Genomic DNA, 72,089 nt, shown 5'->3' with positions numbered 1-72,089 from the left:
GAAAGCTAGTTAATGTATTTTTTTATTGAACTGCAGGTTCAATATACTTCAGATATGCTTCAGTTTTAAGAAGAATGAGGTAAAATGAAATATCTGTATTTTTCTATCCCTCAAGTTCAGAAAAGTTCTGAATCAGGTATATAGGGTTTACATGGCATGGTACAGCAGTGGATGAGGGCTGATGGAAGCACAGCCTATGGATACCCGAGCAGGAGCAGCCCAGGCTGGAGTTGCAGCACGTGGAAAGGAGCCTACAGTGGGGCACCCATGGAGGTGTGCTGGAACAGTGCCTGAAGGTGGGCCACACGATACAGAGTTGTGTTGGAGCAGTGCTGGGAGAGCTGCAGCCTGTGGGAAGTCCATGCAGGATCATTTCAGGAATGTTTGCATCCCATGGGAAGGAGCCACGTGGAGCAGAATGACCACGGAGGAGAGCAGATTCATTATGGACTGGGAGAAACCCCCACTGCCCATTCCTCTGAGCTATGTTGCAGGAGGAGGTAAGAGGCAGTGGGTGGGAGAAGGATGTTTGTACTTTGCCTTTAGTTCTCACTGCTCTATCTCTTAGCAATAGGCAGTAAATTACATTCATATCCAAGTGCTGAGTCTGTTTGGCCCATGGTGGCAATAGGTGAGTGATTTCCTAATCATATCTCAACCCATGAGCTTTATCATCAAATTCTCTTCCCCTGTTCTTCTGAGGAGGGGTAATTAAAGAGCAGCACAGTGACTCTTAGCTGCCCAACAATGCTAAACCACAATGGAGGTTCATTTACAAAAAAAAAAAAAAAAAAATCAAATCAAGTTCTATTTCATAGAATCACAGAATGGCCCAGGTTGGAAGGAATGTCAAGGATCTTCCAGTTCCAACCCCCTGCCACAGGAAGGGCCACCAACCTCCTGATCTGGTGCTAGATCAGGTTGGCTGGGGCCCCATACAACCTGGTCCTGAACACCTCCAGAGATGGAGCATCCTCTCTGGGCAGCCTGATCCAGCACCACACCTCTCTGCCTGCAAAGAACTTCCCCCTGACATCCAATCTAAACCTTCCCTTCTTGAGCCTAAAACCATTCTCCCTTGTCCCATCACTGCCTACCCTTGTAAAAAGGTGATTCCCCTCCTTTTTATAATCCCCTTTTAAATACTGGAAGGTTGCAATGAGATCTTCTCACAGCCTCTTCTTCTCCAGGCTGAACAAGACCAGCTCCCTCAAACTATTTCAAACCTCATCATGAATACATGCTAATCTTCCTGTAGAGCCTAGGTTAAAGACTCTATTAACCTGTATGCATCCTACTCCCAACTGATTTTGCATGACCCAGAGAACACTGCTCTGGGGAATGAGCATGTAATGATCTCATAGCTGGTTATGTGATGGGACTGAAAGGCCAACCTGCTGTTTCCTTCGTGAAGAGCACAGGGCACCTGGTCACCCTCTGGTGCTTAGTGATGTCACTGAATCCCTCAAGTCATTCACACATTCAGCTTCCTCAATAAATTATTGAGTTAAAAGAAAGATTTTGGTATAATCTAGTATAGAAAAGACACCTAGAATACAAAACTGCTTTTTTAAACACTGGGGCTTGAATCCTGACATTTTTATTTCATTTTCACTGCAATTTCATTCTAGAATTAATCTTTTAAGTCCTTCAAGGCTAAGCCATTTCCTCTAGTTCTAGAAAAATAAGCAGAATTTGTAAGGTGATGCTATAATTCTTGTTACTTCAAGTTGTCCAGGACAGCAACATAGAATCATAGAATTGCTCAGGTTGGAAAAGACGTTAAAGATCATCAAGTTCAACCTCAACCTAAGCACTACCAAACCAAAAATCAGGTGAATCACCAGCTGGTACGTAAGTCAATTAAGCTGTGACAGTTTGTGCCAGCAGAGAATCTTGCCTTCCTCCTGAGATAACAAAAATTAAGTGAGTGGGATCATCTCACAGCTCTAAATATGATACTGAGATTACAGCAGCTCCTGTTGTTTCAAATGCTACGTGCTAAATGCTGTTTAAAACCCCCACAGAACTGTGAATTTTCGTAATGCCAAGAAGTCTAGAGATGCGCACTGGCTGAGTACCAAGACACAGTTTGTCAGATAAGTATTATTCACCTGTTAAATGGTAATTGCCTTTTTAGGTGATTGTTGGTGGATTCAATGCTAGGTCTCCTCTTTATATGTATTCAGCAACCATATTTCCACACTTTATTTTGGGGAAAAGTGTTCATTGTGATTTATTACATTTTAAACTTCATAGATAAATCATTTAGTTGTAGCTACAAAGACGCATAATGAATTTCAAGCAGGATTGAAATATTTGGCAACCTGAAGATTCTACATGGCTTACTGCTGTTTTCAGTTTCTGGAGTTTTAAATCACTTTTTGTGCTACAGGAAACAATAACAAAAATGTCATTATGACGTCAAAGCCCTTAGAAAGTCTAATTAAATCAACATTAAAAACAATTTCAGTGATTAATTCTGGTAAGCATCCAATGAATTCCATTGATTTTAACTGACATCAGAATATTTTAAAAGTTAGGACTATCAAAAGTCAGGCAGTATTTTTAACTCGTTTATCTTACTGACCCTTGAACAGTGCATTATTAGACAAACATTAGGCACATTAGAGAAAAAAATAATAAAAGACTGCATTGAAAAAGTTAAAATTCTGTTTTATTTTCCTTGTAAGAACACATTTAATGATTAGCCAAATGTCCAACACTGCTGCACTGGAGAGGGAAGACTGAAGGCATGTTAGACCAGGCAAAGCTGATGAACGGCGTTCATGTGTGGAGTGGGGCTGAATTCCCAGTGATGTGGGAGATAGAAGAGGGTATTCAAAGCTGGCATGCAATGTTCAGAACTCACAAACCAATCCAGCAGTTTCATCACTGTCTTGAGAGTTGTAAGGCATGTTTCCAGCTAGCTGTCTGGCTGTCTGGTCTCTTGGTGCCCCAGCATGGAGGTACTCACACAGCCCCCATTCTCCTCTTGATACCATTGAAGGATTTCAGGATTGACAAATGCTGTGGCTGTCTCCAGGATCTGGTTTGATACTCCTGGTGTGTCCAGGAGCTGCAGCCAGACCTGTCCTCCACTGTCAGCTGGCAGTCAGCTTGTTAGAAGAGACCACATTTGGCTGCCTCAGCTGGGTGGGGTTCATCCGTAGGATAATGAGCTGGTCCTGCTCTCTCAACCACCCCATGGTAATAGCCTGTTTGGAGGGGTCCCTCTCCATGGGTAGGCTGCTAGGTTTCCTCTGCCTGTCACTGATCCTCCTAGGAGTCTTATGTCTGTTGTGATAGGACAAGGGGAAATGATTTCCAACTAATACAGGGGAGGTTTAGACTGGATATAAGGAAACAGTTTTTCACAATAAGCATAGTGAGGCACTGGCACAGGTTACCCAGAGAGGTGATGACTGCCCTGTCCTTGGAGACACTCAAGTTCAGACTGGACAGGGCTCTGAGCACCTGATAGAGCTGTAGGTGTCCCTGTTCACTGCAGGGGAGTTGGACTAGTTGGACTTTAAAGGTCCCTTCCAACTCAAACAATTCTATGCTTTTATTTCTCTTGACTGCTCTATCATCATGTAACCTAAATACATGGGAACCCGCATTCATAGAAAAGGAACTTTTGCTTGTAACTCAGACTGCCTGTCAACGTGTGTTTTCTGGAGGAGTTTACAGCTTTTTAGGATTAATTTTGGAAGTGCATTTAGAAATGGAAGTCATCAACTGGTTAAAACAGCAACAGATCAGAGATTTTGAAGATAAATAATAAAGTGGATAAACACATGATCTATTGCCACTTGAGATTTCCACATGTATCCTGCCTGCTTTTCTGTTGTAAAACTTTCCAGTCCTAGGTACTGATAGCTCAGACATCTACTGCCTCTCAAATGACACTCAATGATTTTACTTACAGGCTCCCTAAGTGCTGAATTTTGTTCCTTAACAGAAAACTCAGTATTTGAGGATTTAGTTGAGTGAGAGCAATTACAGACTGACTTCTAGTCTTAGACACTTCTGTGCATATGTCTGCATACCTCTGGACTCCCACGGCTAAAGTTGTTTTTCTAAATGTAAAGCTCTAGCACTGCTGTAGAATACCTTGGATACCCAATGCAGGTGAGCAGTCTTCCAGCAACCAAATTTCCATGCTTGTCAATGCCATTGGTAGAGCCTGAATGACCCTGGGTGACTGCCTTAGGATGAAAGGCCCTGCTCAGGCTCCCTTGACTATAGTGAAACGGGGCTCTGAACAGGTGTCTGATGTCATTTATGTGCTATAAGGGTGCTATTTGGAGGTGTAAACCCAAGGGAGTTTGCTGTAGAACCATTGCCAAATCTGTCAGCCCTGATCAGAGATTTTAGACATCCTCAAGAATTTCAAATAGTTCTGTGTTCTGAAGCACAAAAGTGCAAACAATAACTGAAGTATAGACACATAGCTTATATGTATATACATCTGTATCAAAACACTCTAATTTATCACATACAGACAACATTAATCTAAAGATCACTTTAAAGATCTTACTTTCAAACTGAATCCTTCTCAGTTTTATTGTAACTCTGGTGTGTAGCTTTGTGTACCCAAATGCAACAGATGATATCAGCCAACTTTAGAAAACTGTAGAACCTAAAACAGTCCAGGATGCTTAAAGTAAAAGAAAGCATTAACAGTATAGGGATACAACGAGATTAAATTTGTGCCCATTATATTGGTATAATGAGAAGCAATGATACCCAATGTAATGAGCAGGGGTGACTGCACTTCATGGTCACACTCTTACCAAGAGTCTGAGCAAGACAGTGAGAAATAAACCCAGTGAACTAGTGATCTTGCATTAAGAGTCATGTCTCACTCATTATTAACACCTGTGTGAGTCATTAGACCTTAGTGAAGACAGTTTGTGAGCTTTTATTCACTATCTGAGGCAAATTGTATTGTTTAGCTGTTCTTCTGTCTAGAAAACTCATTTCTACTAAAAAAATATGAAAATGGAAAGGAAAAAAAGAAAGAAAGAAGAAGTGAAAAACATTTCTATTTGACGAAAATAAACTGCGAGTCAGACACCCTCTTCACGATGGTACATATCTGTCAGCTTAGTTAATTAGTAAGTCATGAAAGAAACTGTGCCACTCACACAAAGCTTGAATTATAATTAGCATTTGACAGGATGGACTTCAGTTCATGCACGTTTCTGATAAAGCAAGTTACATTGTGTGAGAAGTTTTTCTCATCACGTTTTCAAGGAGTAAATGTGACCGAAGCTCTAGTTGCCAAATCACATGGAGCATGGTGAAAAAGCCTACTGACTTGTGCCAGGTATGTATTGACAAACTTCTCCTGCTCTGGTGAACCATCCTGGACACACAGTATTCGTTGTGGACATTTTATCTATTGTAAGATTTTTGCACACACAGAGAGGAATGTTGTGGACTAAATGGATGTTGCGGTTTCTTTTGTGTTTCTTCCATTACACTGCCCTAAGTTACAGAGAACAGGATTTGATGATCTTAGTTCTGTGCTCCTAAATGATGGTAGAGCCTGAGCATAGGTACTGATCAATGTTTGGGCACTAGCCATAATCTCTTTTAAAGCTTCTGCTCTTTATCTATAAGGTAGAGCAAAAAAAAAGAGAGTTGGAAAATACAAGCAGCCCCTGTGTGAGCATTCCTGAAGGCAAGAGCTCACACCATCAGTCTGACTAAAATACTTCAGGTTGAGAACTAGCTACCTCTAGAGCATGGCTGTAGCCTTTAAAGAAAGATTAACTATGCAGAGCTGTGTGTGTTGAGATGTGTTTCTCTTGAGCTATTTAAAAATCAATTTAATGGAATCATAGAATCACCAAGTTTGAAAAGACCTCCAAGATCATCCAGTCCAACAGTCTGCCTGTCACCAATACTTCCCACTAAACAGTGTCCATTAGTACAACATCTCAAAGTTTCTTGAACACCTCCAGGGACAGTGAATCCACCACCTCCCTGGACAGCCCAATTCAGTGCCTCAGCACTTATTCAGAGAATAAATTTTTGCTAATACCCAACCTGAACCTCCCCTGAATCAACTTGAAGCCATTTCTTCAAGTCCTATTGCTAGGAACAAGGGAGAAAAGGCAGATCCCCACCTTGCCACAACCACCTGTGAAAAACGGTAACTGAACTCTTCTTCTTTCCCCTTGGGTCAAAGCTTGCTTTGTAACTCATTTTGTCATTGGCTCTAAATGACAACAATTATCTGGAAAACAACTGGTGAGTTTCACCATGCAAAAATTCTTCTGCTTATGACTGCAGGATTTCTATCACCTATATCTCAACTCCAAATCAAAAAGTGGCTGAGATTTGCAATAAACTGGACATGCAAATATTTGATTCCTTGAGTCTTACTCATGGTGTGGGGTATACATATGGGAGACATGGCTGACATAGGGAGATAGTAAGAATAGCCTTGGGCATGTAAAAGCATGCAGAACATTCAGAGTTCCCTGTGTTACACAGGCATGGTGAACATGGCTGGCATAGAGAGAGCACAAGAAGTGCTTCAACCATCTTCCAGCCAGGCCTGACGAGACCAGGACTGTGAGCAGAGGCAGAGGTGAGAGGGCACAACAGAGGACACAAAAGGGAAGGGCTGGGTATGGGCAGGGTGGCAAGGTTGTCTGTCATGCTGAAGATTTTGTGTCCTCCTCCCTTGTCTTGGAGGACCAGTGACCCAGAGGAGAAGGCAAACATCCATGGAACACTCTTATCCTTGGCTCCTCAGCGGTAGTATTGTTCCACCTTCTACAAAGATATCAATACAAAAATATGTGATCAAAATCATACCAGCCTGTTTGTATTTTTGGGCATCAGCTGCTGACACAGCAAGCAGGACATTGGCAGTTCCCTGTGTCACACCAGGGGGGCAGCATGGCAGGCATAGGAAAATTGTCAGAAGAGCTGCAACCGCTGATAGCCCAGGTCAGAGGAGAACACGATGGTGAGCAGAGGCAGAGGGCTTGGAAGGGAAGGGCTGGGCCCTGGGCAGGGACTGTCAAGCAACAGACTCTCCTTTGTTTTATTGGGTCAGTAACCCAGAGAAGAACATCTTCAGACTGTGGAACCCTCCTGTCTTTGGCTCCTCCATGGTAGTCTTGATGCACCTTCTACAGAGACATTGACACAAAGATATGTAATCAAAATCACACCAGCCTCTTTGTATTTTTGGGCATCAGCTGCTGCCAGCTGCCTTACTGATGTCATTAGCATGGCACAGCAGGAACAAAGTTTGGCAGTTCCCTGTGTCACACAGGTATGGGCGACATGTCTGGCATAGGGAGATCATAGGAACAGCTGCACCCCTCTGCCAGCCCAGGCCAGAGAAGAGCAGGATGGTGAGCAGAATCAGAGGTAAGAGGACAGGACAGAGGACACTGAAGGGATGGGTTGGGCCCTGGGCAGGGAGGCAGTGGTGGCTGTCATACAACAGATTTCACGTCCTCTTCCTATGTCTTTGACAGCATGAAGCCCAGAGGAGAACATAACCAGAACTCTCCTGTCCTCTGCTGCTCAGCAGGAGTGATGTCCCATCTTCCACAGGGACGTGGATTCAGAGATATCTAATCTAATTAACACTAGCCTGGGTGCACTTTGGGGCATCAGTTCCCAACAACAGTCTTGCTGATGCCTTGGGCATGTTATACAAGCAGGACATTCGCAGTTCCCTGCATCACATAGGCATGGGTGACATGGCCTGCACAGGGAAATCATAAATGAGCTTCAACCCTCTTCCAGCTCAGGCCAGAGGTGAGCTGAATTGTGAGCAGAGGGAGAGGTGAGAGGGCAGGACAGAGGGCATGGAAGGGAAGGTCTGGGCCCTGGGCATGTGTTCAAGATGGTGTCTGAATCCCCCTTTTTTTTTCCTTGGCTCATTGCTCGCTTTTTTGATGGCTGTTTTGATTATAAGGCTCTAATTTTCAGCTTTGAATTATCTGGAAAGCAACTGGTGTTTGTCACCGTGCACAATACTACTTAGGATTTTTAAGATAAGCAGAAACTGGGCAGGAAGTCTTTTTTGAGGTCTGCTTTAAGGAGCTGACCACTGCAAAAGGCAATAATACTTGTTCACTGACAACTGAGGCACTGTTTCCTGCTGGCTTATCTGGAGGACCAGGTATGTCATGCTAACAGAGTGAAAAGAAGAAAAAAGAAACTGAGAAGTGGGGGATAAAGGCCCCTACTGAACTAAGTTCTAAGGAACTCCCTCAGAAAAGAATCCTGTTAGGAAAGAACTCCCCTGGGGCCTTCTTGCTGCGAAGTTTCCTGGGTTTCTCCCATCTCTTGTGGAGTCTGGCCAAGTTCCTCAGACCACCAGATGAACTACGATCAATGCTGGATCCTCAGTGTTGACTATCTCTCTTGCTTTTACAAAGATTCCTTGCTCTTATTTCCTATCTCTTTTCTGTCACCTGTCTCCTTTCCTAATCTCCTTAAGCAACTAAGATTTTAATGAACTGATTGGACAAATATTTGTCCCACTGTGTCTTAATCTCGCCGTCGGGTATGTATATATATATCAAACAATCTCCTCTCCCTCCTATAATTGGAGCAGGATACCACCCTTCAGGTAGTTGCAAAGGGGATAAGTTCCCCCAGGTTTCTTCTTCTTTGGGAGGAGAATCTCAGCCTCAATGTCTTTCTCGTAGTGAGTGGCCCAAAACTGAACACAGTTCTCAAGGTGCAGCTTCACCAGCCCTGAGTACAGAGAAGTGATCTCCTCCCTGCTCCTGCTGGTGGCACCATTTCTGATACAAGACAGGATACCATTGGCCTTAATTAACTGGGCACACTGGTGGCTCATGTTCAGCCAAGTGTCAACCAACAGCCCCAGGTCTGTTTCTTCCACACAGTCTTCCAGCCAGTGCCCCAAGTCGGTAGCATTGCCTGGGGTTGTTGTGGTCTTTTGGTCTTTTTGAACTTCATCCCACTGGCTTTGGTGCAGCTATCCAGCCAGTCCATATAGCACCCTTCTACCCACAGGCAGATCGACACTTCCTCCCAACTTGGTGTCATCTGCAGACTTTCCGGGAGTGCTCAATGCCCTCATCCAGGTCATCAACAACGATACTGAACTGGACAGGCCCTAATACTGACTCATGGGTAACACCACTTGTGACAGGTCACCAGCTGGATTTACCTCCAGTCACCACCATTCTCTGGGTCAGGCCCTCCAGCCAGTTCTTTACCCAGCAAAGAGTGCATCTGTCCAAGCCACGGGCTGCTACCTTCTCCAGGAGAATACTGTGGGAGACAATATCAAAGGCTTTGCCGAAGTTTAAGTAAACTACATCAACTGCCTTTCGCTCATCCTCCAGGCAGGTCTCTCAGTCATAGGAGGAGATCAGGTTGGTCAAGCAGGATCTGCCTTTTGTGAATCCATGTAGGCTGGGCCTAATCCCCTGGCTACTCCTCACATGCCATGTGATTTCACTCAAGACAATATGCTCCATAGCCTTTCCTGGCACTGAGGTCAGGCTGTTGGGCCTGTACTTCCCCAGATTCTTCTTACAATCCTTCTTATAGATGGGGAAGGATTTCAGTAAGAATCCTGGAAGGAATTTTACCAAAGAAATGCCTACTTCATTAATTTGCAGTTAATGGAATTATGAATAAGTAGTAGAAAATATCCACACTCAGTCAAAGGAATCAGCCCTGAGCTTCTCTGACACTTGGACTTCATTGTGGAAGACACTTACCTGTCATGCTGAAGAATGACAGTCCTAATTTATTATTATTTTTTTTTTTTTCACAATTAAGATATTCCCAGTGTTATCAGTTTTCAGCATGTTTAATTTTCTGACAGCCTCTTGACAATTATTTAGGAAGGATACCTCTGGAAAGAGTTAATAGTGACTTCTGTGCTAAAGAGACAAAAGCACGACAGCAAGAAAAGAGGAAGGACTGTATATTCTGGGAGAAAAAATTGCCTACACAATTTCTAGCTCATTCAAATATTTTTGTTATGAGAGTGGCTCTTGTGTGTCCACTACTCACTGTAAGTTGGTAGGCTTTTGGTAAGAATGAGAATATCTTTCAGAGAAGTATTTGAATGAGAATAGACTATAGATCAATGGATAATTTCAGAAAAGCATTCGTAAGGCAGAAGTAAAACTTTCCAACTTGTTCTTCTGTGTTAACAAAAAAGATAAAGCTTTACAAATGAGAAGAGGAAATACAGAGTGACATTATGACACAGGATCCTGGTATAAATAGGAAAGGCCTTCATGTAATAAAAAAGAAGATAAAACAGGATTTCACAGCTAATAATTTTAGAAGTAAGAACATTTCATGTATATCAACAACTACGTATCTGGAATCTGAAAATTACGAGTGATTTTTATTCTTCTCTTATGAAGATTCAACAATAAAAATCCCACTATTTCTTCATTGACAAAGAAGCTGATGAGAATCCATCTCAGTCATACAAAGCACCAATGAGCCAATACAAATTAACTGGAGGGAAAGTAGTTGATTTGTTTTCGATTAAGAAGAAAACTGACCAAAAAAGTATATACAATGAGTGATGAAGAGAACACTTGTAAAGTCATTTGTTGTGTCTTGTTGCTGTCTTGAATTATTTTGTTTATACTTTCCTATTGGTTAATTTTTCTGCTTTAAAAACGTCTCATCATTCTTGCTTTGATTTATTGATTTATCAGTTTATTGTATTCCAGTTCTCTGGCATATAAAAAAGCTCACTACACTGCATAACATCTCTCAATCTAGCTCTGTCTCAGACATTGTCAAAGGCATATTGCTCATGTTGGATCCGATAAAAATATATGGCTGTAACTGTGTGACATATCACATGATTACAAGCAGAGCTAACAGTTGTTCAAACTCTTCACAATGAAAACAGAGCTATAATCTAAAAATCTTCATATGATTTCAGGAGCAGTTTTATAGTCCAAAATCTGTAATCCTACAGAGAGTTTCCTATCAATTTGGATTCTCCCATTTCTTTTAAAACCTTGAAGCTGTAGCGTGTAGTCTAAGCAAACCTGCAAAAGTGTGTTAAACAGTACATTTTATGGACTTGCTGTATGCTGGGAACTCACAAGGAAGTCTGACATCCTCTGATCTAAGAGCTTCACAACCACGGCTGCAGGATAACAGGTCACTCTAACAGGTCACTCTAATGGAATCTACACATCATCTTCACAACACAGAACAGTTTCTGTGATCTTTGATGCACATAAACGTACGATTGATTAAAAGTTTCTTTTTTTAAATGCTTTTATTAGATGAGGAAGAATTTTTAAAATTCTGAAAAACTGTTGCTCATGGCACTTAATGATTTAACGATTGTCTGGTGAAATTACTGCAATAAGAAAATGTTTTATCAAGGTGAGCTGGCTGCATACAATAACAATGAATCTGTAGTTTGAGAACACCTCGCTGGAGCTGTTTTTTCTGTATCATAACTACATGCAGATTAGAAAATTCTAATAACAGAACCACAGGCAAATAAGACTTATTCCCCTGCTCACAGAGAATTAACACAATCCCTACCAGAGCTTTGTGATCTTTCTGCTCTATTTGGGGAAAATGAAAACTGGAAAAGAATCCACACACAGTAGAAAACTCTACCACTCCTTAGTGCCCTATCCAAACCTCTCTTTCTTTTAATCATTGCCTTTTAGAATCCAGCCTCCTAACTGTTTTGTGGAAAGGAAGCTTCTGAAGCAGTGGTAACTGAAAAGATATTTTCCTCTGATCCAGCTGTTACTCAGCTACTATCTAATTCTGTAGCTAGTAGATGGGGAATATGTTTTACTAAACAAACTGTATGTAGCTGTTTTCTTGTGTGAAAAACAGTAGGATTAAGTAGAGATGTTGAAAGCATTCTGCTATTAACAATACTGATCTCGCCTAAATGTAATTAGCCTATTAAAAGCAAACCATCCTTTTAACTTATTGAAGTATATGAAAGAGATCAATTCCAGATATGTGATTTGGAGCTCAGCATGAAACAAACTCAGGAATTGAGAGCTCACTGGAGTTTCTGCTCCAAGGCATTCAGATCATTTAGTAAGTTACTGCTTGCCTCAAGGTACTCAGTCATGGACAAACTGAAGCACATTCAAACTCAGAATACTCTTCTGGATCAGAATTGGTGCAAAAATGAAAGTATAATACACAAATACACAAAGTGTATTTACTTTTTCTCTGATTTCAGTACTAAAAGCAGTTAGTTACTAGTTTTAAAAGGTGTAATTTTTCGTTTGCTTGTTTTTAACTGCAAATCCTGTTTATCCTGGGTTCTGGGTTTCTGAGGTCTGGAAATAAAGATGGAGCTTGCCTCTCCTCATTGTCAGGAGACATAATCAGATCAGAATATCTTCACAGAAAAGACAGGAGGCTGTCTGAACAGATTCATATGTGACAAAAAGAAAAAAACAAAACATTCAGAACTTCAAAGTTTTCTTTATTAATGATGGAGACAACAGGGAACTCAAAAACCCATTTGACCATCAGAATCAAAACTGACATTTCAAGAATAAAAAATTAGATATTTTTTTTTCTGTGAACTCACTGCTGAGTCACTGAGACACATAAGTATGGCACCTCTTTATTTTTTTCTGGTTAAGTCAGCTTTTCAACCCATCCACTTGATTTCATGTAATGGCACTGAAAAGGGAATAAATAACACAATTGTATTGTGACCAATCATAATTTTACCAAAATGAGTTTTGCTGCCTTTAAAATAATAAAGAAGTAAAGCATTAGAGTAATGGTAGCATGCAACAAAACAGGTGAGACTATTATTAGCACAGTTAAAAATGAAGCTAAAGCATTTTTGGTGACGTGGCTCAATAGCCCATTAGGGCTAATATGGTCTCATTTAATAATTAATAGTACAGTAACCAATTTCACTAAAATCTGTCTGCAGCAGGCTGTGAAACTGATGAAGGAATGTACCTTCAGCCATTCAGGAAAACCTATAGGCAGAATAAAACAAAGCTTCCTGGCCTACTGGTCAGACAAAAAAAAAAGATTGTTTCCCATGTGTTGTGCTGAAGCCACACCACAAATCTTCAGATTTGCATTCCACTGAAATGAGACTTACAGTCATCTAAAATTAGCCTTCCTTTGCCATTTGCAGGCACACTGCATAAATATTAATGTGTGAAAGCATTCCATTTATAATCAGTTGCCAAAACTTGGCATTCGCACCCCCACTCATATCCTCTCTTGACAGTCCACTGCTAACCTCACTGGCAGGAAAGGAGCAAATTGGAAACCTGCTGAAGACAGAAATGGCGCTTTGCTCACATTCACATCACTTTTCTTAATTCAATGCTCTCTTTGCGCATCTTCTGCTACTCAGTGTGGCCGATTCTGTTGGGATGTGTATTCCAGAGGCTAAACTAAAGTCTAAATGTCTTTGAGGACACAAGTGCAAAAAAGCAGCATATGGTTGTTCTGAATGTGAGACAAAGTGCAGACAAGACTGAATGGCTGCCGGAAGCTTATCAACATCTCAGTGTTGGACATTTGTCCTTGCTTCTAGGATTGAGAATGCTTATGTAATACTGTGTGGTGGTCTCATACCAATGGACAGCTAAGAGTCACCACACTACTTTCTCACTCATCATCCTCAAAACAACGAGGAGATGAAAATGTGATAACTCACTGGTTGAGATAATGACTGAAAGATAGCACACTAATTATCATTGCAAGCAAAACACACTCAGCTTTGGGAGATTAATGTATTTTATTGTCTAATGCTAGAAGACAAAATGAGTGAGAACTAAAAGCAAACTCAAACACCTTTCCTTCCAACCATCCTCTTTCCTTCTCCCCACAGCTGCACTCAGTCCATAACACTTTGTTTCTGCCACTCCTCCATGGTCACTCTCTGTTCCATGTGTAGGTCAACCTTCCCCAGATGATCTCACGTGGCCTCTCCCAGCGCTGCTCCAACATGGCTCTGCACCACGGGACCCACCCTTCAGACACTGCTCCAGCACAGCCCCGCAGGTGGCAGCTCCCTCAGCCCTCCTGCTCCATGCACTGCAGCTCCAGCCCAGGGCTGCTCCTGTGGGAGTATCCATGGGCTGTGCTTCCATCAGCCCCCATCCTCTGCTAGCTGTGGGCTCCTCCATGGCTGCACATGGAGATGTGTTCTATGTGGTGCCCACGGGCTGCAGGTGGATGGCCTGCTCCTCCATGGGCCTCTCCTGGACTGCAGGGAACTGCTGCTCCGTGCCTGGAGCACCTCCTGCCCTCCTCCTGCGTTGACCGTGGGGGCTGCAGGGACACTTCTCCCCCATCTCTCACCCCTCCCAGCTGCAGATGTACAGCACTGTTTCCCTCCCTTCAATCTGCTCTCCCAGAGGCCCAGTGTTGCTCACAGCTCAGCTCTGCCCAGCAGCAGGTCCCTGTTGGACCAGCTGGAGCTGCACTGCTCTGCCATGGGGCACAGCTGGGCGCTGCATACCTGAGCCCTGCAGCCCCTCTGCTACCACAGCCTTGCCATATGAACCTAATACATACTGATGGATTACTAAATACAGTAGGGTAACTGAGTAAATTTTCTAGAATTTCAATGAGAAGCAGCAAAATGAAAGAAAAGGGAAAAAATATTTTCACAGGATCAGACTGTAAGCATAAAACACAGTAAGCAATTACTGAGCACCAAAGGAATGGTGCCTTGTGAGTGAGGAAAAAAATGAAAATGTATGAGAAAAAAAAAAAAGGAAAAAAAAAAAAAGAGGTTGATTTGGTAACAAATAAGGGAAATAGGGAAATGTCACAGGCTGAATGGATGTATTGCACTGGGAAAGTGGGCTCTATATCCTCTCCATCCCAGTCATAATTTTGTGAGTGCTGCCCCTCTTGTTCCCATAGCTCATGGTTAAATCATAGAAGCACAGAACTGAGCCACTCGAGAATGCCCACCATTCCAGTAGAGTTAACAAGCGATCAGGAAACTGCTGGATACTAGCGCATCCAAAAATGTAATACAGAAACCTTCAATAATCAGAGCAGGCTGTGCACAGTGCAATCAAGAAAGCTATGCTGATGGAGTAAATGCAATAATTGAATTAAGTTGGCTTGTTTTCTTGTTTGTTTATTAGTTTTAAAAAGAAGGAGCATACAGAAGAGAGGTTGAATATTCCATCAGAATGAGCCAGGAGTTTGGAGTTGAACACAGAATGAGAGAAACACACAATGGGCCTGAAAGAATAGTTCCAAAGTCATAAAGGGATGACTACAACTCTTTAATAAAGAGACCCGGGAAAAGGGGAAGGTCCAGCCCATCCGGGCCAGAGGCTGATAATGATGATTATGCTGGGGAATCAGGAGCAAAGCAGTTACTCATCACAATATGCAGTCTTGCAAAATTAGCTCTGTAATATAGACAGCCATGCAGAGAAAACCAATAGCTTGGCCAAACATTTAATTGTAAGACTGTGGTAAAAATGGAAGAGCAAGGATGTAAATGCAAATCGTTATCACAAAGAACTGAAGTCCCAGACAGATTGAAGCAGTAACAAAAATGACAGTGCTTTTAAACAGAGATTATCTCCACCAAATCAAAAGTAAATGGAAAGAAAAAAGCTAATAACAAACACCAATGAAGTGATGCTAGTATTTAAGTAAGAATTGGTGTTTATACATATGTATTTGCATGTAAGAGTTGACAGAGCAGTGATTTAGATGTGATCCTTTGAAGGAGGAGAGAGAAGGGGGACGAGAGGAAGTTGAAATAATCAGATGTTTTGCTGAACTCAGAGTCACCTAACCTAGTCATCCACATTGCTACCATAATTCAAAATGGAAGGAACCTCTTATGGTGACCTGCCACAGCTGCAAGAACCTTAAAAGTCCCTTTACATCTGATAGTTACCATTTTAATCATCTGAGAAACCAGTCATTGTACAAATTGTACAGTATTGTACAATTGTATAAAAATTCAAAGCTTAGCAGGTTAATATGTAACCAATACTTAAAGATATCAACAGGCTGTCCTCCAACCTTCACAAGTTATCACATCCCAAGAACAGCTAGGAAAAAGTGAATGCCTCATAGAAAACCCGTTGCTCTGTCTGGATCCCATGCACTATAGTTTAGAGTCTTAATATTAAAAGCTATTAGTGTAATTATCTTCTCAATTAAATATTTGTTTTATATAAACATGATTTTTAGAAAGGCTTTGCTGACACAAACATCTATTTTAGACGTACATACATTCAGTCTCACATTTTATTTTTTCCAGATAAGAAAAGCTTGTTACAATCCAATTTTAACTGTGTTATGTGGTGTGGGATAGAAATACCAAATGTACAAGTAGGCAGCACACAGTCAAGTATTACTATGTGCTGAAAACTCATTGCAACAAAGTAGTAAGGATGAACTGAACTGTCAAAACACTCATATTTAAAAGAGTCAAGAAGAGGATGTGGGGAACTGTATATCCATCACATTCACTTCTGTACCTAATAAGATCAAAGAGAAGACCCTCATGGAAACCGTGTTAAGGCATGTGAAAACTAGGAGATGACTAGGGACAGCCAACATCGCTTCACTGAGAGCAAATCATGTCTGACTGACTTGGTGGCCTGCTACAACAGACAGCACTGGTGGATGTACCAAGGTCATCTACCTGGATTTGTGCAAAGTCACAGTCACAGTCTCATATAACATCCTTTTTACTAAATTTGAGAAACATGGATTTGATTGATGAGCTGTTCAGTGGACAAGGAATTGGCTGCATGGCTGCATCCAAAGAGTTGCACCAAGCTGAGTGGTGCAGCTGATACTCTATAGAACGAACGGATATCATTCAGAGGGACCTTCACAGGCTTGAGAGGTGGGCCTGTGCAAACCTCATGAAATTCAACAAGCTCCAGTGCAAGGTCATGCACCTCATTCAAGGCAATCTCAAACATCAGTACAGCCTGGAGAATGAATGGATTAAGAGCAGCCTTGCAGAGAAAGCCCTGGGGATACTGGTGGGTAAAATCCTCAACATGAGCCAGCAATCTGCACTTGGGACTGCAGTCCCAAAAGGCTACCATATCCTGAGCTACATCAAAAGAAGCATGGCCAGCAGGTGAAGGGAGATGATTATCCCACCTGGGACCCTGCATGGAGCACTGGGGCCTCAGTATAAGAATGACACGAACCTGTTGGAGTGGCTCCAGAGAAGGTCCACAAAAATTCTTAGAGAACTGGAGCACCTATCCCTTGAAAAGAGGCTATGAGAACTGGAGTTGTTCAGCCTGGAGAAGAGAAGAGTTGGGGGAGAATTTAATGCGGCCTTCCAATACTTAAAGGGAGCTCACAAGAAAGATGAGGAGAAAATCTTTATCAAGGATTGTAAGGATAAGGGGCAAAGGTTTTAAACTAAAAGATTTAAATTAGATATCAGGAAGAAATTCTTTCCTGTAAGAGTGGTTAGATGCTGTAACATGTTGCCCGGAGTAGCTGTGGACACCCTATCCCCAGAAGAGTTCAAGGCAAGACTGGATGGAGCTCTGGGCAACCTCATCTAGTGGAAGGTAGGGCTGGAATTGGATGCTCTTCAAGGTCTCTGCCAACCCATACATTTTATGATTCTATGTTCTTTTCAAGTTCCCTGTTTTCAGTAATGTACTAGTCAAATTTTAAACTAGAAGTAGTTCTTTCATTTGTTCCCTTCCTAACATTCATCCCTATCTTGTACCACTTCTCTGTAATGCATGCAGTCCTCACCTACTGCCAGCCAAGTTTCCCTTTATATGGCTAACTATTCTGACCTTTTCCTTTTTTGCTAGTTTTAAATATAGTGCTACTACAGCACATTCCAAATTGGTTCCTTAGTGCTTCATTTGATGTTCTGCTTTCAGTCATATCCTCCGTGTCAGCAATACAAGTCTGGAAGCACTTCATTTCTTATTGAATTAATAATCATACTGAGTTAAAAAACAATTTTGAACCACTTCCACAAACATACCTCCAGGCCTTTTGTCCAGTTAATGAATTCCAGTCAATGCCTGAATAGTTAGCATCTACCATAAAGATAACTTTGTCCTCTAATGTGATTTTGTCCTTTGTGCTATAGGAGTGCCAGAAGAAAAGCATGATTATTATTAAACCCTAGATGAAAACAATTTGAGAATTCATTCAAACCTTTCTGAAACTGACACACTAAAATACTAACCTAGGTGAATAATTTCAAATTTAAGAAGAATTATGATGCAGATTATTTAATAAACCACATTCCACCTCAAATTTTTTCACAGATGAAACTCACCTAGAATGAAGACCATCATAAGAGCATTACACCACTTCAATAATTATAATAGTGTATTTCACTCTTGAACGTTACTGTAGTAACTGAAATGGTGTTTAAACCATTGGAGAGTCATTGGAGAGTGCCACATGGCTCTAAAAGCATTTTCTCTAAACAGCAACTGTATTTAGAATGGCAGATAATTTAATGGGTCAGATATTGTTACTCAAGCTAGGCAATTTATCAGTGACATCAACAGTGGGATTGAGTGCAGCATCAGCAAGTGTGAGGATCACACCAAGCTGTGTGTTGTGGTCAACATGTTTGAGGGGCGGGATGCCATCCACAGGGACCTAGACAGGCTTAAGCAATGGCTCAGATGAACCTCATGAGGTTCAATAAATCCAAGTGCAAGATCTTGCACTTGGCTTGTGGCAAGTCCTGCTACCAGCACAAGTTGGGGGATATAAGGACAGAGCACAGCCCTGCTAAAAAGGACTTGGGAGTACTGGTGGATGAACATGAGACAGCAATGTGCCCTTGCAGTCCAGAAAGTCAACTGTATTTGGGGCTGCATCAAAAGATGTGGTCAGTAGGTCGAGGGAGGTGATCCCGCTCCTCTACTTGGCGCTGGGGAGACCACACCTGGAGTACTATGTTGAGTCCTCATAGACATGTCTATGAGCTGGGTCTGTTCAGCCTGGAGAGGAGAAGGCTTCAGGGAGATCTGAGAGTGGCTTTTCAGCATTTAAAGGCGGGCTATAAAAAGGAAGGGGACGGACTCTTTAGCAGAGTCTGCTGTGGCAGGACAAGGAAAAATGGTTTCCAACTTAAAAACGGGAGATTTAGATTGGATATAAGGAAGTTTCTTACAGTAAGAGTGGTGAGGCACTGGAACAGGTTGCCCAGAGAGGTGGCGGATGCCATCCTCAGAGGCATTCAAGGACCTGCTGGCCCAGGCTTTGGGCACCTGATCTACTTCTAGCTGTAGATGGCCCTGTTCATTGTAGGGGAGTTGGACTAGATGACCTTTAAGGGTCTCTTCCAACTCAAAATATTCTATGATTCTACGAGTTAATCCAAACAGTAATTCTCAATTTACATAATAATCTGTTTTTCTGTCTCTAAAGCCTCAGAGATGTGATCCATTATATGCTGCAACTGAACAGTACCACACCACCATCTATTACTGACTGTGAAAGGGCAGACTGTTGCCTCTGAATCATACAGTAACAGTGAAAAAAACAAATCCAGTTAAGTATGTTATTTGAACAATGTGAAGCTGGTTGTCAGATAATGATCTGTTCTAGTCCATCGCCAAGTCTGGCTTGGTTTGTATTCCTACCAGTCCATCGTGTTCCCATTCCAATTCCAGTCTTTGTTTCCCTGGCTGGAGGAACAAAATGGATACAGCACCTGGTAGCCTAGATGGAATAACCCTAAGCAACAGCCCACACGTAACCTGAACTCCCTAAGCAAATGGGTTTTATGATAATCAAGCCTCCTATTAACACACATGTCCTCTTGTTAGTATTTCTCAATCACTTTCAAACCTTTGCTAAATTACACTAGATTTGAGCTGTGGTTTAAAGTCTCAAGCTTACTGTACTCAAAGAGGTTTTGTGAGTATCAGTAACTGGTTAGAAGAGTCAGAATTCCACTCCTTGTACATGTTGTGTCAGCCACTTGCTCAGTGTGCACACACACTGCCAAACCAACCTGCGTGTGGCTTTTGTTTTTAGTTTTTTTACATTTTATCCTTGAGAATGAAGAGAAGACTTTCAGCTGGCACATTAAAAAAATCAATAAGGAATTATGGACAGGGTAATTCCTAGAGATTATAAAGTCTTTGAAATCAATGGACCTAATCTGCAACTGAGATCCTTAATCCTCAGGAAATATCCTGCACCTCAGTACACATTTCTAACATCAGCATACAATTCAAATTCTTACTCTTTGTTCTAAACAATAAATCTTTGTTGTTAAATAAAATCTTAAATACAAATACTGTTGTTTTCCCCAATTCTGTACCTGATTAAAATGCTGCAGGAAATTTATCTTATTATTTATTCTTGTAGCTTGGGAGATCTGGATCAAACAACTGACTAAAATTTCATCCAGCTGGTTACAGCATGTATTGAAGGGGTAAACTCGTTGCCCAATAGCCAAAAAGGAGTCTGTCACACACCAGGAAAGACCAGTGTTATATTCCATTCTCTCTGCTGATACTTTGACATCATGACAGAGTTCAAAGCAGCACAATTCATCCTGCTTTTGGGATAACATTGGTGGAAAGAGGTTGTGAAAAATGAAACTTGTCCTTTTTCCTTAGACACACACACAAACAAAAAACAAAAAACAAAAAACAAAAAACAAAAAACAAAACAAAACAAAAAACAGTTGTGTTTAAGTTGTGACCTCTTTTGATTCACCAAACACAGTTCTGCCTTCGTTGGAAATTTCAGTTCTTCTCATGGTCAACCTTGTGAAGCAAATCATCTGTTACTGCTTGTATTGGCAGAGAACTACGGCCTATTTTTAAAGCAGCTCTGGTCATCCATGACTGCTCTGCGTTAACTTATGCAGAATACAATAAGCTGCATAGCGAAATTAAATACATTTTAAATCATTAACCAAGTAATTCTCAGTTCTCTCTTGAGACATACATAACAGTGTTTCCTTAGCCCCATTTCAATGGGAAAAAAGAGGAGAAATAATGAAATCAGTAAGCTCCAGCACTGTGGCAAATCTGTGGGGTACTCACCACTAAGACTTCAGAATCTCCTGATTGCCAAGGAAAAGCTCTCTTCCCAGCCCATCTTGGTCTTCAAGCCAACAAAACTAGCAGCTGCTTGTAAAATAAGCTGAAGGATAGAGATAACAACTTCTGAATGCTACATGAGCAAGGGATTGTGGTGGCTCCTTTAGTAATATAAGCCAATTGTTTTCTTCTGGCTCTGTCACCTTAAATGGGATAAGTCAAGGGTTATGTGGGATTGTGGAATTAGCCTTTCACTCCTGAAAAATATAAGTTCAAGTATAGGAATGGGTCAGGAATGAAAATCAGTTTCTTCCATGCCAGCCTAGTGCTTTAATGTTAGAAAAGCACCACAAAATTGGCAGAAGATTCCCAGAAGCGGAATAGTAACAGTTGTTTGTATGGAAGTATACAGAAAAAGTAATACATGCTTACACTAAACAATACAGAAAGTGGAATAGGTGGCATGGTTAGAGATCAGATGGCTTTGAAATGTTGACACTGAATCAGAATCAAGAGAACAAGGTTTTGTTTCAGCCCTGCTAAAGCTAAAGCTCCTCAGAGTGATCTTCAGCAAGAAGGACTTAAATCTTTAAACACCTTGCAGTCAAGTATCTGGTCTATGCTGGTCATAAAAGCTTGCCTACAGTTTCTGCAGAATGGCTGGCACAAGGTAATGCAATCCAGATATTCAGTGATGACAGAACATGCACTGTCCTTTGGAATCACATTTCTTTCTCTCCAACTCTCTCCCTCCTCTCTCCCCACTCTGCTACAGCTGTCTCCACAACTCTCTCAACTGACACAGAGACAAGACAGATGACAATGTTACTACTAAGGAGCTAAAGAGAAATAAGATGTATCCTTCAGTCTTCACTTCTTTGTTTTGCCCAATTTATTTAGATTGAAGTTTTGAAACCAGAAAACTCTTTCTATTGACAGCTCATGACATAAGGATTCTGTTATGGGCCATGGAAGATCTATCCGAAAGAAATATCAATAAATTACTGAAAATTAGATGACATCTCATTTTATGAGCAATTTCTGGCAGGTACAAAAAATGGGTTGGAAAATTATGGACAACAAAATGAACCTTTCCCCACTATTAGATTTGTGTCTAAAAATATTAACATTATGCATTGAAAAAATGAAATTTGCACTGAAAATACAAGTAAATCTCTGTTTCTGCAAAGACAGACTCTCCTTTCTTAAAGAGGTACAAACTTTTCTGTACGGGCTCACAGTAAATCAGCAGTGAAAGAAAACAGGGATTCATTTAGCCAGTGGTATTGGGACTTGAAGTAGTTCAAACATGTATAGACAAATATTTAAATTAAAAAAAAAAAAAATTGGATAGTAATGGAAGTGATGCAGGAGCCCAAACTCCAATATCAGCCATGGTGTACACTGTGAAAATGGTCAACTCAAGCTGATATAATTAATAGCAGGAACTGGGCATTTTAGTTCTAAGTGCCCTTCGGTCTTGTTGAAACGTGTGATAACATAACAAGCATAGCAGAACAATTTCTTCTGCTACTCAAAATTCAAGAGATGTTGCCTGCAGGAACGTCTGTCTTCTGAAATTTCATTCCTGTTCATGAAGAGTTTTTATTTCTGCAACCAATTAGAGATAAGTCCCTTCAAAAAAATCAAATCAAGAAAACACAGAAAACAAAGAGCACAAAGGTATCTCTGGGAAGCAGCCACTTGTCTTCAGAAAGGGGAAAAAAAGGCAAACAAGAGAGCACAGTCTCTGGCTGCAGAATGATTCACGGAATATTTTGACTGGCGATTCCCGGTCTTAGCCTGCGGCTCAAATACAGTTTGATTTAGGAAATTTTTAGGATTGCTTTCAGAAATAAACACGAAACATAATTACTTTTCCTAGACTAAGAATTAGAAGAGAAAATCCCCAAACTTAGTTTGACATGGAGTGCTTTCTTCCATTAGTTCCATTACTTCCATTCCTTATTAACTGTAACAATCAATCTGTTTAAAGATGTATTACACTTCAGGAGATAATTTAGTTATTTAAAATGAGGTTTCTAAAATGCTAAATAGGAATATTCACTGTGTATTTAAGGCAGTTTAAGCAACCATTCAAAAAAGCAAATCAGACTTGTTATAACCTATCTTTATATATAGGTAACACTGTATAAGAATTCCAACTTATGCTACTGATAAAAATGAAGAGAGTGAGAGCTCAGATCAGATGAAGAACCTGCTTTTCAGAGATGCCGAGGCATTTGATTCCTACCTACCTGTTTTCGCACTGTCAAATGCCAGGGCAACCACAAAGGACAGACTGTTATTACACAACCATCAACACTTATTTTATTTCACATTTTGCAACTGGTTCATATTTGAAGCCAAGTTCAGACCATAGCTTTCTAATTTTTCTCTCAATCACTTGGCAAACTATAAGGAACTGTAAAACAAAATGAACAATGATAAATAACAATTGTGTGTGGCAGGGAAAAATACAAAGCACTATTCTTGGGTGGACAAACTCAATACCTGGAGAATGCCAGGAGTAAAGCCCATCTTTAAAAGTCACATTTATGCTCAGGGACAATTTAAGCATTTAACAGTTAAAGATAAATTCCGTAGTACTAACACACAGATAACAAAATGGTACATTTCTCCTAAAAGCACTTATATAGAACCTGGAAAGATGCCCAGAAAGAGCCCGAGGCATGTAAACCAATGATAATATTTGTATGTTCTCCAAAATAAGACAGTGCCTGTACTGCCTCATCAATAAGACTACAGTGGTGCATCGACAAGGGGCACTAACAATAACAACTTTCTGAAAAAGTAAATTAGAACAGAGGTAGATAAAGAGAGACACTATAATGCAACAATTCCTTTTACAGGAAGACTACTAGTCACTGGAGAAAAAAAAAATGTTGCACTGATGAATACAGAAAATGGGCATTTCCTTGGATAAATTTCTTTTTACATTTCAGAAGGAAGGAAAAGAAAAATCAAGTAAACTGCTGCTTACTCAAGAAAGTCTGTTCTGTCAAGTGTGCAATTACTTTCCTCTAGCAATGATGGAACTGCAAAATAACTATTCAGAAGTGATACTTCTCAGCAGATAGTCCTTCTCTGGTTCAAGCCATGAAGCCGTGATAACTCCATCTGTATTTTAAAAAGGATCATGATGCTTTACGTACTTCGTACTGCCTACATTAAGTAGAAAATATCTGAGGTATATATTTTTTAAAATCACTGCAAATAAGACTGGTGTAAAAATCTACATGAGCACTCTTATCTTGGTTCCAACCAAGACTACATTTAGCAATACATTTAATCAAACAACAAAAGACTACTTCAAGTTGGAAAAAGAAGTCTTCAGAATAATTTGTAGTATTTTAAATAAAGCAGGGCACACTTGTGCAGAGGTAAGTCTCAAAGAAGCAATGTGCCATAATACATTACGTGCTGTTAGAATAGACAGAAGCTTGCCCCCTGGATTTGCAAATAAACAGAGGCTGGCTATCTCAAGATCCAATTCCTGAAAAATGATAGGGCATACCTCTCTCTGTGATGAGTGAACACAAAGAGGCAGAATGCAGTTACCCAGTAGGTTCTTCTGCAGATGCTGATCTTCAACATCACTATCAAAAGTGGGGCAAAACTGGAAGCAGAAGGATCCAATTGCCCTGAAAATGATATAAAGTAGGACACAAGATGCTTCTCAGTTATGTTTGCTGTGAGCAGCCCTAATTGTCAGCACATGATGATAGCAACACTGTCAGTGGCGCCTGGTATCTGTGCCAGCCATGCTGGAAGCCAGACACAAAGGCATGCAGGTACGCCCTCCTTTGTACCACACATCTGATTCTTACTGTTTATTTGATGTGAAGGAGCATATGGCATCTGCCACTGGGGGACTTCAAATCAAACTATACATTTCAAACTTGATCTCCAATAGAAGTCCATCTGTACCCCACTGAATACTCCTGGAGCTTGAAAGGAGACGTATCTGAAATGCATATTTTCCAAAGCTTTGGTTGGTTTGGAGATATCACATTGCATGCGCCACCTGTAGCTTTTACAGTCATTGCCACCTGCAGGCATTGTCCTTAGTTTTAATCTGCTAGACTTTTGTTCAAATGCAAAGCACGAGGCCTCTACAAAGTGTTTTTGTGGTTGTTTTTTTTTCACATCTGTAACCCAGATGCATCACCTTTATTAATTATAGGCAAAGTTAGTCCTATAAATTAAACAGGACTGCTTTATCTTCATGATGTGAATTTCCCAGGCCATGGTGCATGTCATTAATCATATATGCACCAATTTCTTTCATGGTGGGAGGGGCAGGAGTCTCACACAGCACCCTCAAGACAAGATGGCCTCATATTGACAAACAGAGGAGTAGAGATTATAAATCAAGAGACTTGCAAGCCCAGCACCACCAGTTCTCATGCTTTAATGCTTGAATAAGTTTTAGTGTTCCTACTGCACATCAGCGAGTACAGGAATATATAAAAGTCTAGGTCAAATTTGACATTTTAGTACTAAATGTAGAGAACACAAAAAGTTTCGTAGAAAAACGAGGAGGAATTTACTGTGAGCATGACAGCACAGGAACAGGAAGCCCAGAGAGGTTGTGGAGTTTTCTACTCTGCAGATATTCAATACCCATCAAAAGCAGGGGGTTGGACTCGATGATCTCCAGAAGTCACTTCCAACCCCTGCTGTTCTGTATCCTTACAGCTTACTGTGCGTAGCAATGGAGCATGGAAATCACAGGCGCCGGGGGAAATCCCGCCTGGGAGCGCTGAGCCCAGTGGGATCGGCGAGGGGAACGGGGCTCCCCAGCCTTGACACGCGGCACGGAGTAAAAACCCGCCACGGAGAGCGGAGATTCACCACAGCGGAGGCTGAGGGAACCGGAGCTGGGCGAAGCGAGCGGGGCTCTCATCCTTTCAGCGGAGTTAATAAGCGCGGCCACCTGCACTCGCTGCTGCCTCACAGCCCCCAGTGCGCAGCGGTACCCGCTCTCCCCTCTCCAGACCTCACCCCGGGCCCCCGCTCACGCTCTCGGCGGCCGCCGGGCGCCGTGGGCGTGCGTCAGGTGAAGCGCCCGCCCCCGGGCCGTGCCCAGCCCCCTCGGGGCTCCGCTTAGCCCCGCCCCGGGCCTTTCCCGGCGACCTCGGCAGGGAGCGGGAGGGGCAGCGCGTGCGGCGGGGCCGTTAAAAGCCTTCCCGCCCGCCTGCGCGTCCAGTCAGCGGGGCCGCCGCGCGGTCGGCGGGCGTCAGCGATGCTGGAGAATGGATCTCTGAGGAACTGCTGCGACCCGGGCGGGAGGGGTCACTTCGGCTCGGCGGAGCGGGAGGCGGCGGCTGGAGGCGCCCCGCGGCCCGCCTGGGTGGTGACGGCTCTCTCCAGCGTGCTGATCTTCACCACCGTGGTGGATATTTTAGGCAACCTGCTGGTCATCGTGTCCGTCTTCAAGAACCGCAAGCTCAGGAACTCAGGTAAGGCAGAAGTGGGAACCCGGAGCCGAGCGGGCGCCCTGCTCTGAGGGGAAGAGCCCGTCTGTGGGGCTCAGAAAGTCCTCTTCTGTCCCTGTGCGGACAGGGATGTGTGCGGGACCTCGGGCGCTCAGTGCGCTGCGGGTCCCTCCGGGCTGTGCTCTGCTCTAGCGAGTGCGGGTCATTGCGAGGCTCTTAAAGAGGTACTGCTCGCTCCTTGTGGAGCTGCTGCTGCTGGGGGGATCGATGTCACGTTTTAAACAGTGCTCGGAAGTACGGGGGGAAGAAGGAACTTGCCCGGAGCACTGAGGTGAGGCGTGTGGGAAGTGGAGCTCCGGCTCCGGACTGCCCGTTGGAGCTCGCCGCGGTCCTTCACGACGTTGTTGTTCTCTGCTCATGTGTCCTCCGACTAAAATAAAGTATTTTCCTTCTTTTTGAGTCATGTCTGTAGTTGTTTTCTTTTTTCCTTTATGTGCTGGGAAGTGGCTTTTTGTGCTTTGTGGAGCTTCTCATCTCTGCTGGGCAGGTTACACCTGCCTCCAACCACAACACTGCCAATCATACCCCTCGGGTTTCCCTTTTCCCCTCTGCCTTTTCTGTCAGATCCACGCACAGGGCTGTGACCCCGAGGTGCCCACAGCTCCCTGAGTAGGCTCTCTGAGGCATTCTGATACCAGGTCCTAGGAAAATGACCAAATGATCTCTTTCTGTGTTGTCTGCCCCGTGTTCTGGGCAGCAAAACCTTGCTTTGAGAGCTGTGAAGCCAGATGCACAACTGTATCATCTTGCATCTGTCCAACCTCATGCCTAACAGCTGCCTTACGAAGGGGAGGAGGAACTGGGTAACTGGGTGCTTGAATTTCCCGGCTTTTTTTTTTTTTTTTTTTTTTTTTTGTGTGTGTGTGTGTGGATCACAGTTCCTTCAGAATTCTACATGCAGTGTTTCAGCATCTCCTACTACCTGGAACAATGCACTCATTCACCCTTATTCTTAATTAAATAATGTTTAAAGATCATCATTGCAAAGGAACGAGACCTCTCCCAAGGGAAGAAATGGGGAAGGAGCAGCTATATGCACTGGGTTCAGCGTTTTGTATCAAACTGCGTGTTCTGGAGAACTGAATCATTATCGAGAGCAGCAGAGCAGCACCGAGGTGAGGACAGCGATGCCCGGTGCTGAACCGGGAAAGGGAGCACCGCCAGAGCTTCCCTTCCCCCGGTCCGTGCTCGAGGAGGCTGGCGATGGGACGTGGAGCCGATCCCATAAATCAACTCCCGGCCGAAAGGGGAGCAAGAGGGGAATTTCCTCCAGACTGCTTCCTTCACTCAATGACAGCAGAGGGAGGAGTTGGATGCTTGGAAGAATAAGCTTCAAGATGCTGATTAAAGTGCTCCATGTTGTCTGAAGGCTGATGAAATAAGACAGTCTTCTTATCTAATTAGAATATATACTAATTTATTTCCTTTTAGTGTCATCCTTGATGTGATATCACTGACCCTGTTTCATTGATTTCTTAATCTTTGATAAGTATCCTGAAGAACAGCAGGGAGTTCCTTCAGTGTAGTCTTCATAAAGTTAAATACCTTAAAATTGCCAGTCTCTATCTTTGCCATCAGGGAGGGATGTGTCTTGGGGATAAAGCTGAAAGGAGATAAGTTGATAAATGTTGTCAGAAAATTTTGTAAGTAGTGAGCAGAGGCAGGGAACAGTGCTGTTGGAGGAGTGGTGAAGAGAATGGGGAAGTTGTGGAGGACTGAGGCATTGCTCAGGAGCCCTCAGACAAGGAAAGATGTACCAGTGAGTGGACCTGGGGCTGCTCTTTTCTGAGCTGACTAGAAGCATGCCAGTAGTGGCAGGATGTGAGGATGTGTGGAAAAAATGGAATGGTGAGGGGAAAAAGACATGATGAATTAGTCTTGTCTCTCTATGACATTGCATATTACAACGTGAAACCAGTAGAAAACCCATGGGCAGCAGAAAAAAGGTCTAGATGACTGAAAGAAAAAGGAGTGATAGCACTGCGAATGCTTGATTCTCCCTTGAAGTAGCTAATGAGAGTGATTCTTCAGGAGGGGTGAGAGTAGGGATCTTTCAAATAAGCCACTGGTTTATAAGGAATAAATTAAGCAGCTCTAACCATTTATATAGTACAAATAGTAATGCTCTATTCAGAGAGCAAACCAAGGCTTTATCATATTTTCAGGACTTACCAATGCTGTTCCGTTGAGTGATTTACAAAGAAATCTGATTATTGCAAATGATTTAATTACACATCACTCTCCTGAAAGCTTGGTCAAAAGCAAATCTATTTTTCATGCTGATATATATATATGAGGCACAGAGTGGAGTGGAATGAAATGACCCATTAACCTTTAGGTTGGTGAGTGTTATGCTCAGCAGAAGAGAAATAGAGAATGGTTAGGACTGATGTTCTTAGAGTTTGCTCATTCACTCTTAAACAGTGGGAATGTTGCCAGCTGTACAATGGAAAGACTGTTTCATGGCACGCAGAATCTTCTTTCCTACATTTAGATTTGTTTTTGGAGGAGGGGGAGAATTTGTGCAGGCTCTTCCAAGTAGTGCATAGTATAATTGGTATGAATCAACACGCTTGTCTTCTTACATAACTGCACCCAGCCTTTTTGTGAGAGGCTGAGCAATTTCTGATCTCTAAAAGTGACTGAATTTACAGAAATTAATGCTTTTATAATTTCTAATTTTAGAGAGGAAGTAACTTAGTCCAACACACTAGAAAATGAAAGAAAACTTTGCATGTCAGAATGAAATAAATTAGCCTTTCTATTTGACACTGTGTGCTGAATTTTCAAAAGTGACTATTGATTTTGTCTTCATTTAAGTACGCCCAATTGGAGGCAGCTTTTAAAGCACTAAACTTCTGCAGTGCTAAAGTGCATGTATGCTAAATAGTCACTGCTGAGTGGTGAAGCATCCTGAGGGTGTATCCAGTCACTGAAAATCACTAGATGCTTTCAAGAGTTTTGGTACACTTTTGTGTAGGCATAGCTCTAACCACAACATTATAGCTGGAGTAAGAGCCCAGTGTGATAGAATTCAGAGGGGAGGAAAAGACAAGACGTCTCCTGTGGGAGGGAGATAGAGCAACCCATTTGTATTTCATTGGCCTTAAAACTGTGCAAAATCAGTGGGAAATGAGAATTAGACGCATTAACTCAAATATCATTTCAAATAGTAGTGAAGATTTTGAGACCCTTTTGGTTCAGAAGAAGACCTAATATTAACCTTGGTGTGCTGCCAAAGAATGCATTAGCAGAAAGTGATATTTCTAGTATGTTTTGTCAACGCACTTTAATCTCTTCCTTTACTACTTTCTTTTTTTATATATAACAACTAGCACAGCACAGTAAGATTGATACCCTTTCAAATCAAAACTCATGGTATTTTTCCCACGTGTGAACATAGCTGCACTTGCATGTTAATTAAATTCAATGAGTGAGTTTGTGTGTGTGGCTCTAGAGATGGACATGCTACTCATATGCATAGGCACTGGTACAAAGTAAAACATTCCTGCACATAGATTTGTAATTTTGGAACTCATCTTTCTACTAAATAAAAATATCCAGTAATATAATTAAGTTTTGCACTCTTTTTTTCCTTGCCATTTTCTTTTCTGTAGACCTCACATTTCTATCTGTGATATTGTTTTCCTCACTGTTACATGCTGTTTTCAATTATTCTTTATATCTTTGGATACAGCAGTTCAAGTTCCATGGGACAGAGGACAGCCATCTCCACAGGTGGAATTTATATCTTCTGATTTTAGAAGACTACAGTGGAGATACCCATTTCTGAGCTTCTTCCTTTGGGCTCCCTTTAGAACTTAAGAAGTAAACATTTTTGGGGTACAATTCAGCCAACTTATTTTTTGGCATCTACATTAGTTTGGCATGATTCAGACCACAAAAGTGTTTATTTCTCTCTAATTAAAAAAGAGAAAGAATCTGGAGGAACAACCTCAGCGTGGACATTAACCTTGTGGTAGGGTGAAATAAACATAAGAATTCAAAGTCATCATGTAATTCTTCTAGTAGCTTGCTCAGTTACGTTTTTAAATTTGTACCTTCTTCCTCACTGCCAGTCCGCCAAAAGTTCCCATTGATCCAAATAAGACTGATACAACTTCAATCTTTCCTGGGTCCTGAAACCACCTGGAAAAGTTGGCTTTGAATGTCAACACTGATGCTGAAAAGAATATATTTTGATGAGCAAAACATGGGTGCTTACTATTTTTGATTTCAGATAGGACACTGCCTAACAGAACATCTCTGCTCCTGACTTCTAGAACTCTGGATCTTAGCCCTGAAAATGTGAGTGTGTGTGGCCAGCAAGCCTTCATGTTCTCTCATATCCAAGACCTTTAGCCTTGAAGCTGCTTGGTACTGAGCAATTCATGGGGACATGATTTCAACATTCACAGAAGTTCATTGATCCCAACACTTTGTACAGCCTGGTCTGGTGGTTGGCAACTCTGCACATACCAGGGGGTTGAAACTAGACGAACATTGTCATCCCTTTCAACCCAGGTCATTCTGTGATTCTCAATATAATAATTCTGTAGTTCAAACTTCTTTTAAAATTTAAGTTTTTGCTTATTTGCTAATTTATAGTGTGTACAGTCATGGTATAAATGACTCTTCTTGGTACAGTAACTCACTAATACAACTCATCTTTTTCTTTTGTATGTTCAGTCCCTGCTGTTCCTTCAGCACCTGTTCTTGTGCCTCATACTATTATAATTCATTCACTTTCCACTCTTTCAGTCCTCAAGAAGAAACAGATCTTGACATTTCCCTGTATACAGGGAAATACAGGGAAATACAGGGAAATACAGGGTCTCAACTTTGCGTTGTCACAGCACATTATTTCTCTCTTGTGTTCTGTGACCTAATACTTCTGAATCAAAGTTATTCCAATGAAGGATATCTCTGATACAGTAGTTTTCTTTCATCTCTGTCCAGGCAATGGTAGTAGCAGACTGTGTGATACCATGGCAAATAGGCTCCCAAAGCTAGATCAGTGTAGAGCAACTTCCCAGGTACAGAAACTCTAGCTTTTATTAAGTAATTATGATCAGATTTGTACAGCCTCTTTATATTAGCTCATGTTGAATTTTATTCCATTTTCTTTTACTTGCATCTTTGTTTCTTCTTTCCTACCAAATGTTGCTTCTATAGTTTTTCCTGCAGTTGAGATCTAAAAGTGTAGAGATTTCTTGATCCGTTCTTCCTCTCCGGCTTACTCCCTGCCTTAATTTCAGGTGCCATGTTAGCACCTAGTCTGTGATAGACAGATGGATCTTCCAGAGGTGAACTGGTAGTATTTTATTTTTTGTCATTACTCCCTGACTAATTGTTAAAGTTATGGCAAAGTTCATGCAAAAGTTGCTGATCATGCAATAAAAATGGAACAGCAGTTGTACTGCCATCACAGTAAGGAAGGGGGAAGTGGGTACTAGAGGTGGGACCAGCACAGGTGCCAGGGAATCATGGCAAAGCTGCTCATCTGAGTGCAGCTCTTCCCTCCTGGGAAGAGTAGTCTTCCTGAGAGAAGAATGAGAGGCCACATTCAGCCCCTTCTTAAATATCCCATCTGTAAATTGAAAGAACTACCAGCTATTCTGTGAATATTTGCTTTTATCTCCCTGAAATATCCAGTGCAAACACACCCTCAAAGACAATTAAAAGGACCTCTCTCTGCAGCTGTGTATGCAAATTCCTATGTGTCTTAGCAGCATTCCCTTTATAGCCAGCTCTCTTCTGGACTCTGGATATGCTTTTCCTTCTCAATACTTGCTGATTGCATGAGGCATGACCTCTGCAGTAAAGCTCTATTCTTGGGTCAACCAGCAGAATCTCTTCAAGGATTCATGGTGCTCTTTGATACAATCAGCCAATGAGCTAGAAGATCAAATCTACTCACAGGGAGCCAGCACAGCTCATTTTAAAAGGCTGTAATGTTTTTAGCTACTCTTAGTAGACAGATATTTACCCAGTGGCTTAAACCATTCTGTTGAGGATACTATAGGAGACTGTTTTCAGCTCACTGAATCAGTGACAACCTATTCTCTGTTTCTAGAAGTAAATCCTACTCCTATTCCAACTCACACTTCATCTGAGTAACAGAATATGTTCAGGTATGCTCCAAATTTTAGCTTCTTATAAATTATCCTTTGCAAGCAAATACTGCTGTTAAATACACTGCCTTGTTCTCAAGAAAACATATGAGAATAACTACATTATGCTGGGCTAATAAAACTAAAACTGTTTTTTTTTTTTTTTTTTTTTTCCTTAGTGGAAAGAAAGAAAGAAAGATTATGGTAGTGCATTCTGAGCAGTAGCTCTGATCTTTAAATTTCCACATTAATATGGGCATGAAGTTGATTTCCAGCAAAAGCTGATGAAAGTATGTCTAAATTACTGTGGGTGCAACTTTGTTCTTCTTCTTAACTACTCCTGTAGATCTGATATATTGTTAACAATACTGGTAAACAGTGAGCTTTATCAGTCAGTGTTTTCCTGACCTGAGTACAGATCTTGACATAACAGGAGGTAACATTAGCCTGAACACATTCAATGAACAATGTTCTTGATTGCTAGAATCTATATTACTGGGATTCTCTTTTATATGTTATTAATTATGTATATATTTGATTATGTTTTTTAATGTACGCTGCTTAAATTATGTCTAGAGAAAAAACATTCTTCTCACAAAGTTACTCATTTTATTTGGCCACTGTTCATGGACTTTAACTGAATTTAACTTCAATTTTCAGTATTTAAGCACATATACGAAGACTATACCAATATTGCATCACTTCCACAAACATCATCTTCTTTCTGCCATTTCTGCCACATCTTTCACGTCACATCTGTCATTTGTTTTGTTAGGTTGTCAAATTTGCACAATGAGGGCAACAACAGCTGCCAGGAAATATCACATGCAACCCCTGGATTTGGCACGCTGACTAATAAGATAGGGAAAATATCTGCTTAATGCATCAACCTTGTAAATATAATTATGTTAACAAATTACAAGTTCAGAGCTAACATTAAAGGGGAAAATACATCCCTGCAGAAAAGACAGGAACCTATAAAGAAGGTTTGCTTATACACTGCCTGAAATTCTCAGCATCCTTTTGTACTAAAAGCAATTAATTTTTTCCAATTATCTCAGTATACACAACATTCAATTTGAGTTCAAATAATGAAAAAGACCTTACGTCAAATGGCTATCACCTAAGAATATTTTTTATCTAATCAGTCTAGGTATTTTTATTTCCTTCTGCCTCATAGCTTGGACTGTCTTTATTAGAGTAAAAATAATCTACTTTACTGAGTATTAACTGCATAATGAAAAACCTGTGGGTATATAACAGCTCACAGATCCTGGCCCTGGTGACGTTCACCAGCATTACAGTCTTTGGTACTCTTTTTTCCGATATTCTTAGAAGTAGACAATTTTATTCAGTTTTCCACTGACAAGGATTTAACTAATCCTGTAAACCATTTCTAAACACATGAAGGACAAGAAAGTAATTGGTAGTAACCAGATTGGATTTACAAGAAGCTAATTATGCTTATCCAATCCTGGTAGCCTTCTACAAATACATGATTAGCTTGATGGATCAGGTGAGAACAATAGCTGTTGTCTACCTTGACTTCATTTGGAATTTTGAAAGTCTCCCATAACACCCTCCTCAGACTACCTGACAAGGTAGGGCTTAGACAAGTGAACAATGAGCTAAATTGAAAACTGGTTGAATGACTGAGTCCAGAGGGTTGTGATCAGTTGCACAAAACTCAGCTGCATACAAGACACAAGTGGTGTCCTCCAGGGTTTTTTTGGGATCAACACTGTTTAATATCTTCATTAATGGCCTGGATGATGAGACTATACCCTCAGCAAGTTTACAGTTCAAGAAGATCATCAAAGTAGCATATGGAAAAGGGTTCTGCAGACTGGGTAAGTTGAACCTATCTTTGAATATCTAGATAAGGAGGGAAATTCTGACCCTGCTCAAGCCAATGGGAATTAATTTTCAAAACTCTTTTTGTTAGGATCTGGTGCTTCTTCCTGCTTTCTATGCAGCTGTTTCAACACTGTTCCCTGCCTCCCAGGTAAACTTTGTTGGCCCAAATTCTCTGTTTGGCTCAGACCATTATGTCTAGTCAGAGATTGTCCAGATTCTGCTGCCATATGGAATATGAAGACAGAATCTTAGTCAAAACAAAGAAACATACTCCCACCTGCTCTAATCTGACCAAGGAACTCTCTCTCTTTGTTAGTGACCATCTTTTTTCTACCTACTTGTTGGCAGATATAATTTTAAACACCCCCTGTTATATAGTAGTTCAAGTAGAATCCTCATCCATGTGCAAAATCAACACAGTCTTCCCCCTATTCCCTTGCAAAAAAAATAAATCTGCTGTATATCTCTGCCTTATTGGAACAAGTTGCCCGCAAGAGCCTGTTGAGTACCCAGTTGAAAATAGTCAAAATCCAACTGGACAGAGCTCTGAACAACATGCTGTTACTGACCCTTCTTTGGGGTGACTTGGACTAGATAATCTCCAGATATCTCTTCCAACTTCAATGATCCCGTTGTTATATTCCCATGTCTACCACCCTTCATTTAACTTGCTCACCAAATCACAATTCAGCCTGAAGTGAGCTTTTCCAGTCTTTTTGCGAGACTTACTGGTTCAGAGGGAAGAGCTAAATTTAGGAAATCATCATGACATATTTTGTTTAGATTAAGTTGAAACACAGACCAGACAATGCCTTGGCAGAGCATACATGATCACTTTCTTTGAAACACTTTATTTATTCATCTATTTAAATGTTGTTTACAAACCTATGAGTATCATTATAAGATGAATCATGCAAGTGTACTTTACTTTAAGACCTTGTTTCTAAAAGAAGCAGATGGCACAGACTGACAACAGCTTCTGAAGACATTCAGCTCCATACGCATGTGCAGTGATGAGGCCTTCTAAAAGCTAAGAACAAAAAGGGTAAGACTTTTCCTGACTGAAAGATTCATAATGGCTGTGCTCACCAAGTTGTCATCTACTTACTTCTTCCACAAAATAGGAAACAGGAAGGAAAAAACAGAGATTTAAAAATAAAAAATAAAAAAGGAAAAAAAAAGGCTATTAGGAAGGAATCCAGAGAATGTTACAAGCATTGGCAGCTTTTCAACCTGCACAATCTCAATATTGATGTTCCCAGGTGCCGTATTTACTGCATTGTATCAGGTACCATTTTAAATAATTGCAAGACTGTCTTTGGATCCCCAACATGTCTGGGAGGGATCCCTTACTGTATGGAGCAGCAAAACTGGTTTATATGTACATGTTTCACTGCTGCTCTTACTGGTTGTACATCTCCTATATGCTGAAAATCCTTCACTGGAAGTCCTGCGGAACAGTTTAACTCATGATGTCTTCATTTCCACAAGGAGAAATCCCAACATTTTTACTGATTAAAATGCCTTGTTCTGTTTAAAGGATTTACAAGACTTAACTAAAAAATGCACCTTATCATGGCTAACTAAATCTTGACTAAGTAGAGCTGCATATCTCCCTTAGTCAGCAATAATCTCTATTTTATTCATTTGAAATATCTGATGAATTGTCTAAGCAACTGTGACATTTTCAAATTATTTTAATTATATTTCAGATTAGTATTTTTATAGTATTTTCTTTTAAATTTAATTAATTCCCTAATGAATATTAGCCAAAAACATCAATCAGCTAGACAAAACTAATTTTTTTTTTTTCACATTACCTATACATGCATAATTCAAATTTCCGTCCTCCTTTTTAAAAGAAAGTAGAAGTTATCCTAAGAACTTGAGCAATTTTTGTTGCTTTAAGGGAGAGAGAAAAAAACATTTTTATGTTTACATGAATTTGATACAAATTCAGGCTAACATCAGTAGCAAAGCAGTTATTATGTGTTTACTGAGCCTAAGAGTTTTTGGGAAGGTAACAGAAGATGAAGCAGCCTTTCATAGAATTGTAGAATGGCTTGAGTCGGAAGGGACCTTAAAGACCATTCCTGCTGAGGGTAGAGACACCTCCCACTATCTCAGGATGCCCAGGGCCCCATCCAACCTGGCTTTGAATGCCACCAAGGATAAGGCCTCCACAACTTCTCTGGCAATACGTTCCAGTGCCTCCCGAGCTCATACAACACCTGCCAGAACAGAATTAAGTTTTGTCCAGAGTTTTCAGTAGTGCAATTCTCTTTCTTTGTTTCCATACACCAGCCCTTTATAGTTAATCTGAACAAAATTTTAATTTTAAGGGTTGTATATTTTTGTTTTTAACAAAGTAACAGTCTACAAAATGCTACATATTTTGCTTTTTGTATATGGAATGCAATAGAGCGTTGAGAGACTGAAAAAAAGAAGTATGTTATTAGCAAAAAGGTTATCTAGAAATTTACAGGATCCAACTAGATTGCACCCTTACTGTCCAACAACTTTTCATATTGGCCCCTTTTTCAGCAGCAAATGAGTTTTTATACTTGCAGCTTTTCCTATAGGTTTCCTATTCTCCCTCACTTGAAGCAATCAACAGATGTGATTACTTCAAGTGAGAAAAATTAAGCTGATGCTGTGTACTGATAGATACAGGAAACACATCTCCTTTAAAGTACTAGTGAAAAAACAACAGTATTTTGTTGTTATTCAGTGATTGTATTCAGCAATTGGAGGTTTTTAAGCTAATTCATCAGCCCACAGCACTCAGAATAAGTCTGTCCTCTGTCTGAAAACCTATGGTCACCCTTGGCAATTCTCTTGGTAACTATGGGGGCCTTTCTCTGACCACCCCAAACACAATATCTTTCAGTGTAAGGGCAGTGGTGTAACAGAACTTCACCACTATGCTTGCTGCATAGCACTATGCTTGCATTAATTGCGGGTAGATAGAAATGCAGAAGAAGGTTATTCACCCTTCAGACCTTCTGTATGGGAACTGCTGAGTCACCTGATTGATCACCTGAGGCGAGCCATGAGTCAGCCAGAGGAGCACAGGTGAAGGCAATTCTCCTGTGCTGCTGCAAGGGGTGGAGCCAGGCTCTACCCCTCCTAGACCTATTTAAGAGCTGGCTACCAGTGGGGAAGGATCTCTTGTGGAGATCTGCTCCACTGGAGTTTTGTAAGTGAGTCCAGGAGCTTACCCCTAGGGGTAAGCTTTCTATTTATTCTCCTTTTGTTATCATAATCTGCTTTGCCCAACTCTCTTGTTTATTTCATAATTATAACATCTTAATATTCATTGATTATACACCTTCTGTCAACAAAAATGGTCTGGTTGTCCAGAGCAGTGGCTGGTAAGAATCTGAGTGAAGACGGTGTACCATACCACCTCAGATCAGTACAGTACAGGAGATGTAGAGGAAGTTTTGCTTCCATCTAGTCTCACTGAAACTTAAAGACCTCTTCATAAAAACAGTTTTATTGGTACAGACCAAGGATGTAGGTAGCCTCATATTTTTTCTTTACCTGTAGATTTACTGATACTCATGGAAAAAAAAATGAAAACAGAACAAGCACATATATTTCCTGTGTTCTCTCTTTTTTGCTTTCAGCTCAGAGCATTTACTGAATCTCATGCGTCATCTTTTTAGTGAATTTCCACTTCAACTATTTTCTCAATCATTCATTTAAGGCAGGTAAACCTTTTTGCATATCCTCCTTGAATGAGAAGCTCTACAGGTTTATTGCCTGTTGCAGCAACCATCACTTTTGTCTGATTTGAATCCCATCGTCTTTGCTTAATAACTCTAGCTCGTCTATTGCCCCATCCCTCAATACCAGCACCCCAAATTGTGCCATTTTGGAGCAGTGTGCTGGACAGGCTCTCATTTTTTGCAAGGTATGCCTTACAGAGATGGCATTGTCCAGTACAGAATAGTAAGGCCCATGAACCTTGCATTTTCTTCCAAAGTAGTTTTCTGGGGAGATCTCTGCATCTGTCTATCTTAATTTCAGATCTTTTAAATCAAAATATTTTGTTGTTTTAAGACAGACTTATGAGGAGCACTTTACAATATAAGTGATAACCTGCGTGTTCTGTTTCAGGGTGAAATTCTTGACCACAACCTAGAGACACACATGAGCTTAGACACACAGAGAAACCCAAGAAGACCAGAAGGGCTGGTGAGTAGGGCATTCTGCTGGGACTCTGAGAGACATAGGCTCAAATCCTTTTACAGATAAAAGGTCTTCTACCATGTCACTGCCCCAACTACTAGGCAACAGCAGATTCTCTAGAAAAGACCGTCATGCATCTTCAACTTCCCCTTTTCTCTTGGAAAAACTCATAGTACCAGGAAAGTTCATTAAGTCTCAGAAATTATCAGAAACTCTAAAAATACTTATAAGCCCATAAACATGCTATCTGAGTAGCCACCAGACTTTACTTTGGAAGAAGGAGCCACTTGCTTTTGCCTTCTGCGGTTAGACGGTGCGATTTAGTCTCTCGTTTGGCAAGTGCACTAGGTGGCAATAGAGAGTCACCATCGTCTGTGTTCAGCATGAATACTTTCACCAGAGGAAACCACGGTTTAGCTCCATTATAAATCTAGAGGTAACAAATCTGAAGGCTTTACAAAGTTCTTAACAGCACAGCATTAAAAACGTTTTTTTGAACCTGGGATTCATGACAACAAACTTAAAACAGATACCAACTATTCCATGTTTAACAAAACAAAAAAACCTGAAGCTTTGCTCGCTAAGGTATACGCATATCAAGCTGCCAAGCACACCAAAGTCACAATCTCAAAAGCTATTAAAAAACAGCCCTTTTCAGCAACACTGTGTTGAATGGATGTCCGGGGGAAGTTCTTTAGTTTGAGAGTGGTGAGGTGCTGGAACAGGCTGATCGGAGAGGTTGTGGATGGGGCCCTGGGCCACCTGGTTTAGTACCAGATCTGGAGGTTGGTGGCCCTGCCTGTGGTAGAAGGGATGGAACTTGACACCTGAGACCCACAGCCTAAAATTCATCTCCTAAAAATGTAGCTTCCAGCTTCAACTCTTTGTTATAGGCCAGAAGACCAGGATCTGTCCCAGTCCAGCATTCTGCTAGTCACTAAGCTACAGTCTCAAGCTCCCTTTTACATTCTGAGCTTCTAGTCCTGTGAATTCTGTACTTTGCATTGGAGTTTAAGAAAGGGATGTGCAAAGCATTCTCCACTAAAATATCTCGAAGTGAGGTATTTATCATTTTTTTTCTTAAAATGAGGTATGTTTCTCCTCCTCTTCTGCATAATTTCATGGTGCTTTCATTCAGAAAATGGATGAGTAGGGTTTAAGCCCTCTTTAGTCTGTACTCCAGACTTTGAAAACTGACAGGAACTGAGACTTCTGATTTTCAAGGGTGTCTAGGCCTGAATTTCTTCTGAACAGAAAGCTCTCTCAAAGCCAACAGAGAGCTTCACGAGAAAAGGATAACTCCTACAGTAAATATTCCCTTTGTGCTCTGTGTATAGTACTTCCAGTGACAGTAGATAATTTCCTTTAAACCTAGCACAGAATAACTCAAATTCACCAAACTCACCAAATATTTTGTACAATTTCATAGAACATACATTCCTAAAAAGAAATAATCTGAATGTTTAATAGGCCAAAAATTCAGCATCAATTCATCATTTACAGTACTTTTTTTTTTTTTTTTTCTCAGTGTCTCCAAATACCTCCTTTCTGTCCCTTTCCATTACATCTGTCTTCTATATATCCCAGAAGTGTCTGAAACAAAACAGCAAAGGAGTTTGTCACTGCTTTTCAACAGCTATATTCAGTGAAAACCAAAATCCATCTGGCACTCTCTTGGAGCATTATGTGAAACCTTCTGTTAGTAACACATTGCTGAACGTTAGATTACATTAGTATGCTTTATCAAAGAATACCCGAGGTTCTTGCTTGTAGTGTCACAGGGAATCCAAATGCAAAAGACTTAATTCTGTGCTTCACCTGCTACTAGTGTCCACTTCTGCTGGCTTCATTCCCACTGACACTGAGTGGATTTACATCCAAATTGGGCTGCCAGGACATGTTCAGTTCAGTGGATGAAGATCTGTCTGGATGGCTGGGCCCAAAGGCTTTCAATTGGTTGCTGTTCACCTGTGGAGTTCCCCAGGCCTCAAGTTTTATTTTACATTTTTTTGTCAGTGGTATGGATGAGGGGAATGAAGTGCACCCTTGTTAAGCTTGTGGATGATACCTCATTACTCGAGAGTGTTGATCTGCTTGAGGGTAGGAAGATTTTGGAGAGGGATATGTATAAGCTGTAGCCATGGGCTGTATCCAGTTGTGTAGTATTCAACAAGGCTAAATGTCAGGTGCTGCACTTGCATCACAACCACACTGTGCAGAACTATAGGCTCAGGGCAGAGTGGCTGGAAAGTTGCCTGGCAGAACAGGACCTCATGCTGTTCAGATGGATGAACGTAAGCCAGCATTGTGCCCAGGTGGCTAAAGAGGCCAATAGCAGTCTGGTCTGCATCAGAAATAGCGTGGCCGAAAGGACAGGATCGCATACTCTACACTCACAAGACTGCACTTCAAGTGCTGTGATGAGTTTTGGTCCCTTCACTACAAAAAGAATTGGAATTGCTGAAATGCATTCAGAGAAGACTAATGTAGCTGGTGAGGGAACTAGAAAACAAAAGTTATAAGGAGCAGCTGAGGGAAGCGCGATTGTTTAGGCTGGAGAAGAGAAGGCTGAGGGGATGCCTCATTGCTCCCTGCCTGAACCTACCTGAAGGAGGTTGCAGTGAAGAGGGAGGTTGCAGTGAAGAGGGTGGTGGTCTCTTCTCTCAAGTGACAATTATAGGATGCAAGGAAATGGTGTCAAGTTGTGCTAGGAGGGTTTAGACTGGATATTTAGAAAAATTTCTTAATGGAAAGGGTGATAAGGCATTGGAACAGGTTTCCCAGGAAGGTGGGTATTCCCTGGAAACTTTAAGAGATGTGGATGTGGAACTAAGGGGCATAGTTTAGTGATGGGACTTGGTAGGGCAGGCTCATTGTTGGACTTGAACTTGAATGTCTTTTCTAACTTGAATTATTCTATGATTCCATGATTTATTTCTTCCTAATGGATTGTGAGAAAAAATAGAGTGGACACAGGTGCTTTTAATCAGATTAAAAGGATCTCTATTTAAACCAACAGTGAAAAACTGCAGGAGCTTAAATACTTAAGTAATAATAATAATAATAATCAAAGAATCATGAAGCAAAGAAAAAAAAAAAGAAGACAGTGAGGAATATGAGACATCTACATGCTGTTAATATACTCCAGTTTTATTTGCTTGGCACTGACCATGTGATTCTCCCACTTCTGTGGTTTCTTATGTCCCAAATCAGCACCTGGCAGTCCAAGGTTATTACATAGCTGCAGTATCCCATGAACAACAGAGAATGAAATCGTGCACAGTTAACACTCAATTCCACTTCCATTTTTCTACAGCTGGGAGAAGCATCAGCCTTTCTCCAGGAGCAGGTAATACCTCCCTGCCTGCTCTTTGAGCCGGATAAGCTGGGACACTCTGGAAATAGAAACAAAAACCTATGCAATCCTAAATTCTGGCTACCTACCTGGTACCAGTTCTTCAGTCTCCCCACAGTCGTGTTTTACTTTCCACATTAAAAAGCAAACTTTGGGAGGACTTGTCTCCTATTTTTCTGCCCTCAACCCGACCCTGAAACGAGCTGAAAGAAGTATAGAAATTACAACTCTCTGGGAAATTCTGATTGGTCAGAAAAAGGTAGGTATCACTGGCAGCATCGAGAACCAGCAATCAAGGCCAGAACATCCATTTAAAAGCCACAATCTGGACATTCAGCAGAAGTTCTGACTATCTCATTTATACAATCCTTCCAGAAAATGTGCCAAAATAAATGGATTTTCTGTTAGGATTATCAGCTAAAGATATAGCAAAGACCCACATTTAACAAAAAAGCTCCAGGTGTGGTAACAGCTACACAGTTCCATCACAGTAGTCATCTGTTTTGCAAAAATCCTGAACTCTGAATGGGAAAACTTATACCTCACACTTTAATTCAGCACTCTGAATGGTGTTTAGAAGAATCTGTGGCTTATGATTGGCCTGAGCAGTTTGGTCCTTAGTTTTAGTCTCAGAGCTATTCTCATAAATTTGTGAGTGGAGACATAGACTCATGAAGTCATTTTTATACCAGTTTATTCTTAGTTGAGTATGTTTCTGTTTTATCTGATCCAGACCTTGAAACTCCTCCTCTGGAGCTCAGAAATGATTTAGACTTGGACCTAAAAAGATGCACTACAGAAGTTCCACGCAAGAAAGTTGTGTAGTTTTTATTACAAATCACTAATTGTGAACAAGTGGAGTTTGAGAAGGGACTATTTTCAGTATTTCACAATCTTATTAATAAGAGCTTTTTATTTATTATATCTCTAATGGTCTGGTTAATAGATCCTTTAAATCTATGGCAATTCTCCCATTTACTTCATTGTTCATTATAAAGGCCTAACTGGCAGATAAATTATACAAACATAATTTAAATAAAAGGAATAACATTAACATAAAAATTATATTTGATTTCTATTTCTGGTAGACAGAAACAAAAATTTTAAGTTGTCAGATTTCATACTGAGCTTAATATTAGGATTTTTATCAGGAAGGGGCGACTTCACATCTGAGGAGGGATGTCGCATGCATATCACTTGCAGAAATATCACTTGCAGAAATTTGAAGCTGTGATTGAGACAGTAAAACATACTTACCCCCTTTAATGTGTTACAATAATGAACTAAAGGGTTAGACTCACCTTGAGTATTTTGTGACCATTTTAAAAATCCGAGGAAATAAAAGTGCTGTATGTGCTTTTATGTTTAATGTTTATATGTAAGTAACTTACAGAATGAATGAAACCACACATCCCTGAATTGATACCTTTGACTTGATGGCTGTCTAGAAACTGAGCACAGAATCTGTTTTTATATGTCTATCACAAAAAAAAAGCCATCTGAAGCCTTCCTGAACTTTATTTTTAAGGTTATTTTGAATACAGAGCAAGTGTCTGGCAAACGAACTATTTTTCTATGTAGTCATCACTATTAGCTATGCATTTTTGCCAGAGATGAACAAGAGCCTGCCTGCTGCTCTCACAAAAATCAACATGGCCACCTGGAACATAGCTTGTCTTTCATGTCACTGTTGCCACTGCTGAAATGCACCACCCACCACTTCACTGTGCTCACATCCACTGTTTGGGTCTCCAGAAATGTTCAGCATGCATCAATGAATGTCAATGGGTGCCTTTTTTTCCACAGGGAAAATTCAATTAAACACCTTTACTTCTTATGTACTTCCACGTCAGATGCCATTTTGTCAGATTGCTCCTCTGCTGCAATGTGTTGAATGGCAACGAAATGTAATGGAATGTTGGTGGGAAGGGTCAGCCTCTACTGCCATACCACCAACATCCACCTCTGACATTGTGAGCCAACGTAATAAAATAGGAAGCATTACTTTCAGAGCACTCCTTGTGTGTTCCACATGAAGACAAAATGAAGTAAGAAATCTGCAAGGGTAATTCTAAATTTTCCATAGAGGTCTGAATATGAAACTGGAAAGATAGAAGAAATATCCATAGTCATTAATTCTTGGTATTTCAAAAAATCTGCCACGAGGTTATTCGCTATTCATTCACCATCTGCCATGCCTGTCTTTTCTGCTTATATTGTTGCTAAACTGTTTCCTAGTTTGACAGGAGCAGAGAAAGAGGCATTGTGGCATTTGTACACCCTGATGAACAGAACATCAGTGGATTATTCGATTAGGGTATTTAGAAATTAAAGAGGATTACAAACCATCCAGACAGATTAGCTATCAAAATTTAAAACAGTACAGATATGTAACTTTTTGAGTCCTTGGCAAGATGTTTGATGTCTGGTAGGTATTTTCTGTAACTGAGTGGTCTTTCCATTCCAGTGAGCAAATGCGCTTCTTATAAATGAATATAATCTTCAATCTCATGAAATTGAAATCTACTGGCTTATCTATTGGGTAAATTATCAAGACAATCATTACAACTAGAGGAGCTTTCTGTGGTTTCTGTTTTGTCAGATAGCCCAAAGTTTCCCCTTTGATTACTCTGTGAATGTTGTTAAGGTCATTCAAAATGCTGTTTCTTAGTTGTATCAAGGAACACTTACTTTCTCAAAGCACTTAAAAAGCATCTAAGAACTTTGATTTTCCGAAATTTTGATTGCATACTTTTTTATGAATTAGAGGAGTTTCTTTCTATTTTTTGTAGGTTATTAAATTGCAGTCATATAATATTAAACTTCATTCTACAGTCAGCCACATAAAAGACAAAAACTTTGGATCTTACTTTGTGGCACACAGTGATAACACCCAAACCTTTGAACAGCCATAACAGTAAAAACTGCTTGAGGCCTTTAGAGATAATGTACTGTCTTTCTTCTACATCGTGAAATGGTATGTTATCTTTTTGACAGATTCATTGCTAACTGTCCTTATTCAATACAGGTGAAATTTTCAAGAATTTGTAAACTACATATGCAGTTTTGATATTCACTTGCCAAATATACCTTCCAGTAAATTTCCAAAAATGATTGAAGGAGCTCAGTGCTCAGTTGATTTTAACCAAATAATTACATTTTAAGTATAAGCTGATGCTAGGAGGCCCAAGAGACTGGATTTTGGCACACATCCTCATGAAAACATAAATGTTTTCTAACTTTCTCCTAAGTATGAGGAAAAATGATTAGAGAAATTCTTGTTGTGGTGTAAACACATTCTGATAAAGATGCCCTTCTTCCTTTTTCAGTCTTCTCTTTTATCACAGTTTACCTAGAAGAGACCTTCAAAGTTCCTTCATTCTTCCTGTGCTCCAACCAGGACCAGTAGACCAGTACTGACAAATGTTTATTTACTTTTTTCTTACTATCTCCAACGTCAGGCACAAAGCAAGATGTTCAGCACCTCCTTCCTCATGCCATTAACATCTTTATATCTAGTCTGAAGCTTTCCTGTTGTAACTAAAGCGTTTTTTGTGTTCAACACAAACCTGGGAAAGGATTATATCCTTCCTGACCCACTTACCTGAAGATTGTTACCAACTACCCTTCAATCTTCTCCCTAATTTATTTATTCTTTTTTCACAGATCATAAAGCTAATAAATATTCTTTAGGATAGCTCTAATCGGGGTTTACCAAGTCAGCTATCCATAGCTGTGAAAATACTTGTGTAAATTACATAAAGTGTACATAAAGAGTGAAAGAAAGGATGCTAAACTTATTACAAGAAAACATCCAAAATAAGTTGTCCACCTGTTCTTGAGATGAGCCAAGTTTCTGTGGCTATGCATTTGTAATTCTATTCAATGTTAAGTTCCCTAGCTGGTGTGAGCAAATTCTGATGCTCATGGCCTTTTCTTAAAATAGATGAAAGAATTCCCCATTCCTTTGTTCTAATTAAGAAAGGTAGACTTGCAGGAGCAGGTGGAGAAAACAGTGTACAAGTGAAATTCTGCAATTTTTTAAAAAGTAGTCCTACAAGGTTCTACGTTTTCTGTCCCCCAACTAATGGCATCCCTATTCATAGCAGTATTTCTGTGTTTAAAATTAAATGTTTTGAGAACTACTTTGCTAGATGAGGATAAAAAATCTCAGAATTTTTAAGATGAATCAGCTAATTGTTCTTTTCAAAAAATAGTTATACCCACACAATTTTAACAGGTGTTATGTCTTTTGCGCTTCAGTGCAACCAAGAATCTAAAGTTCATAACTCTCTTGGCAAGTCTCTATAGAATTATTTCATAAAAATCAGGGGAGCCACTACTTGTCATTGTAAGGCTCTCATTTTTCATGAATATCACAGAATCACAGAATTGTAGGGGTTGGAAGGGACCTCCAGAGATCATCGAGTCCAACCCCCCTGCCAAAGCAGGTTCCCTACACCAGGTCGCACAGGTAATAGTTTATAGTAATATAGTTAATAGTAATATAGTAATAGTTTATAGTAATATAGTTTAATACATCACAGTTTTATTATAGTTTTCTTATGTACAACATTTTGAAATGTCATCGTTTAAAGACAGCACATTTTGAGCATATCACTAAAATTTCTTTGAACATAATCAGAACAAAAGGCCTAGAGGCTTCTTCCATACATGTAAATGCTTTCTTTCTCTTGCAATTGCACCTTTTTACTATGTGCAGATAATTAAATATACCTTTTGACAGAAAGTAGTGAAGGCAGTTCACTCTTCCTTAGTCAGTGCAGTGACAAAATAACTGCAGTACAGCTATTCATGCAGAAAATTTCTGTTAGTCAATTGTGTATCCATTCAGATTACGTATAAAACAGCACATCCTTCTAATTCCAGTAGACATTGTTTTTATATGTCCTTCCCCTTGATAAATTTCAAGCCAGTTAGTATTCTACTCATAGATTAGAGTGACGTAATAGCCTGCCTACCTAGTGCAATTTAGACTTTTTTCTTTCCTTTTATTCTTGTTCTCCAGCTGTGGAGCTAGCTATACTGAAACAACTCAGCACAAGCTTATGTAATGTCTTGCTATGGTTATTAAAGTACAAAATGGAAAGGAGGGTATAATACATTCACCAGCAATTTGAAACATCATGTTGCTGCAGCTATTTCTATGGTGGCCTTAGCTGAATGATAGAATTATTTACCCTACAGACCCTAACAATATTATATACCTGCTGCTTGCCAACATCACCAATACTTTAATGTTGCAGATATCCAAAGTAAGATGGTTCATTTTCTTCATGTTCACAACTATGCTTGCTTTCAAACTTATGTCTATATGTCTCTCTTTTTCCTCAGGTAATGCATTTGTGGTGAGCCTGGCTTTGGCTGATCTTGTGGTGGCCTTGTATCCATACCCACTGGTGCTCTTAGCTATTTTCCACAATGGATGGACTTTGGGTGAAATGCACTGTAAAGTGAGTGGCTTTGTGATGGGACTAAGTGTAATAGGCTCTATTTTCAACATCACTGCAATTGCAATTAATCGATATTGCTATATATGTCATAGCTTTGCCTATGACAAAGTGTATAGCTGTTGGAACACAATGCTCTATGTCTCCTTAATCTGGGTATTAACAGTAATTGCAACTGTGCCCAATTTTTTTGTCGGCTCCTTGAAGTATGATCCACGCATCTATTCATGCACATTTGTTCAGACTGCAAGCTCCTACTATACAATTGCAGTTGTGGTAATTCATTTCATTGTCCCTATCACTGTCGTGAGCTTCTGCTACCTTCGAATTTGGGTCTTAGTGCTTCAAGTTAGAAGACGAGTCAAGTCAGAAACAAAGCCAAGACTGAAACCAAGTGACTTCAGAAACTTTCTTACCATGTTTGTGGTTTTTGTGATTTTTGCCTTTTGCTGGGCGCCTCTAAACTTCATAGGACTGGCTGTAGCCATCAATCCTTCAGAAATGGCACCAAAAGTTCCTGAATGGTTATTCATTGTAAGCTACTTCATGGCCTATTTCAACAGCTGCCTTAATGCAATAATATATGGACTTCTTAACCAGAATTTTCGGAACGAATACAAACGTATTTTAATGTCACTGTGGATGCCAAGGCTTTTCTTCCAGGACACATCCAAAGGAGGAACTGATGGACAGAAAAGCAAGCCCTCTCCTGCTTTAAACAACAATGACCAAATAAAAACTGATACCTTGTAAAGGGGTGATGGTTAATGCAAAAGTTTGTTACAGAAAACTCCAATGATAGAGCTGCAATGTTCTGGTCATTCTTGCTGACTCTGGGGGACCTTCCACTTGGATGGTACATTGTGACTGGAATACTGTCTTCTTGGTAAAGCACATTGCTCATAATTCATAATTTATACAAGATATCATTGAAAATACATTTCAAAATTTAAGCAGCAGATGAGCACAAACTATTTTGTTTATGAGAGTTGAATTCAACTTCAAGGCACATGAGGCACTTTTTTATTCCTGTAGGAACCTGGCATGCTTTATTCAAGGTCAGGATTTGGTTCTCACAAGATTCAGCAAGGGTACTGGTCTATGGGCACAGCAGCTCATCAAGGCTCCAGAGTGATATTTTATGTTCAATGATACAGAGCCAAAATCTCATCAGTGGTGCCCAGAGCAAATACAAGAGGCGATGGGCACACACTGGAACACAGGAGGTTTGCTCCAAACACCAGGATGAACTTCTGTGCTGCGCAGACAATGGAGCACTGGCACAGGTTTCCCACAGAGGCTGTGGGGTCTCTTCCTTGGAGATTTTCCAGAGCTGCTTGGAGATGTTCCTGGGCATCCTGCCCAGTGTGTCCCTGCTTGAGATGTGGTTGCATCAGATGGACCTAGAGGTCCTTTTCCACTTCCACCATTCTGTGATTCTAAGAGAAGGTGCATCAGATACTCTGTTTTCCATACATAAGGCAAATATCAGATTTCTGTGCAAATACTGGTGGCAGTAGGAGTGTCTATGAATCACACTTATAAATTGGAAAGAAGAGCATAGGTGTGAAAGTAAATATTAATATCAAAGCCTTTCCTGACCCGTTTCTTCTTACATGCATACGCTGTATTTCTCTATTTCATGATAATGTAATATAATATATTTTTTTTCTTACATATGTACTTCAGGTAAAATTCTTTCTTTTAGAGAAAATTGAATTTCCATTGTGCTCCATTTATTTACCTCAAAATATACAACTAAAGTAACTTGATGCACTTTAACATAATTGCCACATTTTCAACAGGCTGGAAATTGTGGCGTATGTCCTGTAGTAATCTGGAATAGCAATTGGACACCAGGCATGATAGCTCAGATTGCTTCAAGTCACAGTAGACACTAGTGAGTGACTGAATGAAAAAACCCTTTTAACTGTAATGGCAGCTGAGATACTTGCCTCATATGTAGACATCTAGTCTTGAATAAAATCCACCTTTGTTGTTTAATCTAATGTAAGCTTCAACCTTCCCTATGCAGAGAATATCTATCAGCAGAGATAGGATCCCTTTAATCTTTGATAATCATGCATCCAAAGATGTGATGAATTGCTCCAAGGTGGTGCTGGTCTCATTGACTGTGGAATATTTATTTACTAGTTCAAACTAGTAAAGTTTGGGTAGTTATATCAGGATTTATTGTGCCTAATTTGGGATTTCTCCTGCGTAGCTGTTGGTACACATTCAAGTTTCTAAATTCCCACTGCAGTCCATGGAGGTCTAGGAAATAGTTCATTTTATCTTGGAATAGCTTTCCTTATTGGTCAGAGGAACTGACTGACAGACCTCACAATGTCTTCATTGATTGTAACTGAGATCAGGTAGCTCATATGTAAACACAGTTCAGTCAAAGATAGGTAATCTCAATCCCAACATTAGTGTAGCTACAGTTCATATTTATACAGTTCATATAATGAAATTATGATTTTGAACTTTCTTTCCACTCAGCTCAAATTTATACCGGGTTTCACCTTTTTTGGGTAACAGTGACCGTACAGGTCGGGTTATAGAGTGCATTATACCTCGCATCATTGCAGTCACTTACACAGTGTGATTTGCATTATCTCAAAATCAGATTTGGGGTCTTTGTGCATGCACACAATGAATAAAGTTATCATTAGTTCTGAAATGCACATTACTCTTAGTAGCACTCACAGAGGAGAAGCAAGAAGCCAATCAGTTTTTATTTCGATTTCAGGTATTAAAATAGGAAAGAAGGCTGCTGTCACACTCCAGTTTGTGTGAACAATATTCTGTTGTAGTTAATTTGTGCAACAAATGCACTGCTAGCAAAGATGTAAAGATCTTAAACAAAGTCATTTTTTTACACATACAGAAAAACTTCAATGAAGCATCATATTTTAATTGTTTTACTTGCTTGCCATGTAAGTTGCGGCAACATAACAAATGTGACCATTCTTCTAGTTTCATTCATGTTAACCAGCTAATTCCTGATGATTTCTGAAGCACATTATTCTAGGCCTCGTACACTAGTAGCCTGATGAACACTGAAAAGTCTGAACAGATACGTGAGAGATGTAAATATTTTCTCTACATTACAGATCTATGGGTTTACTTAATTCACTACCAGTAGCAGTTAAACAATTGGGACCTATGATTATTTTACAGGTAAATTCAGAATCTTCACAACTAAATCTAAATCTAAATCTAAACAACTTTAGCCTGGTCATAAAAATGGCTAAAAGTATCAGTCACTAAAATGTAGGTTCTTTGAACACAGTTTTGTAAGTCTGGCAGTTATGATTTTTGTATGTACTGTTTTTGCTTATAACCTCCAGATTACTGTCCTGAAGAAAGAACTAATATACCTGATATACCTATATAATATAAAATAATATACTTAATATACATGAAACTTGTCCCAGAGGACATAAGAAGTTTCAAGAGTCTTAAAAACTTGTAGGAACGGACATCAAGTTTTCTTCATTGACAATGTGGCTTTTTCTGACTTCTCTGAATACTCAAAATTTGTTGTCTGACTTGCACATAAATTAGTCTTAGAAGTGATCAGTCTTGTTTTATCGCTTATAACTTAAATCAAAATAGTCCAAAATTTTTATCAAATTCCTAATATTGTTTTAGCTCAGTGAAACATCTTAACCAATTGCTTAACCACAGAACTGAGCAGCTATCATTCTGCATATTCATAGGAAGCAAATCTGAAGTCTTTGTGGAGTTATTTTACAATTTATCACTGTACATTAAAAATGAAAGATCACTTTCAAGAGTGCCTACTTCCTCAACTATCCTAAAAGAAGCTTATGCTAATAATCATTGAGTCATAGAATGGCTTGAGTTGGAAGAGGCATTAACGCCAATCCAGTTCCAATCTCTGCCATGGGATGGTTGTCCTCCAACTGTTCAGGCTGTCTTGTACCCTATCCAGCTTGGTCTTGGACACTTCCAGGAATGGTGTACCACAGCTTCTCTGGGCAGCCTGTGCCAGTGCCTCACTGCACTCAGTAAAGAACTTCTTCCTAATGCCTAACATAAGTCTCCCCTCTTTGACATTAAAACCTTTCCCCCTTGTCCTATCACATCTGCTTGTGTAAAAAGATTTCTCTTCTGTTTATAATCTCTGTTTAAATACTCAAAGGCCACAGTGAAGTCTCCCTGAAGCTTCCTCTTTGCCGGGCTTAACAAGCCCATCTCCATTATCCTTTCTTCATAAGAGAGGTGCTCCAGCCCCCTGAGCAGTTTCTTGGCTTCCTCTGGGTCCTTTCCAAAAGCTCCACATCTTTCCTATGTTGGGAACCCCAGACCTGGATGCACAAAGACAGAGCAGAGGGGGACAATCACCTCCTGCAACATACTGGCCATCTCTCTTTTGATGTAGCCCAGGTTACTGTGGCCTTCCAGGCTGCTAGATCATGCTATTGGCTCGTGTCCAGCTTGTCATCCACAGGAACTCCCAAATCCATCTCCACAGGGCTGTTCTCAGTGTGTTCTTCTTTCAATCTGCACTCACATCTGGGATTGCCTTGACCCAAATGCAACATCTTGCAGTTGGCCTTGTTGAACCTCATTCGGTTCTTGTGAGAGCACTTTTCAAGTGTGTTCAGCTCCCTTTCTATGGCATCCCTTCTTCTGTCATATCAACTGCATCATACAACTCAGTGTCATCTGCAGACTTGCTGAGGGTGCACTTGATCCCATCATCTATGTCCATTGATAAAGATGCTGAAGAGCACTGGTTCCAAGACTGATCCCTGGAGGACGCTATTCATCACTGCTGTCCACCTGAATATAGAGCTGTTGACAACAATCTTCTGGTTGCTATTACCCAACCAATTCTTTATCCACTGAATAGTCCACCAATCAAATTAATCTCTCTCTAACTTAGGGAAAAGGACAGTACATTGTTCAGAGAAGGACGTGTTTCCATATTTAATATTTTGTCAGAAGTGATAGGAATTCACTGAAACAATACTTATTATTAGTGGATTCTACTACCAGGACTTTTCCTGAATGGGACCCTGCTCTGCATGGTGTCCACAAAATAAATTGAGATATTTAACGTGCCAGACACTGCTACTGAATGAGTCCTGACATGTGAACAGTATTTCATGTCTGTTAAAGTAAGCTTTTGTACCAGGCATTACTCCACAGAATTGAATTTGATTTAATCTGAAAATCAATCCAGTGCATAAAATTTAAATTAAAGTAGATGGATACCGAAACCTCTATAGGTGGCAGTGTTTTATTTTTCTCTATAGCAGTGTATCCACTTACTTACATAAAATACTTGAAATTAATTTTCTCTCTATACTTACTGCAATTAAAAATCCATTTTCCCTCAATTTATATTTGAAGGAAAAATATAAATGTCATTTAAAATAACTCATCACCCATATAGGTTATATACTTATAACACTATATGAAAGTATACTGAGGAAGGACATACTTGCCAACATGACTCCCATCTACAAGAAGAGGTGTAAGGAAGATCTGGGTAACTGTCAGCCCATCAGCCTAACCTCAGTGCCAGGAAAAGCTATGGAGCAGATAATCTTGAGTGAACTCACAAGGCACATGCGGGAAAACTGGCAGATTAGGCCCAGCCAGAATGAGTCCAAGAAAGGCAGCTCCTGCTTGACCAACCTGATCTCCTATAACTGAGTGACCTGCCTGGTGGATGACAGAAAGGCTGCTGATATATCCTATCTAGAATTCACCAAACCTTTGGCACTGTCTCCCACAGTATTCTCTTACAGAAGCTGGCAGCCCGTGGCTTGGATAGATGCACTCTTTGCTGGGTAAAAATCTGGCTGGTGGACCAGGTGGTGAATGGAATTAAATCCAGCTGGTGACCGGTCACAAGTGGTGTTCCCCAGGGGTGGGTACTGGGGCCTGTCCTGCTCAGTATCTTTATTGATGACCTGGATGAAGGCATCGAGTGCACCCTTGGTAAGTTTGCAGATGGCATCAAGATGGGAGGAAGTGTCAATCTTCCTGAGAGTAGGAAGGCCCTGCAGAGGGATCTGGACAGGCTAGATAGCTGGGCTGAGGCCAGTGGGATGAGGTTTAACAGGACCAAGGACCAGGTCCTGCACTTTGGCCACAACAACCCCAGGCAAACCTATAGGCTTGGGGCAGCATGGCTGGAAGACTGTGTAGAGGAAATGGACCTGAGGATACTGGTTGACACTTGACACTTGGAACATGAGCCAGCAGTGTGCCCAGGTGGCCAAGAAGACCAATGGCTAGCAGAAGGAGGGAGGTGATCATCCCTCTGTACTCAGCGCTGGTGAGGCCGCTCTTTCAGTACTGTGTTCAGTTTTGGGCTCCTTGCTACAGGAAAGACACTGAGGCCCTGGAGTGTGTCCAGAAAAAGGCAATGAAGCTGGTGAGGTGTGTGGAGCACAAGTCTTATGTGCCTCTGTGGGAACCAACCTTGGTGATTCTACGATTAAAAAAAAAAAAGTTTGCTTTCTTTTGTAAATAATTTATTCTAAGGTAAGTACTACATTAACTGCAGAAAAAAAAAAGAAAAAAAAAAAGAAAAACAAACAAAAAAAAACTTGGAAAGCAACAACTAGAGCTGAAGGTTGAAACCGCAATGGATGTGACCTTCTGTGTTTCCTTCTGCACCTGATCACAGAGTTGGGCAGTCACAATCAGTAACTCTAGAGAACTGCATTCATCCCAGTTCAGGATTTCAGTCTTTGATGGCTGTTGAGAATATCCCATGGAATATTTTTGTTGTCTGCTCACAGAAAAGTTAATTTCAAGGTCCTGTGCAGGCAAAACTCCAAACCCAAAATTTAACAACCCTCCACTGAGCACCACATCCAAACAGTTTTAAAAACATCCATGGATGGTGACTCAACCACCTCCCTGGTCACCATTCCAGTGATTAATCACCCTTTCTGTAAAGAAGTTTTTCCTAATATCCAAACTAAACCTCCCTTGGTTCAATTTGAGGCCATTCCCCCTTGTTCTGTCACCAGTGAGAAGAGACCAATCCAGATCTCACTGCAATCACCTTTCAGGTATTTGAAGAGAGCAGTAAAGTCTCCCCTCAGCCTCCACCAGGCTAAACAGCCCCAGTTCCTTCAGTCTTTACTTGTAAGGTATATTCTCCAAGCCCTTCACAAGTCTTATTCCCCTTCTTTGGGCCTGCTCCAGCATCTTTCCATTTCTGTACTGGTGCCCAAAACTGAACACAGTACTCGAGATGGGACCTCACCAGTACAGGGGCAGGATGACTTCCTTAGTCCTGTTCACCTGTTCACCATTCCTGATACAAGCCAGGATGCCATTGGCCTTCTTGGCCACCTGGGCACACTGCTGGCTCATATTCAGACTACTGTCCATCAGTACACTAAGGTCCCTTTTCATTAGACAGGTTTCCAGCCACTCCTCCCCACGCCTGTAGAGTTGCCTGGAGTTGCTACATCCAAAATGCAGGACCCGACATTTGGCCATATTGAAACTAACACAGTTAACCTTGGCCCATCAATCCAGTCTATCCAGGTCCTTCTGTAGTGCCTTTCTCCCTTCAGGCAGATCAACACCCCCTCCCAACTTGGTGTCACTTCCAACCTAATGAGAGTACACTCAATCCCCTCATCGAGATCATTAAGAACTAAAAGTGGCCCCAGTACTGAGCCCTGGAGGACACCGCTCATGACCAGAATTCCATCAGCCTGTCCTTGTAGGGAAGGTGTTCTGGCTCTCTGGTCATCTTCGTGACCCTCCTCTGGACCAACTTCTACAGCTCCACGTCCTTCTTGGGTTGGGAGCTCCAGAAGTGAACAACCTTTTTTTTTTTTTTTTAAGACAATGTTGCATACATAGACAAATTTTCCATTGTGTCTTCCTTTGCATTATGTGCAAGAGACCCATGTTGAATCAAGCACCATTTCTTTGAGAAACAATTATACAGATTCTGGAGTTTGATGTTCTGTTTAATTCTTCAGCTATTTTACAAAAAGATACGATTACTCAAATAACAATTTATTATTATATTTTTTCCACTGCAGAACAAGTATTGTTTGAATTGAACTGAAATATATGAATCAAAAATGAAAGAATGCTGTTTGCTACCAGTGCATATAGTTCTGTGTCCCCTCAGTCCACCAAAGAAGGGCCAGGGCTTTGCTGCAACAAACTTTCATCCAGTGCCCTTCTTAGCCTGATATATTCTCCTTTATGTGCTCATTTGCTTGGAACAAAGAAACAATTTTACAGCAAACTTGAATGTGGCTCTCTCAGTTAAATTTAATTAAAAAACAAACCAGAAACAGTGATATTTTTCATTGTTTCTTAATGTAAATCATTTGTAGTTGCGGAAATCACCAGTAAAATGAATACAAATTATAACCCTTCTACAGATTCCCAGGATTTTGTTGAAATTTTAAGAATGGGTAGGTCTACTAGATTCATTCTAAATGAGAGAACATTACAATTTGAGGTCATCCACTGTGCTCGAAAATACTCTTTCCTTCACTTCTGTGATTCAATCAATTCTGTATGTCTTTATTCAGTATGCAAAAGATAAAGAATTTATCTTTTGTTCCTGTTAAGTACTATATCTGTGTCACTCAGATCTCTTCCAGAAAGGCAGTCTCTAATGAAAAGGGCAGCTAAATATCAACATTCTATTTATTATTTCCTTAAAAACTGTAAAGGCATTGCATGTCATGGGAACCTCCTAGACATCACACACTATGCACATCCTATTACCTGTGCAAACTGAACACTCTCCAGAGCAGTAGGAATCTGTTCGTGTAATGAGTATTCATGTAATGAGTACCACGTGGCTGGCTGAAAAACAAACCCAGGTAAGCAGATTTTCTGCCTTTTTTTCCTCTTTTCACTGCTCTCTGCTGACACTACAAATCACACTGCCTTAGAGAGCTGAGAACTGAGTAAGAGGTCAAATCATACTGCTTATTGGAACAAATTTACTGTGAGCTAAATGGTCACACCAGCAACGTATTTCTGGTCCTCGAGATGATGAGACTATCATTCTCATCACAATTACAAATATCAGCACCTCAAAGTCTTTGCCTTAGCCTCTCACACCCTGCCCTGGGAGGCAGGAGAACACCTAACAAAATCATTTCATAGACCACACCAGATTGCTCTGAAAATGGCCTCAGAGACCCATGTGGCCACAATGACTACAGAACCTATATTTGTCCTTCTGCCTTAGTGCTGCCACTAACATTTTTAACATGAAACTACATGCTAAAGAAAGCACGTAACTATCCTGACAGTAGAGACAAGACCAGATGTCTTAGAAGTAACCAGAATAAAACAGGAGATTTTTTAGTTGGGTTTTCTTTTTTTTTTTTTCTCTTTTTTTCTCTTTTTTTTCTCTTTTTTTTTTTTTTTCCAGTTTGGATACTTTGAAGATAATGATGAATAGCTAAATAATTCAGTATTTTTCTTGACTCTGTGGAATACGTGAAGTAGGGAGTACTGCTTCAATGTCTTACAAGCATTATTTTTCCCTGTGTAGACAAGGCTTTTCATGATCAAGTCAAGGAATAGAGCCAGCACTTCTGCCAGCTTTTATTTCTGCCTTCCTTAATATTCTGCACTGGGGTCCTGATCTCTGCTCCCACACAAGCCTTAGGGCATTCCATAGCCTCAGGCATTTCTGGTCTGCACTGGTGCAGCTGGGGAGAGGACAGAGCTCCAAACTGTGCATTTCCTCATTCCTAGTGATTCAAAGGCACTTGAATGTTTCTGGGAGTTCTGCTCCTCTCTTGTCCTCTACTGCCTGTGGGTAAAGGAAGACTCAGTGCAAAGATGCTGTGAGAGTTTGGCATTGTGGCCATCAATAAATATAAAAGATGGTTCTTATGTTATAAAAGACTTATTTATTTAGATAGAAAGCCAACATAAGCTTTTACAGGGGATGCAGTTGGAAAATCACAGAATCATCAAACTGGAGGGGTTGGAAAGGACTTCCAGAGATCGAGTCCAAACCTCTTCTAAAGCAGGTTCCCTATAGCAAGTTACACAGGAAAGCATCCAGAAAGGTCCTGAATATCTCCAGAGAAGAAGACTCCTCAGCCTCTCTGGGCAGCCTGTTCCAGTGCTCCCACCCTCACAGTAAAGAGTCATAGAATTACCAAAGTTGGGGAAGACTTCCAAACTCATCCAACCCAACCATCCCCCTCTCACCAATATTTCCTATTAAACCATGTTCCTCAGTAAAACATCTAAATTTGTCTTGAACACATCCAGGGGTGATGTCTCCAACACCTTCCTGCGCAGCCCGCTCCAGCTCTCAGAGAAGAATTTTTTCTTAACATCCTACCTGAATCTTCTCTGGTGCAACTTGAGGCCATTCCCTCTCATCCTATTACTAGTTACATGGGAGAAGAGGCTGACCCCCACTTCACCCCAATCTCTTCCAGGCAGTTGTAGAGAGCGATAAGGTCTCCCCTGAGCCTCCTCCAGACTGAACAGTCCTAGTTCCCCCAGCTTCTCCTCGTAAGATTTGTGCTCCAGATCCCTCTCCAGCTTCACTGCTCTTTTCTGAACACACTCCAGGGCCTCGATATCTTCCTCATCAATAAGTTCTTCCACATCTCTGAATGAAACTTCCTGTGTTTCAGATTGTGCCCATTGCATTGCTCTGTCACTGGACCCTGAAAAGAGCCCAAACTTAATCCCTGCCCTTCAGATATCTATAAGTGTTGATGAGATCCCCTCTAAATCTTCTCCAGACATACTAGATCTTCTCGTAGGTCTTCCACTTGTCCCAAGTGTGTGGAAATCCCACTTGAAATTTTACCCTTCATATTGCAATGCAATCTTCTCCATTTTATGGTATAATGGACACTACTCTGTAAAAATAGGTTGAAAGTATAAATAGTTTTGTAACACAAACGGCACATCTCAATGAACGCAGATTGAAACATTTTTTTCACTGCAGACACAAAGATATCAAAGCACATTTGTAGTCATGACGGTAAAAAAATAAACTCTTCACAGATCACTATTTATATATACAAATATGTATAAACAATGCAGACCTTATATTTATGCAGCTTTACCTATTAAGAAATCAGTTACTTCTTCAGAAGTTCTGTATAGAAGAGATGTGTTGGTGGTTTAGTATAATTTTCACTCACTAGGCCATAAATAGTTAACACAGTCTTTGTTTCCAAGCGATAGACAAAATGATCTGGCTCTTATGTTTAGGGAGGTGCTTCAGAGTGGTAACTGTGTAAATTGTAACAGAGAATTTTAAAATTAAGGATTTTTTTTCTTTTTTAAATGAAGAAAAAACTTGTGAAGCAAGTGGCTTTCTTTGCTCACATTTACCATGAGGTTCCTTTTGCCTGTCCTAGATCTGGGGATAGACATATTCATCAGCAGTGTGATGAACTCATAAAGAAGCAGGTATCCAAGTTCTCTTCAGGAAAGCAGGATATGATTTTGTTTGCTTGCTTTTCTTTTCTACTGTATGTGATGTAACAGTAATATGGGCTGAATCATTTCATAGAATCATATTACAGAATCGTAGAATGAGAATCACAGAATGGGTTAGGTTTTAAAGGAGCTTAAAGCCCAGCCAGCCCCAACCCCTGCCATGGGCTGGTTGCCCTCCACCAGCTCAGCTGCCCATCCAACCTGGCCTTGAGCACCTCCAGGGATGGGGTACCACAGCTCTCTGGGCAGTCTGTGCTGGTGCCACACTGACCTCTCAATAAAAAATTTTTTCCTAAAAGAAGAACCCCTCCCTCTCCCAGCTGCCACCCCTGTATTGGTACATCCCAGGATACCATTGGCCTTCTAGCTGCACAAGCACACTGCTGGCTCATGTCCAGCTTCTCATCCATCACGACTCCCAAGTCTTTCATGGGAGAACCATGTGCTGTGGTTCTTCAGAGATATTAGCTGCTGGAAAGATAACGGTTATTTATCAATTCATTCAGAGACAAATGCTGGAGATTTGATTGAGGTTCCTTTAGTCACCCATGTATTAAACTAGCTTATTTTGAATGAATGAATGAACTAAGCTTGTGGCCTTTTTCAGATGCCTTCTTTCTTAGTAACTGTAGGATAGCTTGTTACGGAATCCTTGTAATTCTGCATCATGGCCCTTTTCACTTATATTTACTGGACCAGCATATAATGCAAGACTTACCTTATGGCTTTCATAAGCCCATGATTCTTTCTTTGAAGATGCAAATGCCCTTTGTAAAAAATTCTCATCCTTAACTTTGAAGTTCAGCAGCAGACTATTATTTTTATGCTTCATGGAAATGTTAATGTGTTATTTTCTACACTTCAAACTTCCAAGCTGTTGCTTGATTTCCTAACTTCATGATGAAAGTTTTAATGCCAAAATGACATTTCCTATATATTACTCAAAGAGAAGTCTTCGTAGTTACACAGCGGAGAAGAGGAAGACATTTTCAGCAGAAGAAAATACACCTGTGGTCACAGGTGAGTAGTTAAACTGATTAATCACACACACACAGACCAGTAGTACTCAGTCTGCATTTACCATTTATGAAAGGCTCTTGAAAAAGACTACTGCAATCCCCTATACAGCCACTAAACAACTACAACCTATGCTGCATAAGAAACGTTAGTCTATTGGTGCAACATATATTTATGCATGACACACCTTTACAGTGTACAGTCCCAAGATGCTGAGTAAAGTTACACTGGCTTTAGCTTGTTTTGGGTTTACTATGCTCCTCCTTCTTAAAAACTTCTTAGTATTTTATATATAAAATGTTATGTCCTCTCTTCCTACACAGATGAGCAGAAACTCCAGGGAAGTAAATAATAAAGAATCAGTATCAGGATCAAACTTCTTTCTTTCTTTCATCCCAATTCCGAGTTTTTGAACTCAAGGATGCATATACTCTAATCTTAAACTGAAGGAAATTCACATATATCAATTTCATGAAGATGACTGGGTTTCTTTTCAGACTGAAGCACTAATTAACCATTATTACCAAAAGACCTATTAAGACACTTAGAGATTTCTATATCTCTGCCTGACATAGTCTGAGGGTGACGGAGCACTGGCACAGGTTGCCCAGAGAGGCTGTTGGGTTTCCTTCTTGGAGATCTTCCAAAGTTGCCTGGCCATGATCCTGGGCACCCTGCTCTGGGTGCCTCTGCTGGAGCAGGGGTTGGAGCAGATGGACTCAGAGGGCCCTAACATTCTGTGATGCTGTGAAGACATCATCAGGACTTGGACTCAATGGTCATAGAATCATAGAATCATAGAATCACAGAATCATAGAATCAAAGAATCGTAGAACAGTTCGGGTTGGTAGGAATCTTTAAGATCATCTCATTCCAACCCCCCTGCTATAAGCAGGGACACCTCCCACTAGACCAGGTTGCTCAAAGCCCCATCCAGCCTGGCCTTCATAGAATCATAGAATCATAGAATAGCCTGGGTTGAAAAGAACCATAATGATCATCTAGTTTCAACCCCCTTATGTATGCAAGGTTGCCAATCATTAGATAAGGATGCTCAGAGCAACATCCAGCCTGGCTTTGAATGCTTCGGGAGAGGGGGGCATCCACAACCTCACGGGGCAACCTGTTCTAGTATCTCACCACCTTGTCATACCACAGTAGTGATTTCTTCTTAATATCTAGTTTAAATCTACGCTCTTCCAGTTTAAGGAACTGGTTCCTTCCAACACAGGACATTCTACGGTTTTATAATTGCCTTGCATATTTAGGTGAATTGGGCCCTTAATGGCTGGCCAGCTGATTTCTTTCAGTGCTCAACAGATTTTACGAGCAGTTCTCCACTGGCCGTAGATGTGAGCTTAGGCACATGGATCACATATGACAATTTCTAAATTTAATTGCTGTCAGCTCTGATCCCAGCGAAGTGTCATCACCATGCCTAGTCTAACAAAAGTTATGCCTATGCAACAGAAAATTTTCTGGTGAGCAAGAGGGGTCTGGCGGACAGGCAGCAAGACCCCTCTAAGAGCTATTTGTTTTCTTTAAGCAAAAACAGTACCACAACCAAAACAAAAACTCACTAGAAGGGCAATTATTGCACAGAACTAATAGGGAGGTGTAGTCATTATTGGAAGAATTACAGAGTCATTGGGAAGTTAACTAAATGTTTTTCAACATACTGTGTGGTTGTAATTGGGATCTACTGGGGCAAATAGGGTTTGAGCAATCGTTATTTACTGACTAATTACTTACTAAGGAAAGGTCCTTTTTAATGACAGCCATTCCTGCTTATTAAGCAACTACACAAAATATTTATATTATCTGTAATCTGTTCGTTATTCATTTGGAAACAAGCACAGCACATCCAAGATAGGTAAGTTAATACCCTGTATTATGTCATCAGGATAAAGGCAAGAGCCTTCCACACAGCATTTAAAGACAGTCCCACACGTATCTGAATCACAGTGTGTGCAGAGAAATGGGCAGCTCTCTCTGTCTGGCTCAAAGTGTCCCCCAGAACAAGGAGGATTTTCTGCTGGGAACCCAGCAAGGTATCAGGCTACATTAGGAAGTCAACTGACATATGGAGAAAGATGGGCGTTTCTGAGATTTTGCAACATTAATAATGAATGGTTGATACCAAAGAGCACATTGAATTTGCACTTCTGTCTTGTAGGGCTGTGAAGATTAGGAATGTGATAGTTAACCATGGATCACAGATTCATTCTGAGCATGGTCAACTAATTGGCAGTAATAATTATATAAGAAAGGAATATAAATGCTGGGTCTGTAAGTCAGTGGGCTTTCAAACTTTTTCTTCTGAAGGAACATCAAACTTCTAAAAAGTTTACCATGGGCCCCTACAAAACTAATGAAGTTAACTGAGAGCTGTCTTGTTTCTGCAGACCACAGTTGTATCTGGTGGGGCAGAGACCTCAGGCTGAAAAATCACATCCAAAACCACAGCAAGTTGCAGGGTTAAAAAAAACAGAGCATAGGCTGAAAGCTTGATAAACTTAGCTGTCCATTGGGGATAGCACTGATCTGTGGTGGAGCTGACACATAATTCAACAAACCGTCATTTCTCTAAGGGGGAAGAAAGAATGGATTTCAAAATAACTATGTGAAATACTTTCATTCCTTATAGAAAGGGAACTAACTTAAAGTTGAGCCTGAAGTTTAAGTTACTTGTGCTCACTCTTTGAACTACCTCCTAGGCTAGATTAAATTCCAACTCAGCTCTGATTTTTCAGTAATTTGTAGCTCAAAGTTAATTTGAAGCCTTGCAGGGTATTCAATTATAGAACCTGTTCTCCAATGGTCCACATACATAACCTGATGATGAAAATTATGAGATTGATGTCAAAATCCTGTCCATGGCTGACCTTGATTTACTGTCTCTGGCCTAAGCCCAACAGGTGGTCAGTGCTCCTCACATCCATTGACATAACTGTCTGTGTAATTGCTTCCTAGCAGAATACAGTCACTGCAGTTAGGGATACAAGAGATCCACTTCAAGGAGTTTAAGAGAAGATGGATTATGTCTAATGAATTGGATTAGACAGTAATTTCACCAGCATGGTGGCAGATCTGAGACATGATCATCTTAGTAGTGAGAAGGGCAGCTGAGCACAGGCTAGAGAGGGAAAACATTTCTATTTAGCTCAGCAGTGGCCACACCTGGATGAGTGAATTTAAGCAACAGCAAGAAGTGGAGAAAGTATTTTACTCTGATGATCTCATGCAGAAGATTTTCAGAAATGTGCTAGAAGTCAGCAAGAATGAAGAGTGGAGGAGCTAAATTTTGTTTTCAGCACGTACAGGGAGCACCTTGCTCAAAAACTGGAACTAGAGCATCAAGGAAGTTTTGTTGAAATCAGCATCAGTAGCTCACTGATAAATGATGCAAGCAAATCTCTTCTGAGATCTAGAGGTATCTGACCTCAGATGGCAGACAACATGGGAGAAATTTACTTTGTATTCAGGTAACTGATGTAGTATAATGTCACAAAGGATAATTTCCTTTACTGCCCTTCTTCAAGAGTAAGAATCTGAAGAGTGAGAGCTGGCGTATGAAACTATGGCAGGAAGAACTGACATCCTTCCTGATGCCTACCAGAAAGGGAGAGTGCTTGGCTTAGCAGCAGCCTTGTCCTCCAACCCGGTACTTTTGCTTGAGAAAGGGAAGGCAGAAGCAGAAATATAATTAATTGCTGTTGATTAAAATGGTTAATAAAAGTTTTTCAAAATTCTGCTTAGTGTGCAGCCGACTGTTCTGGTATCATTTAATCCTCTCAGATATTCTTCTACCATCTCCCTAGATTTAGAATGTGGTTCTGGAGGAACCATAACGTGTATTGAGAGCCTTGCTCTTCTTCACCTCTGAGAGGGCTAATTAATAACTAGCTCTGCTCTTGGTAAGCAGTAAATGGCGTGTATTTTATGTTCAATTCAATCAAAATCTTTGAACTAATTTCATTTCAGGAAAAAAAAAACTGAATGCCACACTGGTGGATAAATCATAGAATCATAGAATCACCAAGGTTGGAAAAGACCTAAAAGATCATCCAGTCCAACCGTTCACCTATTCCCAATAGCTCCCCCCAAAAAAATAAAACCATGGTCTTTACACAGCATTTTGCCCTTTGACCGTCTTGCAGGTTCTTCAAGATGTTTTGGTTTTTTTTTCATGAATTTATGACATAAGCAATATCTCTTGTTTTGTCAAACAGAAAACAACTTCTACTGCAATAAAATACATCCAATTTCAATACACCACAAAAAGCTGTTGACATACTATCTAATGTTGCAGTTGTTGAACTTTAATAAAGACAAATTTAGTCCATGACATATCTGATGTACCAAAGGGTTTGTCTGATGGAATTCTGCTTGCGTACTTCTGTCCCATCCTCTTCATCCACTAGATATTAAATATCAGGCAGACTTTCAAATTCCCTTCCAGAGTAAAAACTCTCATTTTGTTCTCATGACTGAGAAGTGCTCCAGCAGTGAAACCAGCTAGTCAAATCACATTCTTACTTGCTGCTGTTCACCAGTGAGACAGAGATGTCCTGAGATCTTCAAATGGCATCAAATACATCCGTTTTTCACCCTTCTGGAGTGGGCTGTAAATCATTATCATCTGCTCCAGACAAGACTTTCCAGGTCCTACTGTGTAAGATGAGTCTTTTCCCACAACTTTTAACTCAAAAACATTGATTACAAAGGGACAAAAGGATGCAAAGAACAAATGATGTTCTATTGGACTGAACTGCTAGTGATACAATAGAATGCCATAGATCTTTTTTGTCTCTTTGGTAACAAGATAAAGGCAGAGTTCAGGTCTTGATCCAAACTCCAAGAATTAACATGTATTTGTTTTAAAGATAAGCTCTGGCTGAGAGATGGGAACCTGGATTGCAAAGGTGCCAAAATGCCATGGCTTTGAACCTCTAAAGGACAGCACAAGTGAAGGAGATGCACTGCCAGAAACAGGAAGAGCAGAGGAGCTGCAGTCCTGTAGAGGAAAGTGATTGCACTTCTTCCCCAGCTCTGACATAGAAGCAATAAGTGGCTTGGAATTCTTATAGCAAAACACAGAAGTAAATGGCATTTCTAGCCCAATATTTACATCCTTCTGTTATGACCATCCTGAAAACCTTTGAAAACTGTCTTATTTTTGTGACTCCTTGGCCTTTACAAGATTTTTTTCTTCCGTTTTTGCAGCATTCGGGGGTCTAGTTATATCCAGAAGAGAGTAAGGTGCTGCAGTACAAACAAAGAGCAAAAGAGAGCTTTGTCCTACAGAGCTTCCTGCCAGATTAACTTTTGAGTAAGGGAAGAAATAACCTCTTACTATGCCTAAAAATAATAGGATAAGTGGCTTTATTCATATTCACTATTTATCAGAAAAATTCATTAGCCTGAAATTAACCTGAAAGCCCATAACTAGTAGGTAGAAAGCCCTCCTGCAAAGCAACAGAACCAATACTGGATGAGACAGTAATGATTAGACCAGAACCCCAAGTCATGTGCAGGGAGGAGATTGCATCAGACATCTGCAGATATCTACAGCTGGGAAAACAAGAAATAGTTGCATTGTCTTGGCAAACATCTCACTGCTTAGTATACAGCTGGTTTGATTTTAGAAACCTAAGTTTCTCTCCTGCTCTCACTATGCAACAAAAATAATGTACTGGTGGTACACAGGATTATAAACTGCTCAGTGTTTTCATACTGCAATTCCAGTGCTCATTTACATCTCTGATTTCAGAGCAGTTCCTTTATCTTGCTTTTTGTCTGATCACTTCCTCAGATTGCCAACAATGAATGTTCTTGCTAGTGACTATAAAAATACTTGTGATCATCCAAAGAATGCTCTTCTCACTACTAACTATTCCAAAAAAAATGAGACAAAATGGAAATTTAGAGCATATTTCTTTTTATGAAATTTCCAGTAGCTTTGGGCAGGGTGAGTTAGCATAAGAACAGTTCTCTCTCTTCTCTCTCTGAACATACTTCACATGCATCTGCACTGATAAAAACCATGTTATCCTATCCCAATCTGAATGACTCTGTCCAGACATTGAGGGAAAAAAAGGATAATTTTTCTGACTCCACAATTCAGGCATCTCAGTACTTAAGCAAAAAAGGAGTGTTATTCATTGTGGCTCATAATCAGGACATTTATTTAGGGACCTGGATATGACAGTAAGATATAAATTACGTGCATACAACAGATTCTTATGTGCTTGGTTCTCAGTAATCTTCCAAAGGACTAAGGGAACACATGCCTGAAAAACAGATGCCCGGGCTACTGAATCTTGTCCCTCGTTATCCCACATGCTTTGCCATACGCCTTTCAAGGAGACATATGTGGTATTAAAAAGACTTGACTCATACATGTCTGAAGGCTTTTATGGGTTGTGGTGGTGGCGAGAGGTCCTCCCATCTGACCCTATGATGCACACTAGTTTCTAACTTCTTGTTGTGTTTGGGGTTGTTGCTCAGTCAGCAGCCATTCTGGGAAAAGACTTTTCAGATCAGCTCGGTTATTGAGAATGCTCAGATGTTTTAGTCTACTTTTGAACTGAGTAATATCAGTGTAAAACTCCTGGTACTCCAGTTGAAGCAAGTTGGGAAGTCTTTCTGAAAATTGCTGTCTCCAAATTTTAAAATCTGGTTGTAAATGTATGATAGTCTGACTCCACTGAAATGGTCAAATAATGTGCTAAACCATTAGGAAAACTTAATGACCTTCACCCCCTACACGCATTGAGGACCTTTTCTGATTGTATAAGCTCAACTTCATTCTCTAATAGCTCTTTACCTATTAACTATGGAATGGGAGTTGTTATGTTGCACATTTTTTCCCTAGTAATGGCATTGTACTGAAAAGTTAATATCCATACAGACTTTGTTACTTCTTTTGTGTTTTGTTTGTGTGTGTTTTCAGGTGGGTTTTTTTTTTTTTTTTTTTTTTTTTTTATTGTAAATTTTTTTTCAACAGAAAGACACAAAGTGGAATAAACAATAGTATCCTTAAAGCAGATTTCTTTTTTGTCTACGAATTTAACACCTTCATAGGATTATGGAATCAGAACCATAGAATCATCCATCATCTGGATGACCATAGCTCTCAGATTGCTGTCATTTGCAAAGTTAATGAGTGTGCACTCAATCCCACTGTCTATGTCTATGCCTATGTCTATGCCACTGATGAAGATATTAAATAGCAATGGTCCTACTACAGACCCTTTGAGGGACAGTCCACAAAGGACTGAGGATGAGACTCTGCCAGCCCAGCTCAGCCAGAAGCACCATCTGCACCATCTGAGACAAAGCCAACGCCTACTCACTGTGAATAAATACGTATGTTTTACAAATAAAGATTTTTGTTTGTTTATTTGTTTATTTTTAAAGGCTTTGCATCCTGCTCAATTCTCCCTGGGGACAAGTGTTCAATCAATATCTTAATTAGCTGTAATATGTCATTTGCTATTTCTTCCATTCAAAACAATTGCTTAATTTCCTTATCACCGATAGTGAGGGAGGAGGGCTGGCAGAACCAGCTCTTTTTATAAGGATAGGTAAATTACACTGTGAGTAAAGATAATACTTGATTGCTTTGACCTTTTGTCATTATAACACTGAATTAGAATGTGTGCTTCATTTAACCAAAAATGTGATAAAAAGTAATTCCTTCATGGCATTTTTGTACATCAGAGATAATTGAGAATGCAACGAATGAGTGATTTGCCATTTTATTTCCTGCTTCTACTTTTGTCATTATATTTTAATTTCAGCTTGTAGGAACTATGAATTTAGGCCAAATTCTTGCATTCTTTTTCTTGACAGATTGAAAGATATCTTGAGGATCATTTAGTCTATCTCCCTAGAATCATTACTTGGGACAGATAAGACACCAATGCTTATAAATGATGTAGAGGAAGGGAGCAAATCAGAGCATGAAAAAGGTGCTCCACGCACTGGTTTAGTAAGGGAGGAATATTCAGTACTATCACAGAGAATTGTGAAGGTTGGAAACGACCTCAGGAGATCATCTAGCTCAACCTCCAATAACAGAAGGAGCCTCAGATATACAAGAATAAATTTGGTCACTTGTCTAAAAACTAAAAATTCACCTTCTAGAATGATCTTGAGAATTTGGAAATTTGCTTTTCAGTATGTTCACCAGTGTAACCATTTGGCAGGATGTCTGTCCCAAGCCTTGTTTTCTAGAAGTATATCTGCACAAAATTGTTTAGAAATGTGGAAAAGCAAATTGGACACTTTCCCGTGTTTCTTTCTTGTATCTCTTTTCTCTCCAAACAGCTTTTTGTTTTGTTTTGTTTTGTTTTTGTTTCTGGCTTTGCAGGCAGCAAGTTCTACACAATAATAACCTTATCTGTCTTTGAGGCAGAGGAGTAGGAGTAATAATTACTATATGGATATAATGTGGGCCAAGCATCCTTATTCTTCATGTAAACACAACTGTACTTTTCCTTTAGCTTTACTTTCAAGTATTGTGTAAGTAGAACCCCATAAAGAAAACCCTTGTTAAAGCAAGAGATTAGTTCTATCTCAAATGACCAGACACAAACAGGATATATGCAGTTTTGAGACATGAACTAGCAAACCACTGTGCTTATAGCACTCCATTTAGACGTGTCTGGTTTGTGTATGTCAATTCTAAAACTGTGCCTTGAAGCAGAGGTACAGTGGAGCCTGTAGAGTTTATCAGCAAAGCATAAAGTGTTGCATAATCTCCAAGGGGTGTATGCATGTTCTTTCATAATTACCTTGCTTTAAATGCACACAAGTCAAGTGTGCACTTTGCTATGCAAGAGGCATTATCCTTAGTAGCAGACAGCGGTATCGTAGCCTTTGCACTCGAAAGAAAGCATTGAACCAGCAGCAATCCTCAGCAAGATGTTTGCCAAATGTGAATCTTCCCAACAAAATATTGAGCTTGCTTCCCTACTGAGTGTAGAAATAAAGTTATTTTAATGACAATAAAATACTCTTCACAGAAGAAACTGTTAAATAATCTGTTCTTCAGACTACTGCACTATGGCACAAAGATACCAGTCACGTAAGGGATTGTCTCAGTCTCTTGCTAAGAGAGGAAAGGGGTGGATTTCTGCTACTGTCACTACAGTTTGTGTTAGTCTCAATCACCCAGTTTCTAAAACAGGGAAAAGCATCTGGTGCCACATTCTGAATTATACAAATTTTCCGAAATACAGGCTTCAAAAATTGAACAGATGTAAGACTGTCATATACTAAGAGACACACTCTTTTCTGCAAAGCCTCAAACTGAAAGTGATGTTCTGTGCCATGGATGGTACAGATTTTCTTGAAGAAGACCAAACAATTTAGTAAGGAATTACATATCTGTCATGCAATGTACATGAGATAATTTTAAAAATACTGGAGATAAATCTGGAGATTTCTCACCTGGAAAACTGTTAGAGAAAGCAGGGTTGCCCTTTCATCCAAGGAATACATTGACCCTCTCAAAAGATAAGTAGGTTATTAAAGAGTCACAAAGATGTCACACCCACACGTCTGATGGTAGACGAGCACATTGATGTATTTTAAGCTACTTCCCAGGGCTGCCTGAGCATCAGTAAGAAGACAGCCTTGGGTGAGAAGACATGCTTTGGGGAAGGCAGACTCCAGACAGTACAGCAGCGATAGCTTCGAAGTCTCAGGGTGCCCATGGACATTGTGGGGTGGGCAAAACAAAAAGGCTCTCAGAGGAGCACTCCAACTGATTCAGTGGTCCCAGTTCTCTTCTAGCACACAATAGTGCCGTGCAGGCCGAGGGATGGCGCTTTGGCAGCAAGGGAGTCCAGGGAGGTGAGTCGGTGGGAGTTACGCTCTTACAGAAATGGGCATTTGCTGTGCTAATGGAGAAAGGACTTTCATCCTCTGAAAGGAGGATTAGTGTGCTGAATGGGAGCCAAGCCAATTTCCATTTATTTGAAATGAAGGTGATTGATAGTTTACTTTGGAGCTAGGAGAAAAATCCATTGGTCTGTAGCAGTACTGTGCAGTATGATTACACGAGGAAATATACCCAAGCCTCGAGGGATTTGATCATACTTCAGTGCTCCACAGTAGCTAAATACAAAATCACCTCTGGTTTTCTTGGTTCCTCTATTTAGTTAGTTTATTTATTTGCTCAGAATTATGGAAAAATAGTAAAGCTCCCCTGCGGGCCCTATAGACACTTTGACTGCACATTAAAAATAGAATAAATGAACATAGCAAACTGCAAATTCACCAAACACAGACTGAACTCCCAGACCCTGGTAATCATTCTTTATCCCCAAACCAGGAAAAGATGTAGGTTTTCATATGTCCTATTTCGAGTTGATAAGTTGGGTCAGTTTTCTGACGTCCTGCAAGAAATGCAAGTATAGAAAACTTAGAAGAAATTCAAACTAGAAAATGTTCAAAGGGTAAACTATGAAGTGGGAAAGTAAGTATTCTTCACATTTTAGGGACATTCATATCTGCATGTTGTTTGAGGCTTTCCAACCAACATAATTTCCCGCATAAATTTGTTTACCAAAATGGTTTGGTAGAAAATCACCTTTTTTTCCCCTTTTAAAATGTGCCACTGAGCAATAATTAAGTGTATTTTTATTATTTTTTTTATTTTTATTTTCAAAGATGATTTAAAATGTTCTTTCCTGTCTTGTCTCCCTTTACCCCTTCTTTTCTTGCCAGTAAATCACAGAATTTCAAGAAAACATTGCTTAAGAATCCACCTGGATTTTGCTGTTCTTCCAATTGAGGAAAAGGCTAACCTAAACCCCATCTGACAAATGACTCTGTGCTCTGTTTTTGACAGCCTCCACATTCCTATGCCACCTGCAGGGTAAGCAGCATGTGCTCTCATTTTCACGCTATAAAAGCACCAGCCTGGTGAGCTATAGCTCAGCCCTTGTATTATTTCAGACACATTGGACTGCAAAGAAAGATGCCATATGGAATCCCAATTATGCCTTGCACCACGAAGGGTTAAAGTGGACCCAGGGCCAAGTGCAGTCAGGGCCCATCTGTCCTAAACAAGGCCTGTCCTCAACAGTAAGGAAGCATCCAGTGTGCATTCTTGTCGTCAGATCCAAAGATCAGTCCTTGTCTACAACTGTTTAACAGAACAAATGTCACATCTGTGTTTTCCTGTATTCCTTTCACGGCTTGTGGAGGTTTCCCAGCCTCAACAGATTTGTGCTTGGATGATTTATCCTTGTTTCTCACTAAGTCTTATCCACAGTGCCCACTGGGTAACCCACTTTTGTGTCATCTATAGTTTCCTCTTCACCACTGCCCAGGGATTTTCAGCATCCTCTCCTCCTGCAGTATTCAAGATCTCAGGTCTAGCATGTCTCTGATATGCAAGAAATAATTCCTTCCTTTTCCCCGTGGACTATAGCAATTGATATAAATTGCTATTTATAATTGTGTATAAATATATACACAATTGGTGTATATATTTATACACCAATTATGAGATTTTTTTCACCAAGTCTAGGCTATAAATTAACTCATTTTCTGATCAACTGCATTAAAAATTTCAGGCTCACCAATTTATTCCCCATGCATCTTTTGATGTAAACAGAAACCTTAAACACTGGACAGTGTATCCTTGATCCCCTTTGATCTCCTACAGCCCTGTAGTGAGTAAATATTTCCTCTAGTTTATAAGCCCCTGTCCAAGTCAGCACCGTTTTTACTCATATCTACACCATTGTTTTTCTTGGTCCTCCTGGACTAAAATTCTCTTTAATAGTTTTACTAGGAGATCTTCAGAGTTTCTCTACCTCTTTCATTTATTTTGGACTGTCATCAGTTAATGAATGAGTCATTACATGTTCTTGGATGGAGCAGTGGAAGCCCTCCTGATAGTGCCAGATGCTCAGCCATCCATTTATCTACTGGATGCATCTTTGTGTGGATGTGCTTTGTCCCTTCACTGGGGGGACAGATGGATGGCCCCAGTCCTCTCCCTTTCCTTCCATCATCTCATGGTCTCT

The 72,089-nt window shown here is 40.4% G+C and overlaps 1 protein-coding gene across 2 annotated transcripts; it reads left to right on the top strand.

The window, feature by feature from the left end:
• The first annotated feature begins 26,281 nt into the window (after positions 1-26,281).
• MTNR1B (melatonin receptor 1B) lies at positions 26,282-52,091 on the top strand. 2 transcript variants are annotated; one of them, XM_048949263.1, is made up of 3 exons: positions 26,282-26,521; positions 47,435-47,483; positions 47,717-47,885. In XM_048949263.1, the coding sequence occupies exons 1-3, from the start codon at positions 26,305-26,307 to the stop codon at positions 47,760-47,762; spliced, it is 312 nt and encodes a 103-aa protein (XP_048805220.1). In that variant the 5' UTR covers positions 26,282-26,304; the 3' UTR covers positions 47,763-47,885. The 2 variants fall into 2 exon arrangements, with proteins under 2 accessions (XP_048805220.1, XP_048805210.1); XM_048949253.1 differs by having other exon boundaries at positions 47,435-52,091.
• The last annotated feature ends 19,998 nt before the right edge of the window (positions 52,092-72,089 follow it).

The sequence above is a fragment of the Lagopus muta genome, chromosome 1, assembly GCF_023343835.1.
Source record: "Lagopus muta isolate bLagMut1 chromosome 1, bLagMut1 primary, whole genome shotgun sequence".
Lineage (NCBI taxonomy): Eukaryota > Metazoa > Chordata > Aves > Galliformes > Phasianidae > Lagopus > Lagopus muta.
The sequence above is the reverse complement of the archived record's forward strand: the minus strand, read 5'-3'. Positions and strand labels throughout refer to the sequence as shown.

Excerpts from the sequence above, each read along its gene's own strand:
- MTNR1B (XM_048949253.1), top strand. The coding sequence starts at position 26,305 with ATGCTGGAGAATGGATCTCTGAGGAACTGCTGCGACCCGGGCGGGAGG. Across the intron at positions 26,522-47,434 it reads CCGCAAGCTCAGGAACTCAG|GTAATGCATTTGTGGTGAGC; the intron begins GTAAGGCAGAAG and ends CTTTTTCCTCAG.